Source organism: Mus musculus, chromosome 4 (genome assembly GCF_000001635.26).
Source record: "Mus musculus strain C57BL/6J chromosome 4, GRCm38.p6 C57BL/6J".
Lineage (NCBI taxonomy): Eukaryota > Metazoa > Chordata > Mammalia > Rodentia > Muridae > Mus > Mus musculus.
The window spans coordinates 135,281,823-135,351,457 of record NC_000070.6 but is presented as its reverse complement, the minus strand read 5'-3'; the positions used below and the strand labels follow the sequence as shown (position 1 = coordinate 135,351,457).

At 46.9% G+C, this 69,635-nt stretch overlaps 1 protein-coding gene, 3 long non-coding RNA genes and 1 pseudogene across 39 annotated transcripts in view; 3 read left to right on the top strand and 2 right to left on the bottom strand.

The window, feature by feature from the left end:
* Srrm1 (serine/arginine repetitive matrix 1) overlaps window positions 1–30,974 on the top strand; it is a 32,794-nt gene extending 1,820 nt beyond the window's left edge. For 2 of the 30 annotated variants that reach the window (XR_003954981.1, XM_030253666.1), the window contains exons 2-19: window positions 4,254–4,343; window positions 4,601–4,723; window positions 6,789–6,959; window positions 7,479–7,594; window positions 8,885–9,088; window positions 10,423–10,611; window positions 10,836–10,955; window positions 12,872–12,909; window positions 13,380–13,654; window positions 19,220–19,300; window positions 19,651–19,737; window positions 21,941–22,085; window positions 22,413–22,454; window positions 24,235–24,366; window positions 26,178–26,639; window positions 27,349–27,544; window positions 28,959–29,168; window positions 30,004–30,974. Coding sequence is in view for 28 of the 30 variants with exons in the window: in XM_030253666.1 (XP_030109526.1) it covers window positions 19,671–19,737; window positions 21,941–22,085; window positions 22,413–22,454; window positions 24,235–24,366; window positions 26,178–26,639; window positions 27,349–27,544; window positions 28,959–29,168; window positions 30,004–30,111 (1,362 nt within the window). In the remaining 2 variants the exon portion in view is untranslated. Of the gene's footprint in view, window positions 1–4,253; window positions 4,344–4,600; window positions 4,724–5,012; window positions 6,960–7,478; window positions 7,595–8,884; window positions 9,089–10,420; window positions 10,612–10,835; window positions 10,956–12,871; window positions 12,910–13,379; window positions 13,655–19,219; window positions 19,301–19,650; window positions 19,738–21,940; window positions 22,086–22,412; window positions 22,455–24,234; window positions 24,367–26,177; window positions 26,640–27,348; window positions 27,545–28,958; window positions 29,169–30,003 lie in introns of those variants that run through there. The other 28 variants (XM_030253667.1, XM_030253664.1, XM_006539033.3 and 25 more) reach the window with 28 other exon arrangements.
* A 9,559-nt stretch (window positions 30,975–40,533) lies between these two features.
* Window positions 40,534–45,326, bottom strand: Gm12984. 5 transcript variants are annotated; one of them, XR_003955127.1, is made up of 4 exons: window positions 44,025–45,326; window positions 42,630–42,754; window positions 42,400–42,498; window positions 40,534–42,079 (listed from the first exon to the last, which is right to left on the bottom strand). It is a non-coding gene; the product is annotated as a predicted gene 12984 (long non-coding RNA). The 5 variants fall into 5 exon arrangements; XR_003955129.1 differs by having other exon boundaries at window positions 44,077–45,326; XR_003955126.1 differs by having other exon boundaries at window positions 42,400–42,754.
* Window positions 45,327–53,132: 7,806 nt separating this feature from the next.
* On the top strand, window positions 53,133–54,849 carry Gm30701. 2 transcript variants are annotated; one of them, XR_390829.3, is made up of 4 exons: window positions 53,133–53,292; window positions 53,503–53,620; window positions 53,759–53,902; window positions 54,141–54,849. It is a non-coding gene; the product is annotated as a predicted gene, 30701 (long non-coding RNA). The 2 variants fall into 2 exon arrangements; XR_881495.2 differs by having other exon boundaries at window positions 53,133–53,620.
* Gm12983 (predicted gene 12983) lies at window positions 60,740–61,189 on the top strand (annotated as a pseudogene).
* On the bottom strand, window positions 62,314–68,391 carry Gm30767. 2 transcript variants are annotated; one of them, XR_390830.3, is made up of 3 exons: window positions 67,879–68,391; window positions 66,320–66,445; window positions 62,314–65,214 (listed from the first exon to the last, which is right to left on the bottom strand). It is a non-coding gene; the product is annotated as a predicted gene, 30767 (long non-coding RNA). The 2 variants fall into 2 exon arrangements; XR_881496.3 differs by lacking the exon at window positions 62,314–65,214 and having other exon boundaries at window positions 66,222–66,445; window positions 67,879–68,092; window positions 68,211–68,391.
* Between the last annotated feature and the right edge of the window lie 1,244 nt (window positions 68,392–69,635).

The following is a 69,635-nucleotide window of genomic DNA, read 5'->3' as shown; positions in this document are numbered from 1 at the left end:
CAGGGGCAGTTGAAGTGTTTTGAAACTGGGTTCTCTAACCCAAACTGGCCTTGGACCTAGAGAGTCCTGCCTTGACTTCTCAGTACTAGAATTTCAGACATATGCTACACACTGACAAAGTGGGGGATTTATGTTCTGAGTTAGAAAAACTTACTAGGCAGTGGCGCACACCTTAAATCGCAACACTCTGGGAGGGAGGGGAGGCAGAGGCAGGCAGATCTCTGAGTTTGAGGCCAGCCTGGTCTACAGAGTGAGGCTACATAGAACCCTGTCTCAAAAAAATTTAAAAAGGGGAGAATGGGGGTGGGGAGGTAATTTTAGATCAGTTACCTAGTACAACCTGATTCTGAGTAGAATTCGATTTAAGAATTGGTGATAGTAAGCCGGGCGTGGTGGTGCATGAAAAACCAAAAAAAAAAAAAAAAGAATTGGTGATAGCATTCTCTCTCTCTCTCTCTCTCTCTCTCTCTCTCTCTCTCTCTCTCTCTCTCTCTCTTTCTCTCTCTCTCTTTCTTTCTTTCTTTCTTTCTTTCTTTCTGAAGAGGTGGTTGATAAGATCAAAAGCAGACCAGGACAGCTTTTGAACTTTTTTTTTTAATATTTATTTTATGTATATGAGTACATTGTAGCTGTACAGATGGTTGTGAGCCTTCGTGTGGTTGTTGGGAATTGAATTTTAGGACCTCACTCACTCGGGCCCAAAGATTTATTTATTATTATTAATAAGTACACTGTTGCTGTGTTCAGACACAGCAGAAGAGGGCGTCAGATCTCATTGCGGGTGATTGTGGGCCACCATGTGGTTGCTGGGATTTGAACTCAGGACCTCTTACCAGCCTGGCTTTGAATTTTATTTTATTTTATTTGAAACAGGGTTTCTCTATGTAGCCCTTGGCTGTCTTGGAACTCACTCGGTAGACCAGGCTGGCCTCAAACTCAGAAATTAGCCTGCCTCTGCCTCCCAAGTGCTGGGATTAAAGGCATGCGCCACCACTCCTGGCTGGCTTTGAACTCTTTAGAGATGGCCTATCTCTAAAGGTATATGCCACCACTCTTGGCCCAAAACTTTTTTTCTTTTTCTTTAAAACCTTTTTGGTTTTGCAGTACTAGGGCCCATGCACCATGCACCAGGCTCTGCACTCAGTCACAGCCTTTCTGGATCTCTTTCCGGTGACTAGGTTTGACCTTTCCACTGATATCCAGTGCTTATGCCGTGTAATGATCAGATGACGGTGGTTGGCATACCTTATCACCTCAGACATCCATCTCTATTTTTTGCTTCATTGCCATTAATTTGACGTAAAGAAAACATTCTCAGAGATTAGGTTGTGTGTTCTCAAGAAATATGGTAGCAGAACTGGCACACTTTTACAGGGTTGTTGTTGTTTTGTATTGTTGGTTGTTTTTGTTTTCCTTCTCAAAACTTAGTTTTGAGACAGGGTCTCACTCTGAAGCTCTAGCTGTTGACTGGTCTGGCCTGCAACTCATGGAGACCCTCCTGCCTCTGCCTCCTGAGTGCGGGCATTAGAGGTTTTGGACACCATACCCAACCCAAAACTTTTTGCTGCTGATACAGTCCTGGGGATCTCACCCGTGTGTTGTGCATGTTAGCTGAGTGCTCTTGTCCCTCTGCTATTCTCAGGCCAAACAAATGTTTTCAAGGGAATGGAGCTAGTCCGAAAACTAATCTGTAGATTTCAAGTCAGAGCCAGTTACTTCCAGGTTTAATTGAGCCAGGAGGAAGGATGAAATGAACAAAAACTGTGATGTGGTGCTGTTCTGATGAGTCCTTTGGTGAAGTTTTGTTCTCATTTACTTAAGAACTGTTGTTTGTTCCTCCAGATAGGGTTTTGTTGTAGTCCAGGCTGGCCTAGAATTTGCAAGTTTGTCTTTTTTGTTGTTTTTGTTAAGATTTTTTTTAGTATTATATGTAAGTACACTATAGCTGTCTTCAGACACACCAGAAGAAAGTGTCAGATCTCATTACATATGGTTGAGAGCCACCATGTAGTTGCTGAGATTTGAACTCAGGTCCTTCAGAAGAGCAGTCAGTGCTCTTAACTTCTGAGCCATCTCTCCAGCCCTGCAAGAACCCCTAATTCTTTCTTCTTGTCTTAAATTTTAGAGTTACGAGAGTATACCTTCTCGCCTGGCTTTAAATTCATTAATTCACATTTTCTCTCTTCTTTCTTTCTCTGCTCCTCTCCTCTCCATCTCCCCCTTTCTCTCCACCCCTTCACCCTCCCCCATCCATTTTCCTTTCTGAGACAGAATTAGAGGCCTGAACTCGGTATGTGGTTTAAGATACCTTGTCTTCCTTAAATGCCCATATTATTGGATTATATTTGTGCACCACATTTTTTGGTTCTTGGCATTCACCCCCTCTAACACACTGGGTTTCCCGTGTCTCTCTCAAGCTGTGGAGCCAAAAATGACCTTGAACTTCTAACCTTTCAAATCCCTAGGACTCAGATTACAAGTACCACTATACCTGGCTTATAGGACTCAGATCATAAGTACCGCAATACCTGGTTTATGTAGTACTAGAATTAAACCAAGGGCTTCCTTTTTTTTCCCACCCCACCCCCCTCCAGACAAGGTTTCTCTGTGTAGCCCTGGCTATCCTGGAACTCACTCTGTAGACCAGGCTGGCCTCGAACTCAGAAATCCTCCTGCCTCTGCCTCCCGAGTGCTGGGATTAAAGGCTGCGCCACCACGCCCGGCTAAGCCCAGGGCTTCCTGCATGCTGGGTGAACTCTGCCACTGAGCTGTATCCCTATCCTCCAGCGTCTGTCCTTTGGTAGTGACTGGGACTTGGTGTGTCTGCCAGGCCACACTGGGACTTGCTGCAGTCTTCATGCTTCTGCTCATCGTGTTCTTAAAGTTGTGACCAGCGGAACAGAACAGTCTCACTGTGCTGCATTTAGGAGAGGATGAGAACTTGAAATGTACCCGCTTTCTCATTTAAACACCCGCAAAGAAAGTATATGTCTCAAAGTTAACATTGTGGAGAGGGTATCTTGCTCTGACTATTGTATTTTTTTTTTTAAGATTTGTTTATTTATTTATTAATTATATCTAAGTACACTGTAGCTGTCCTCAGACACTCCAGAAGAGGGAGTCAGATCTCTTTATGGATGGTTGTGAGCCACCATGTGGTTGCTGGGATTTGAACTCCTGACCTTCGGAAGAACAGTCGGGTGCTCTTACCCACTGAGCCATTTCACCAGCCCGACTATTGTATTATATTTGACTTAAGAATGTATGTTTTTTTTTTTTAAGATTTATTTATTTATTATATGTAAGTACACTGTAGTTGTCTTCAGACACTCCAGAAGAGGGCGTCAGATCTTGTTACAGATGGTTGTGAGCCACCATGTGGTTGCTGGGATTTGAACTCCGGACCTTCGGAAGAGCAGTCGGGTGCTCTTACCTACTGAGCCATCTCACCAGCCCCCAGAATGTATGTTTTTTAATATTAAAATATAGACACTGTGTCAACTACATTTAGAAAAGAATGTACATTTTCTATCCGAATATTAGTTACTGTGTTTCTACTCAATTATTTTGACTGTAAAAGTTGTTGCAACCTTTGTTTGCTATTAAAGAATTTTACTTTGGGTTCTGGATTTATGGCTCAGACATAATGTAGGCAAAACATAAACAATTTCAGAAAACTAGAAAGCATTGTCCTGTGGTAAAAGGAGCAAAGAAAGAAGTGGGGACAGAGACACACACCCTAAAGGCGAAGGGATTGGGCTATGTTAGTGGCACAGGCCTGCAATCCCAGCAGTGCCAAGCCAGAGGGTCTGTGAGCTGGGGGCCATCCTGGTCTATTCCAGGTCAGCCAGTGCTGCACAGAGAGGTCACTGTGTGTAAGAGCTGGCAAGGGGGCAAATGTGACTAAAATAAATAAAATGGACAGTTCTTTTAATCAACAGTATGGTGATTTAGGCTGCCACTTGGGAAACTGAGACAGGAAGATTGTTTGAGAGCTAGCCTGGGCTAATGGATGAAACTAAGTTTTTTGTTGTGATTTTATTTTTCTTAGAAAAGGCTGGCAAAATGGCTCAATGGGAAAAGGCACCTGCTGCCAAACCTGATGGGCTGAATCCCATCCCTGGGCCTCACGTGCTGGAAGGAGAGCACTCACTCTCCAGAGTTGTCCTCTGACCCCTTCAGATGTGCATTGGTTTTTAACTGAAGCAGAAGTTTCATCTTGTATTCTTAGGCCATGTGTTTGCTTCCTGCAGGGAACAAGTGCGGAGCAGGATAATCGGTTCAGCAACAAACAGAAGAAACTCCTCAAGCAGCTGAAATTTGCAGAATGCTTAGAAAAAAAGGTATTCTGGGTGGGACTCTTGCAGTTGCTGCATTTTAAGGGTTGAGAGATGAACTGTTACATTTGTGCAGAAAAAAAAAGTTTACAATTTGCCACCCTTTAGCCACCACATATACAGTACAACCAAAGAATGAGCATGTTAGATAAACTTTAGTTAAACTTTTTTAAATGTGCATAAGCTAAAGGAATCATTTAGACAACCTAACTCAAGCTCTTACTGCAGTGAACTTGTACTTACTGGTTTGCATGTTTCACCAGGTGGACATGAGCAAAGTAAATTTGGAGGTTATAAAGCCTTGGATAACCAAAAGAGTAACTGAGATCCTTGGATTCGAAGATGATGTTGTCATTGAGTTTATATTCAACCAGCTGGAAGTGAAGGTATGACATGCAGATGGCTCTTACTTCTGAGTATGTGACATGATTTGTGAATCTGTGGAAACTCAGGTTTTCTGTGGAATACAAATGTAGAAGGGTTACTGTACAATGTTTGTTGTGAGAAGAATTCACTTTGTAAAACAGCTGTTAAGGCTGGAGGTCTAGTGAAGGTGCATAGTTTTGAAAGCTACACAGGTGAAAAAATCAAACTTACTGTTTGTAATTTTGCTGTTACATGTTAAGTTACTTTGACAGCAATTTTCTAATGATAATGTGATTTATGATTTAAAAGGCCTGAACCAAAATGGAAGTTATTCCTTGCGTCTGAAGTATAGCACCATCACCTTATTAGGTCACAGCAGAGTGAGTGTCCCAATGTCGCTCTGACCCAACTCCCTTGATGACGCAGTGTGTGTTTGGAGGTGAGTTGTGTAAAGTGGCCGAACATCAACAACAACAACAACACAAACAAGAGCAATTGGTAAAGCTGTGTACTGCTCTTTAAAGTAGCATTTTGAGGTGGACATTTATTTGAAGCATGAGGGGCGATCTGATTTGACTGGATGTTGCTTTTAAAAGAACTGAAGACTTTAGTTGTAGTTACAAGTCAGTTGCTTACCAGTTAGAATTAAGGCACAGGATTTTATTTACATTGTAGTTAGAAGTTCAGGCAGATGGATTGGCAGTCCTATAAAAGCCAGTTAACATAATTGTTTCTATCTTCCAATATGAAATAATACAAGATGATATAACTGTTTACAATTATTTCTGTTGTAACATAGTTTGCTATTTTGTCATGGTACCCAAAGGACAGTAAAGCCGTACCATAAAACCTTTTGGTAACTGTACTGACGTGAGTTTACTTTTACATTACTCCTGTTCCCAAGAGTTCATGCTTGAATTTTGACAGAACAGTTATCATTCCAAACGATAAGGTATTTCATTTTTAAAACAATGTGGTAATTATTTTGCTTTGAATGTTTTTTAAGACTTAATTTTAAGAAAGGACCTTATGTTTAAGTATATTTATTTATTTCCTTTAGAGACCAGAAACATGGGAGGATGTTTTTTAAATGCTTAATTTACTATTTTATTAGAGAAATGCTTTACTGACTTGAATTTTAGTGAACTTTAAAACCTAAATACCTGGTAGTATTCCCCTGTAGTGAGCATGAGATTAAAGTGTAGAGCTTTTTAAACAATCTTTTCTTTTTTTGTGGTTGTGTACTCATTATTGCTTGTTCGTCTTTTGCAATTTAGATAAATGATATAACATTAAACTCAAGGTGGTTGAGTTGCAGTAGGGAGTCGGAAGCAAGCCAAGGGAACATCTTTCTCTACAGGGGACTTGGCGATTCCAAACCCCCAAGGTTCCAAGAAGACACTGAAGACACCTGGAATCTGTACTTGCTTTGTGCTATTGAGCTGTGCTTGTTATACGGACCTTGTTGCTTGACCAACAGAATCTAGTGTTTAAAAACCCAAATTACTTGTAGAAATCTTGACTCTTAGTTTTGTGGACAGTTGAGCATCTGTGGCATTGTTAGTAACAGGTTGTCATGTGCAGTAGTCAGGCTTTTAGCTTAGTCTTCAGATGTTACAGAGTGCATGCTTAACTCGTTAGTTCTTGTAACTGAGCACTAGATATTAGATAGTTTATAGAAAGTTACCTGTAGTGTAAAGAGAAGTGTTTATGTACGTTTTCAAGTTTTGGTTGGGGCAAGTTTTCCAGCCAAGCAAAAACTGTTAGTAAATGCAAGAATTTATAGATGTTCCATGATTGTTTTTAGAGTTGATAAATGCATAAGCCCACTAACAGCCATACAGTCTAAATACTTAGGAAATCCACAAAGGCTGCTCTAATGCTTTTGGTTCAGTGAGGGAGAATTGGATTATCTAGAAATTACATTACCAAGATGCAACTAGGGAAAACTATTTTTACAGTAGTAGAGCATATATATGTACCTAAGCCCCTTATGGTAGACTTAAATACTAATTTAAATGAATTTCAGATAGGTTGGCTAGTTTCGAAGTAACCTGTTTTTCTTCCTGTCATGTCTTTTTGCAGAACCCAGATTCCAAAATGATGCAAATCAACCTGACTGGGTTTTTGAATGGGAAGAATGCTAGAGAATTCATGGGAGAGCTGTGGCCCCTGCTGTTGAGTGCACAAGAAAATATCGCCGGAATCCCTTCTGCTTTCCTAGAGTTGAAGAAGGAAGAGATAAAGCAGAGACAAGTAATGCTTTTTGTATTGACTTGAGATGTCATACACGGTCGGATGGTTACCCTGAGGGCTTTGTCTCTTTGAGCTACTGTAGCCTCTGATCCGGCTAGGCTAGTTTGCTGGATGTGTCTGCCCACTGAGTTGTGGCTTACCACATTTGAAATTAGAGTGGCGTATTCCCAGAGGCAGTGACAATTGGACAGAGTGCTTTGTTTTTGTTTTTCTCAGTTCTTAAAGTATAAGTGCATTTACCTTAAAAGGGAGTCTAAATAAAGTATCTAAAAAGTGTGTGCAACTTCTCGCACAGGTAGTAATTATAAAGTCCCAAGAGAGTGACTATATAAATGATAAGTGAAATGATATAAATGGTATAAGTTTACATTAATGATAAAGGATAAATGAAAGAGTGTTGTAAGAGTGAACTTGAGAACATGGAACACCTTGCAGCCAGTCACGCCTGTGAAATGGCAGTTGGAGCACCCGTGTCAGTACCTTAATGGATGCTCTTAGTGCTCAACTCTGTGCTTGCAGATTGAACAAGAAAAATTGGCGTCTCTGAAAAAACAAGATGAAGATAAAGATAAGAGGGATAAGGAAGAAAAGGAAAGCAGCAGAGAGAAGAGGGAGCGGTCTCGCAGCCCAAGAAGGTACGGCAGAGCAGCTAGAGATGTGGTGGTGTGTAAGGTGCCTGGGGTCCTTAGGGGTGCTCTGGTCCAAGTTCCCTAGCTAGAAGACCTGGGGAGCACCACTGGAGAGCTGCTGTTTGCTTCTGGGCTAAAGAGAGCTTTTCTGTTGCTAGCCTTTTGGCACGTGTTTTTATATTCAGGAGATTAAGGCAGTGGGGGTGTAGGGGTGGCTTCTTAAGCCTCTGTTCAAAAAAAAAAAAAGACAAAGCCAGATCATTTGACCAAAATGATCACCTCTAATTTAGGTGAGTTACTCATTCTTAAGTAGAAATTTGGATTTCATATTGCTTTGCTTAAGTAAGACATTGGAATTTTTGTTGTTACTGTATTCTGATTATTTCCAGTCCCTTGTATTGCAGAGCTGCTCATTAGCGTTCATGTACTTACCTAATTCCATGTTCTGCTTTTCTTAGATGGTTGTACTGAGCCCAAACTTCAAATCATTTATTTGTTTTCTTCTTTCTTCCAATGAGACTATTGTTAGGTTCACATTTTTAAATCCTCGGTTCAGCTTCTGCTATATTTGTGGTGAAAGGTGAGAATTCCATTAGGCTTTTCATTTTTAGGACTTTAAAAAATAAATCTGTGGGGATTTGTAATGAAAAGAGGAGGTAATATTTTTGTTGTTTGTGCTGAGTTGGAAAACCTAGAGAAGCAGTGCCTCTAAAGGCTGAGTGTGCCCCGCCATGCTGGGCAGCTTTACTACAAGTTTTAAAAAATAATCAATACTTTTGAATTAGGTGCACTTCAGCTTAAAAAGAAAGAGGGGCCCCCACCAATAAAAAATTGGCATTTCTCTTTTCTTGTGAAGAACATACTACTTGCATTGCACTATCTATCCATTTTCTGCATCTTCGGGCTCTGCCTGGTCATCTCTGATACGAGCTACTTGTACTTAGTCCCTGTATATTGGTAGGGTTGATTGACTGTTGAGAAAGTGGTTGCTTTAAGCACTTTGATCTCAGGCCCTGGTCTTTGAATGATCGCCGGGATAGTTGAGAACCATGCCTCCAGCCTAACTCCGTGCCTCCCCTTCTAACTGGTCCTTGAGGCTGTCACCTCTGTTTGCTTGTCCTTCTAGTTCTCTCTGGCCTTTTCCTTCTCAAGTAGATGAAATGGATATCTTGTTTCCATGTGAAACTTCTCAGATACAGATCACAGTGGGTAACTTACAAGATTAATCCTTGATTTTCCCGTTGTCTACTCTAAACCACATTAGTAAAAAATCTGAAAAAATTGCTTTCATCCTAGACGCAAATCCAGATCTCCTTCCCCTAGAAGACGATCTTCCCCTGTCAGGAGAGAGAGAAAGCGCAGTCACTCTCGATCTCCCCGTCACAGAACCAAGAGCCGGAGCCCTTCCCCTGCCCCAGAAAAGAAGGAGAAATCTCCAGAGCTCCCAGAGCCATCCGTGAGGATGAAGGACTCCTCAGTACAGGAGGCCACCTCTACAAGGCACGTTCCTAACTGTCACCTACTCCTTAGGCTGGTCGTACCCACTGCCAGTGTTCATTGCTAACGTCAAAGCAAAGGACATGTTTTCCTTTCAGATAGCTTCTCTTTAAGTTTTTATTATAAAGTTAGTGTTGGAAATGAAGCTGAGATTATGTGTGTGTGTGTGAGAGTGTGTGAGTGTGTGTGAGTGTGTATAAAATAAGGAAAATGCCCCAGAGATGACCACCTGTCTGCCATATCGTTTCAAAACTTTTTATTGATCACAATTATTGATTTTCCTACCTGCTTGCCACAATATATTGTGGATAAATTCCTCTTTTGTTTTTCGTTTTCTTTTTGTAAGAGGGGGATATAGCCCAGAGCTTTGCGCACTCTTTGTCACTGACTTATATCCTATATAACATCTTTACCCCCAAACATAAAGAGATTTATTCACTTCTGTTAACTGGGGTACAAAATAGACCAAATAAAAGCTACTCCCTCCTTTGGGGGAACCCTTTATTTTATTTATTTTTTTAAGATTTATTTATATGAGTCTGCTGTAGCTGTCTTCAGACACACCAGATGAGGGCATTGGATCCCATCACAGATGATTGTGAGCCACCATATGGTTGCTGGGAACTGAACTCAGGACCTCTGGAAGAGCAACCGCTGAGCCATCTCTCCAGCCCCAGGGGAACCTTTTGTGTCCTGTGGACAGGTTCATCTTGAGTGTGATGCATCTGCTACATCTCACGTTTCATAGCTCGCAAGGCCACATAGCATGCAGGCCACAACACTGCAGCCTCTGCAGTTGTGTGCACTACTCACAAATTACCCATTTGTGGTGACTACAAACTGCTGTCCACAGATTGCTCAGCCAGTAGTCAAGCAGGCGCGGAGATCCTATTTCACCTGAACTTTGTGCCTGTGGGCATTTGATCGTGTTCACCTCTTTCCCCTCAGGCACCCGGGGATCAGAGTTTCTGGACTCATGCAGTTGACAGTGACACAGTTCTTGTCCCACACGTGAAAATGAGATGTTAATTCTTAGTTGCTCAGTGAATTCTGATGTGTATCTGTATTTTGAAACCAAGGGGTATTTGCAGGTTTTGAAAACTTTTTTTTTTTAAATATGGTGATCTACATCTGTTATTACTTTGTAATTTGTTAGTAGTGAGGGCCAGGTCACATTGTTAAGAGTATGGCTTTATGAACTCGGCTCTTTTTAAATTTCCAGTGTGGGGTTCGAGCTTGTACCATAAATACTACTACTAAAGACAGCCAATATTGTTGAATTGGCTTAGAATTCTGAGGAGAGTTGGAGGGAAAAAAACAAAATGCTATTTTCACAGTGACATCTTGAAAGCTCCCAAGCCTGAGCCTGTACCAGAGCCCAAAGAACCGTCTCCAGAAAAAAATTCCAAAAAGGAAAAGGAAAAGACTCGACCAAGATCTCGGTCACGATCCAAATCTCGGTCTCGGACCCGATCTCGATCACCTTCTCATACTAGACCAAGACGGAGACATAGATCCCGATCAAGGTGCGTTGTTGCCCTGGGAATAGTGCACATTTGAATCGTATATGCTGATTTTTGAGGTAGCATTGTAAACAGTGTCAAAGTTAGAGAAAACATTAAGAATGAAGTCCACTTTGTGATGTACCATCAAAATCTAAATGAATGGAAGTGGTCATGGTGGTGGAATTAGTGTCAAGAAGTTTTTTGTTTTTAGTTTATTTGGGGCCTAATTCTGTTTCTTACGGCAGATCATACTCTCCTAGAAGGCGGCCAAGCCCAAGACGACGACCATCTCCCCGAAGAAGAACTCCACCAAGACGGATGCCTCCTCCACCAAGGCACCGGAGGAGTAGGTCTCCAGGGAGACGGTGAGGCTCTCTTAGTGTCAGGTGCCTGGAACTTCGGGTAGTCCTTGGTATAATTTCAGGGGGGAAATTTTTTGTCTGTTGGATGACAGAAATTATACTAGGGAATATCTTCGAAGTAGCCTGATCTGATGCATTCCTCACGTCCAATAGTTTAGCTGTGAGAATCATCCAATGTTGAGAAAGAAACAAAGTCACTGGTCTTCTAGATCTTGTATGTTAGCCTTCTAAGATCTCACTCAAATTCTTCTGTGGATAAGAACTAGCAGTGTACCTCAGTTGGTAAGATGCTTGCTGCGAGTGCATAACTCCCTGCCCTGGGTCTTTTTCCCGAACTTACAGACTTTAAGGATGGTGTTTCATACCTGTGATTTCAGCACACTGGAGGTAGAGGGAAAGGCCCTGAAGTTCATCTGCTTCATAGACTCTGTGTTACACACACACACACACACACACACACACACGAAGAAACTGACTACTTTTCAGTGTGTTCAGTGTGTTTTTATGTGTATAAGTGTTTTGTCTGTTTGTGCATCACATGTGTTGAGTGCCCCCAGAAGACAAGAGAGTGTTAGATGCCCAGGAACTGGAGCTAAGAGCTGGTTGTGAGCTGCCATGTGTGTGCTGCACAGGAAGAAGCTCCTCTTACCCCTGAGCCATCCTTCCCCCAGCTGCCTCCCTCCCATCCAGCCTTTAAGTTATACTGCTTTTCAAAGGCAGTGGCTACAGGGTTAATGAGGGTTATTTTACCAGTTTTTTAAAAACTCTATCTCCAGTAGTTCCCAAGTTTTAAGAACTTAGCTTATTTTGCACGTGTATTCACGTGCAAGCACTTGCACTGGCTTGTACACAGTGTCTGTTCTCCTCTTCCTTTGGGTGGCTCTGAGAGATTGAGCTTGAGTTCCAGGCTTGCAGAGCAAGGACCTTTACAGTGTCTTCCTTTTTTCTAAAAAGATGTATTTTGAATTATGTGTAGGTGTGTGTCTGCACGTGGATACTGGCTATGTTCATGTGAGTGCAGGTGCTGTAGAGGACTCCAGATAGATCTCTTGGACCTGGAGTGATGCACACTTGTAAGCCACCTGCTGGTGCTGGGAGCCAGTGTCTTCTAGAGAGCCACTGATGCTCTAACTGCTAAGCTATATCTCTGCCACACTTTGTAATAAAGCTTTTTGTAACAGTTCAAACAGAGGAAACAAAAGGATAAAGTTCCCATAGTTGTATTCCTAGATAAAGCCACTGCTAGTGAGTGGCACAAGAAGATAGACCTTACTTTAGCCGAAGGAGAGGTCTGGTGCATGGGAACAGAGGGTTTTATTGGTATGTTGTCTGGGCTTGCTTCTCAACTCCGCTTTGGACAGAACTTTGATGACTATTTTTCCTTGTTGCTGCTGGCTTAAGCACAAGGCATCACTGGGCCTGAGCGTGTGCAGTGCACTCTTAGCCCTGGGAAAAGCTGTTGAGTTAATGTTCTTTACAGACAACCACACCAACTAGAAAATGGGAAAACATCCAGTAAGCTCCTCGAGTTATATCTTTGCAGGTAGGACTTTTAGACCCGTACTTTAATAACAGCAACAGCAGCAAATACCATTCTTCTTTGGGATTGTTGTCAAGGGATCGATGTTTAAGTGTGTAAAGTTGCTGTTGCAGCTGGTGGACAGGACAGACATCCAGCACTGGTGGAATTCCAGGCATCACACTTTTCAGATTGATCCTTCTGCTTCGGGAAGAAGTGATGCCCGTGCTCCCTTAGGGAGAGAGAGAGAGACCGATTTCTTCTATTGGACTTTGGCAAACAGCATGTCTCAGTAGTACGCACGTAGCAATGTAGCAGGCACGGTATTTTGCAGATTGTGTAAGATTCCCTTTCAGCCAGTTTTTAATCTCACACTTAAGGTAGGGTTTCTTTTTTTCAGGTTCTCAGGAATTCTTCTGCCAAAGGTGAATTCTGCAGGTACACGTAATTGCAACAGAACTTAACCACAGATTTTGCTGCAGAATTCGAGAGGCCCCTACTTCTAAGTTTATGTAGCTAAATGAATTTCAAATCTTGCACATATTTTTTAGTGAAACTTAAAAGCTGCTTGACGTCACTCTAAATGAGCAGTACTCTCTCACCCTCACTGTTGTGCAAACTCCATGACCCCAGTATTACTCTTCAGGAAGAAGATGCTTGGCTACTGGATTATAGCAGTCACAGCGCAAACACAATCAGGAGTTATGTGGATTTACTCTCAGAAATAGCTGTTTCCTGTCCTAGGTTATGGTTTTGTTTCCAATCTTTTTGAAGTAATTTATGTACTTAGCTACATAAACTCAAAAGTTGGACTAAAAGAAATAGCTGTGTTTCTGTGCATATTGTACATACTGTGATGTCACTCTTGAGAGGGATGCGGATGGTGAAGTGAGTGCTTTATTCCACAGAAGGAGGCGTTCTTCCGCATCCCTGTCTGGAAGTAGCTCGTCGTCCTCTTCATCTCGTTCCCGGTCACCACCAAAGAAACCTCCCAAGAGGACATCCAGCCCTCCTCGGAAAACGCGTAGGTTATCACCTTCAGCAAGTCCTCCACGGCGAAGACACCGGCCGTCATCTCCAGCAACTCCGCCACCCAAAACTCGCCATTCCCCAACTCCCCAGCAGTCAAACCGTACAAGAAAAAGTCGTGTTTCTGTGTCTCCAGGAAGAACCTCCGGTAAAGGTACAAACAAAAGGCGCTTTGTTCCCTTTGGCATCTGGGTGAACCCAGTCGTCCCTCCCCTCCTTCAGAAGCAGCTGGGCGGTACTTTCTATATGGCACAGAGTTGGCTTGTCCTGCCTTCTGTTCTCAGGCCTTGCCTGAAATGGGATGATAATGTGGTTTGTTTTCTTGGTGGCACAGATCACTGGCTCGAGGCTGTTTGAGTTGGGGCAGTGACCTGAAGCTTGTGTTCTTGCTGTAAAGGCTCACTGCTTTCCACCCTCCCTCCTCAGACCTCTCCGTAAGGCTTTTTGCTTGATATCTTATTTGCAGACTTTGTCTTCTGTTGTTATTTTTGGTCACAATTATGCTCTCAAGGGAAGGACATGGTGTCCCTTAAAGGTTGATTTGTTTTATTTATTGATTGGTTCATGGATTTAGGTTCTAGGATGATGTCCCTACTCTGTTGAGTAGATTGGTTTCTGAGGAATTGGAGGCCTGTGATTGTGCCAGCAAAGTAGAGTGTTAGCCTGTGAGAAAACGGGTTCACTGGGGTTTGCTTTAGCACTAAGCACACATGAAGAAAAAGGATATGTTCCATTTCTGTGGTGTCTTTGGTAGCAGGGCTGGAGAAAGAGGGGCAGCCTGAAAGGTGAGTGGGGAGGCTGGGGTGCGAGGATTTTAGAGAGTGATGCTCTGAGCCCATTGACTGACCAAGTGCCTGGGTAACAAGGGAGCACCAGGAGGCCTAGCCAAGCTATGTGTTCTAAACCTGTGACACTGAGGGATAGCTGTGGTGGGAACAGAACCTGCCACAAATGGCAAAGTACAAATCATTGGATTTTAACCTCAAGTGCATTCAGTAACCAAATGTGTGAGGTTTAAGACAGCTCGTTTTTAGCCTGCGTTGTATAAACTTTGTATAAAGATGAGCACATTTCAGCCTCTCTGAGTCCCTCACCCTGAGTGAGTGTCTTAATCTAATGCTCACTGTTCCAGCTTACTTGTCTTTCCCTGTGGACTTTACAAGGGTTTAGAGCTAGAAAGCTTTTTGGAGTTCTCACAATTATTTTAGAGAAATACATTTTTCATTTAGATTATATTACCTAGGCAGAAGGAGTTAACTGTTGAATAGGCCACAGTTGGAACTTTTAGTTACCTTTTTATTCATCTGCACAGGTGCCAGGCTCCTGCTCTGACACACACCTTGTACACATGTGTACAAGATAGATAGATAACTGCATTCCAGAGACGGCCGTTGTGGGGAACAGAGACCTGTTGTGTATTCTTGTGCACTTGGGGACCACTGCTTTAGCCAGACAGTTGAACTGTGGGCAGTTTATAGTCTGTTTTATGTCCATTGAAGCTTAAGATTGGTTTGAGCTATGTGGAAATGACCTTAGTGTTGAAATTTGAGAGTTAGAAAAGACCTTACCAGTTGTCAGGTTCTTTGGTTGAGTGACTTAGTCAAGGTTAGTTAGTTAAAGAGTTTAAAGCGTCCCTTCCCAGTTACACAGTGAGACTTGCCAAATTGCTACCTCCGACGACTAGGGAGGAAGGTGAAGGGTGGAATGAAGAAGTTCTTTGGCTTCTCTACTAGGTACTGTGATCAGAAATGCTATGTTGGAGTCTCTGGATACATAGGATTGTGGTACTGCTGTGATGTAATAGAGTTCCTGGTTGTGTTTCCTATATATACCAGTTGTTAATTGGCCATCTTAGGATCTATTGTTGATAATGTGCTAATGATCTAAGAGTAAGGAAAGAAAAGAGGGGGAATTTGGAAGTCAGTCATTGAGTACAGTTTACAGACCCGTCTGAGGGGCCTTGGAGGGACTTGAATTGCTCCTGATCTGGGCGCTGCATGGACTTGTCCTGAGTCGAGTGTCCTGCTACAGCCTGTCCTTTTAAGTCAGCGGGGTTGTGCTCTGTGGGTGCATCATGTATTCTCCTATTTCTGGTTATATAGTAACTTAACTTCACAGGTTATCTTTTGGGCAATCTGAGGTTAATAATTAATAGGACTCTTGAAGTGCTTTAAAGTTCCGGTTTTAGAATTGGTCTCTTGAATTTCCAACGAGGACAATTTGTTCTTTGAATTATTAAAAACGCTATTAACATAACAGTAAGTAAAGGGAAAAAATGTCATTTAGAAAAATAAAGAAACAGATGTTACTTACTATAATGCTTTTTCTTGAGTGGAAGGATAAAGTGTATGCTATAATAGTGTCAAAGACTTAATGAGACACTAAGTCACGGTGACCCTCCCATGTGTTTATTCACTCTGTTTAACAGAATACATAATGTTGGCTCCATGTGATGGCACGCCTCACCCCTAGCCCCTGAACAGTTTCTCTGTAGCCCTGGCTGTGTTGGGACTCTGTTGTGGATTAGGCTGGTTTTAGAGATCCCTCTGCCTCTGCATCCTAAGTCCTGGGATTATAAAGTTGTGCTCCACCACTGCCCAGCTAAGGGTGTAGTTCTTTTTTTTTTTTTTTTTGAGACAGGGTTTCTCTGTGTAGCCCTGGCTGTCCTGGAACTCACTCTGTAGACCAGGCTGGCCTCGAACTCAGAAATCCGCCTGCCTCTGCCTCCCAAGTGCTGGGATTAAAGGCCTGTGCCACCACGCCTGGCAAGGGTGTAGTTCTTAATTCCAGTATTACATAGCCAGTTTGAGGCCAGATCTTCTCTCAAGATAAATAAAAGCGATGTTGTAGTTTAGTTATTTTATTTATTCTGTAGATATACACCAATTATCTTGTAGGGATAACCACTTCATTTTCTTCTTAAAATCAAGCCACTTTGGGCCTCTTAGATTGTGTGTGTGCACGTGAGCCTTTTGTTTGTTTGGTTTTGATTTTAGTTCTATAAAAGTCTTTTTATGTAATCGAGACAGGCAGTCCTGTTTTAGCCTCCTATGTGTTGGGATTTTTTTTTTTGGTTTTTTTTTGGTTTTTCGAGACAGGGTGTCTCTGTGTAGCCCTGGCTGTCCTGGAACTCACTTTGTAGACCAGGCTGGCCTTGAACTCAGAAATCCGCCTACCTCTGCTTCCCCAGTGCTGGGATTAAAGGCGTACGCCACCACGCCCGGCTTTGTGTTGGGATTTTTAAAATGACTTGTGTTCAGTGGTAGGCATATACACGCTGTGCAGGTGTGTATAGGCCAGAAGAGGACTCACCTCGAGCTGAAGTTGCAGGTGGCTCTATGAGCTCCTCAGGCAGGTGCTGCAAACCAAATTAAATCCTCTGTCAGAGCAGCAGTGCTCGTGACCACTGAGTCACTCCAGCCCCTTACTTTATGATCTCTGGGACTTCAGGTGTTAGGCATTCTCTGCCCAGTTCAGTAGTTTGTCCAGGTAACTTCAGCAGATGGAGTCATTAACTGCAAGAATGAGCTCAGGGATGCAGGGCTTGCTGTGAGGTTATGCAGTAGGTTCCTCAGTGCTAGATCCAGTTCTTGGGGATCATCGTGGTAGTCTATGATAGAATTTATAGTATGAAATAATAATAACTGTTTTCTAATCAAATAGTTTATCAAAGTTTACTAGTCATATAAAACAAGAGTCTCAAGGATTGTTTCTTAGATGGGGCCTTTTTTTTTTTTTTTAAGATTTAGTTATCTGTATGCGTACACTATACAAATGGCTGTGAACCTTCATGTGGTTCTTGGGAATTGAATTTTAGGTTGCCTGCTCACTCCCACCCATAGATTTATTGTTATACATAAGTACACTGTAGCTGTCTTCAGACACACTAGAAGAGGGCATCAGATCCCATTACAGATGGTTGTGAGCCACCATGTGGTTGCTGGGATTTGAATTCAGGATCTTTGGAAGAGCAGTCAGTGCTCTTAACTGCTAAGCCATCTCGCAAGCCCTAGATGGGCCTTTTCAAATGTCTTTTGAAGTTGATCCATGTTAAAAGTAATGATTATATTTTTATATACTTGATTTTGATTGTATTCAAAGTTTATTTTATGCTAATGAGGGTTTGTCTGCATCTCTGTGAGAGCACCGAGTGTGTGCCTGATGTCCACAGTTGAGAAGGCCCCAGATCCCCTGGAAGCAGAGTTAAAGGTAATTGTAAGCGGCTGTGTGGGAGCTAGGAACCGAACCCAGGTCCTCTGCAAATGTAGCACATGCTCTCGACCATGACTGAAGCATCTGGACAGCCCCGTGGGTGCTCCTGAGGAGACATAGTTGTGAGATTCTCAGTCTGTTCGGGTGTCTCTGTTTCTCAATGTGCTGATGCAATTTTAGTTTAAGCTTCCAAAGAACACTTGTAAAATGGAGTATAAGAAGACTTGGGCCGGGCGGTGGTGGCACACGCCTTTAATCCTGGCACTTTGGAGGCAGAGGCAGGCAGATTTCTGAGTTCAAGGCCAGCCTGGTCTACAAAGTGAGTTCCAGGACAGCCAGGGCTACACAGAGACACCCTGTCTCGAAGAAAAAAAAAAAAAAAGAAGACAACGCTCGGCCAGGCAGTATGGCGCACGTCTTTAATCCCAGCACTTGGGAGGCAGAGGTGGGCAGATTTCTGAGTTTGAGGACAGCCAGGACTACACAGAAAAACAAAAACAAAACAAAAGAGTGAATAGACTCTTGTTTTAGCAACAGTGTTTAATAGTGTACTCATTTGGGTTTGGTGGTTCATAGTGTAATCCTGTTCTCTGGAGTTTGAGGCAGAAGGATCACTGTGAACTTGAGGTCAGGTGGGATAGGTAGTGAGACCTGACTCAAAACAAAACCCCAAGTATATATGTCACAGGAAGTTTTCAAAAGGCATACTATAATTTTCCAGTTAATATTGGGGTCGTTGGGTGATTGATTCTGGTTTAGATAACGGTTTTCCTTTGCCTCCCATGGGAGCTGAAATCCAGGGTCTGGCTGTCTTCAGCTACCCAGGCACTTGGAGGTGCAGCCGTAGCCACTTTCTCTCAGTCTTTACACTTGTTTAAATCTCCTGGGTATGGCGAAGGAGCCTTTGGCATATTGTTTAAATAGTCAAATATTCTTTTCCAGACCAAGTACCTCCTGTGTGGAATTATTATTATTAGTTTTTTGAGACAGGGTTTCTCTGTATAGCCCTGGCTGTCTTGGAACTCACTCTGTAGACCAGGCTGGCCTTGAACTCAGAAATCCACCTGCCTCTGCCTCTGCTTCTCTGCCTCTCTGCCCCTCTGCCCCTGCGCCCCTGCGCCTCTGGCCTCTGCCTCTAAGAGCTAGGATTAAAGGCGTGTGCCACCACTGCCCAGCTGGTGCAGGGTTCTTGCTAGCCCTGTAGAACTAGTTTTTGAAGCTTTCCATGTTTAAATTTTAGGTTAATTTTTTCATGTGAGGAGTCTAACCCATTCTTGTGCTATTAAAACATTGTTCTGCTGGGCAGTGATGGCGCATGCCTTTAATCCCAGCACTTAGGAGGCAGAGGCAGGCAGATTTCTGAGTTCGAGGCCAGCCTGGTCTACAAAGTGAGTTGCAGGACAGCCAGGGCTATACAGAGAAACCCTGTCTGGAAAACAAAACAAACAAAACAAAACAAAAAAATTGTTCTTTTTATTGTGTGAGGTTTATTTTTCTTCTTTTTTAGTGACAAAACATAAAGGTACTGAGAAAAGAGAGTCACCTTCTCCAGCACCCAAGCCTAGAAAAGTGGAGCTGTCTGAGTCTGGTAAGTTGTAATGATTTTCTAGAGGTTGGTTTTCTGTTTTTCCTTCCGTGTGTGATTATTCCCTGGGGTTGGGGATTGATTGTCCAGGGCACCCAGTAGGGAAGAGCTGAAGGTGACGTCACACAGACTTTCTGCAATTCCCAGCTGTGGCATTTAAGTGTGCGCTGTTTGGTTATTCGTCCAGGACCTCATTCTTTTTCTTCTGTATTTGGACAAAATTTTGGGTTTGGACAGCTGGCTGGGATGTTTATAGCATTCCTATCTTATGGACTGGGCTGATGCCTTGTGTTGTGTGTCACATTACCTGTGTGTAACTAAAGAAACACTGTCTAAATGCACCCATCTTTCAGAAGAAGACAAAGGCAGCAAAATGGCTGCAGCTGATTCTGTGCAGCAGAGAAGACAATACCGACGGCAGAACCAGCAGTCTTCATCTGGTATGGACAACAAGCGAATGAGCGCCTTCCACTCTCACACCTGTGGTAACCCAGCACTGGGAGGCTAAGGCAGGAGAATTCCTGTAGAGTGTGAGGCCAGTAAGGGCTGCATAGTGAGAGTCCCCAGAAGAGCAAAGCGGAAGAAGCCTGAGATCCTGTGGTTCAGAAGGTGGAGGCAGGAGGGGGAAAGCTCTGTTGTTCTTGGCTACATTGTACATTTGAGACCAGCCTGGACTAATGAGACCCTGGGGCTCTCCCCCCACTCCACCCCGCCCCCATTTTGCAATGTTATGCCTGTTTGTATTTCACTTGCATGCATGTCTGCACCATGTTTACATCTGGTCCCCAAGGAGACCAGAAGACAGGGTATCAGATCCAGTGAGAATCTGGAATTAGAGACGTTGTGAGCCATCATGTGGGTGCTGGAAATTGAACCGTTTGCCTTCATGGGTTGTGTTTGGGCCATAGGTCTCAGTTGGGCACTGGGTATTTCTTTCTTGTTTTAAGCCCTTAAATTTTGCTTTTAAATTGCTGTATTGTTAGGAAGGTAATAAATCTGGCTAGGAACATGGCTCTGGTAGAGTACAGCGTACTGCGTGCACAGCTCTGGGCTCTATTCCCAACATTATTAAATATAACATAATTGGACCCAAGCGTTGGTGGTACAAACCTTTGATTCTAACACTTGGGAGACAGAGGCAGGCAGGTCTCTTGAATTTGAGCCCAGCCTGGTCTACAGAGTGAGTTCCATGACAGCCAGGGCTACACAGAGAAACCCTGTCTCAAAAAAAAAACAAACAAAACAAAAGGTAGTTGGCGTAGAGTACAATAGTAAAACAGAAAATGAAATTGGAAAGACTAATTTATTCCCTAATATTTGAGTCTACTCCTAAGCCTTTCTGCAACTTTGTTCTATATAATTAGGAGTCTCTGGTTTAGATGATCATACTAGTTTTTTATGAATCTACTTCATTTATTACTAGTAGCTATTTGGTTGTGTTTTGTTTTTGTTTGGCCTCACTATGTAGTTGGGCTAGCCTGGAACTCACTGTAGTTCTGATTGTTTGATTAAAAAGAAAGAGCACAGAAGCCTAATGTTTAAGCCAGGGGCTCTGTTCTTGTGTTACTTACTTGGGTTTTGTGTGGCTTTAGTTTGGTTTTGGGTTTTAAGAAAATGTCCCATGTAGTCCAGGCTTGCCCTGAACTTGCTTTGTAGCCAAAAATGACCTTATACTTGTAGTCTTTTTGACTCCACCTAAGTGTTGAGAGTTGAGCTTTGCACCACTGGACTCAGTTTATGCAGTACTGGGGTTTGATTCCCAGGGTCTCCCATGTGCTGAGGCAAGCTCTCTACTCACAGCCACACCCTCATCGCTCAGGTTATAGTTGTAATTATTTTCTGGTTCAAGTGGCATATTGATACTTTTTTGTTGCTTTCTTGCTGCTGATGTGCAACACATGCTGGGTTGGGCTTTTCCAGTGAATTTGACCGTCAGCCCTGAGGTTCTTTTGAAGCCTTACCTTATTAATTGGGAAAGAATTCACTAGAGTTTTGTTGCGAGGCTCATGTTGGACTTCATATTCTCCGTCCTTCACCTCCCTGTCATCAGATGTGCACATACACCAATGAGCCTGATTTTACATCCCTGGATTTTTTTCCTAAGAGATCCGTGCAGGCCTTAGTACTTTTGAGATATACTAGTCTTATATTTGCTAGTTTTCTGCTAGGTGTGGACTGTTGACTGTCACTAAAATTGTACTGATTAGATTGTCCTGATGGGGGCTGGAGAGATGGCTCAGAGGTTAAGAGAGAGCACTGACTGTTGCTCTTCTAGAGGTCCTGAGTTCAAATCCCAGCAACCACATGGTGGCTCCGAACCATCTGTACTGGGATCTAATACCCTCTTCTAGTGTGTCTGAGACAGCTACAGTGTACTCATATAAATAATAAATAAAAAGTGTAGGTTGTCCTGATGGTACTGAGAATTGAACCCATGGCTTCATGCCATCCATACTAAGTAAACGTGGAGTCATTGAGTCTTAACCTCTAAGAAACGTTTTTCCCAGTGCTGGGTGTAGAACCCAGGACCTTGAGCATGCAGTGTAAGGGCCCAAGGGGTACTACAGGGGGCAGTGAGTGAGTGTGTGTGTGAGTGTGTGAGTGTGTGATATTTTGTTGTTGTTCTTTGCTCTGTGATTACAGACTCTGGCTCCTCTTCCACCTCAGAAGATGAGCGGCCCAAGAGATCCCATGTAAAGAACGGTGAGGTAGGCAGGCGGCGGAGACATTCCCCTTCTCGGAGTGCCTCTCCATCACCTCGAAAGCGCCAGAAAGAGACTTCCCCTCGGTAACAGCCTTCGTTAATAGTTCTGACTGTCTGTGGTTGGGCTGGAACTGTAGTGTATAGCTTGGCCCTCGAAATTACTTTACAATTGGGCACATTCTTCGTGTCAAAGCTGGTTGGGTTTGGGCTTTTAACCGGTTAGTTTGTTTTTTCTTGCTGTTGATAGTTAACATTAAAACTAGACACGTTTTCAGTGACTGCCTCATTTATGCATGAATAGAGCAGTTAAATAATTCCAGGCATCTTGAGGCTTTAAAAAATGCTTCCGCAAGAAGGATTTAACTTTCATGAGTGGAATTCTTGACATTTGTTTTTCTCCACTGCTCTCAGGATGCAGATGGGAAAGCGATGGCAGTCACCAGTGACTAAAAGGTTGGTTAGATACTGTTTTTGCAAATGAGGGTTACATACCAAGTGTACTTAGTTTTCTGTTAAGGTGACTGTCCCCATTTTACAGACACATGACAGCTGAGAAAGTCTTAAGTTGCTTTGGTGTGTGTTTTTGTTTTTACCATGTCAGATTAATGATACAAAGAGCTGTGTGAGGAGATGACTGTAGAGCCTTTCCTAATCTGATAATTCTAGACTCTGTAGGGAGTGACTTTTTTAAAGTCTTCATTGTATTTTTATTTGTCATGGATATATATGTGTGAATACACACATGCCACAGTCTGTTGGAGGTCAGAGGACACTTGTAGGAACTGGATCCCTGTGTTCAACAAGTGGGTCCTGGGAGTCGAACTCATTCAGTTCTTCAGGCTCGGTGGCAAGGGCCTTTATCTGCTGAGCTCATCTTATTAGCTCTGGCTTTCTCCCTCTACTCCCACTTGTTGAATTTCTTGGTTTTGAGAGAGGGTTTTTGTGGGTAGCCCTGGCTGTCCTAGGAATTGCTGTGTAGATCAGGCTGGTCTCAGACACAGAGATCCACCTACCTCTGACTTGCGGGCTCTGGGCTTAAAGGTGTGTGCCGTGATCACCTGGCTCAGTGTCATATAGTAAGGAGGATAAAATGAAGTATAATTTTGAGTATGTAAAGTGTTACTATGAAGTACTAATCACATATCACCAGCAAACCTAAACCAAATCTGGTTGGAAATTCAATGTGGTAGTGAATTCTGAAGAGTCGAGACCTGATAAACCTTAAAAACTGAGCCAGGTCCACAGTGTCAGCCCTGGCTGGGCCAGGAGCTAAGGATTATTTACACTGACTTCTCTCTCCGTGTGTCAAGGGCTACAGACAGGCTTAACTTGAAGTCTTTTGTAAGGTTGCTTCTAGCTTGTTAATGTATGACGCTTGGTATATGGCTTGTGTTACAGGTTTATTACAGACTCTGAGTTGGGGAGTGTTTGGTTCTTGAATATACTTTTAACCACACTACCCCCAGGGCAGCTCTAGTATTTAAGATAGCTTTGTTGTTTGTCTTTAGGGTATTGGTAGGTAAGACACATGGTCCCTTTTCAGTGGTGGGTATATATTTCTTCTTTTTTTTAAGATTTATTTATTTATTATATGTAAGTACACCGTAGCTGTCTTCAGACACCCCAGAAGAGATTCAGTTATCATTACAGATGGTTGTGAGCCACCATGTGGTTGCTGGGATTTGAACTCAGGGCCTCCGGAAGAGCAGTCGGTGCTCTTAACCACTGAGCCATCTCTTCAGCCCGGGTATATATTTCTTAGATAAGACCGTAAAGGTTGGAGATAGACTCCGAGATAGAGCATTCACTCAGTGTGTGCAGTCCCTCTGTCTGCCCTCTGTCTCTGCTGCGGAGGAGGGGCAGCTCTAAGCCAGGGCTTCCAGATTGGGGCCTTAAGTTATTTGGTGTCTATTAACATTGGCTGTTAGCCCTGACATGGTTCATATAAGCTTCAGATAAGTTTTCCAACTGATTATTATGTGTGTCCCAACTAAAAAATAAGTGTTCTAATGACCGTTTTTGAATTTTTTCTCTTCCTCTGTTGGGTGATTTATGTCAAACAAATGAGTGTTTTTGTCTGAAGCTAATATCACAAAGCTGTCTTTAATTCATACCAAAAGCAAAACATAAACAATGTTTCTGCTCTGGGTTAGTTAACCACTGGAAATATACTTCCTAGGGGGGCTTAGTTATAAATGTCACTGACTGAGGAGAACTCTGCTTTCTTATTTAGTAGTAGAAGGAGGAGAAGTCCCTCTCCCCCTCCTGCCAGAAGGCGAAGGTCTCCTTCTCCAGCCCCTCCGCCGCCACCTCCCCCTCCTCCTCCTCGGCGGCGCAGATCTCCCACCCCACCACCACGACGAAGGTACTGTGTCCAGGTGACTCATGGTAGCTCTGGGTCTTTATCATGGAAGTTGCTTTGTAAGAGGCATCTTAGGTTGTAAAAGGTCACATAAATGTGAGCTCCTTTATGGGACACAGAACTATGTGGAAACAGAACTTAGAACAGGGCACTGGTGATGCTAACTTGTAATCCCAGGACTCAGAAGGCAGAGGCAGTCAGATCTTTGAATTCAGGTCCACCCTGGTCTACAGATGGAGTTCCAGGACAGCCAGGGCTACACAGAGCAACAAAAAAACAAAGACAGAAAAGGAAATAGGAGCCAAGGGTATTCTGCTCAGAATCTATACTCCTGAAAGGCTGGGCCAGGGACATTTTGAGTTGGAGGTCAGCCTGGGTTATAGAGAAACTAAACCCTGCCCAGCAAACAAATGGGAGAAGTAAACAGATGGATATCTAGGGTGCGGGAAGTGAGAACTATCAGTGGCTGCACAGCCACAGGAGTTCTGAAGCTACCATGTTGTGCACGTTAGCTGCTGCACTAACCTGTTGGCATTTTGCGCACTGTGAAAGCTTTGGTGATGCTCCTGCCAATCATGTAGGACCCTAGACTGCAAGTGCTAGCAGTCCCAGTCAAAAGGGGATTCCATGAAGGGAGAGGTTAGAACTCTTCAGAAATGTCAGTCATGGGCTGTGTGTAATCCCAGCTCTTAGGAGGTAGAGGCAGAAGATCAACACTGGTTTGGAACCAGCCTAAATTGTATTAAGTTCCAGGTCAACTGATACACTGGGGGGTGGGGTGGGAGGAGGTGGGGGGATATGAGCCCTCTCTCCAGCTCCTGTCACAGAGAACACAGTAAAGACTGCCTGGCAACAGCTGATGCTCACAGTTGCACAACACATGTGAGGTTCTCTTATGAAACAGTACTTTGTTTTATATAATTATGTAAATTCTCTTGGTTTGATGAATTTAAATTGTTTCTGAGAATTTCAACTTTCTCCATTAAACACAACACAGTATCCTCTTGTCAGTCATGGAGGTATGTGTATTGCTTTGAAATATCTCCTGACAGAGTACTAGCTACAGGATAGTTATGACTAGTTACTTCTTTTTTTTTTTTTTAAAGATTTTTTTTTTTTATATGTAAGTACAGAGTAGCTGTCTTCACACACACTGGAAGAGGGCATCTCATTACAGATGGTTGTGAGCCACCATGTGGTTGCTGGGATTTGAACTCAAGACCTTCAGAAAAGCAGTCAGTGCTCTTAACTGCTGAGCCATCTCTCCAGCCCGACTAGTTACTTCTTTTTATTCAATTAATTTTCTTGATTCTGGATTGGCTAGCAAGATGGCTCAGTGGGTGAAAGTGCTTGCCATAAAACTAAGTGACCAAGGGGCTGGAGAGATGGCTCTGGGTTACCATCTGTAATGAAATCTGATGCCCTCATCTGGTGTGTCTGAAGACAGCTACAGTGTACATATATATATAATAAATTAAGTGACCAAGCAGGGCATGGTGGTGCACACCTTTAATCCCACCACTTGGGAGGCAGAGGCAGGTGGATTTCTGAGTTTGAGGACAGCCAGGGCTACACAGAGAAACCCTGTCTTGAAAAACAAAACAAAACAAAAAAAAACCAAAGTGACCTAAGTTTGATCCCAGAATGTACATAAAGGTGGGTGGAGAGAATTGGTTCCACAAGATGTCTATCCTGAACTTGCATGGTGTATGGACATGCTCAAACAACAATAATAATAAGTGAGCTTGATTTTTTTTTTTTTTTTTTTTTGGATGCTGTCCATTTCATCTTAACGGTGTGTTGTTTTTTTCTAGGACCCCTTCTCCTCCCCCACGCCGCCGCTCACCGTCTCCAAGAAGATACTCTCCTCCCATTCAGAGGAGATACTCTCCTTCCCCCCCTCCAAAGAGGAGAACCGCCTCCCCCCCGCCCCCGCCCAAGCGAAGGGCATCACCATCTCCACCACCAAAGCGCCGGGTCTCCCACTCTCCACCTCCTAAACAAAGAAGCCCCACAGTCACCAAGAGACGCTCGCCCTCCTTATCTTCAAAACATAGGAAAGGGTCTTCCCCAGGCCGATCCACCCGGGAGGCCCGCTCACCACAACCAAACAAACGGCATTCGCCCTCACCACGGCCTCGGGCTCCTCAGACCTCAAGCCCTCCCCCTGTACGAAGAGGAGCTTCAGCGTCACCCCAAGGAAGGCAGTCCCCATCTCCAAGTACTAGGCCTATTAGGAGAGTCTCCAGGACCCCGGAGCCCAAAAAGATAAAAAAGTAAAAATGCCTAATGCTTTTGTTTGTTAGGAATATGTAGTTGTATAACATGTAGAAGAATCCTTTCTCTTACTGAACAGTTACAGAAATAATAAGCAAGCTGGTGGTGGCACACCTTTGATCCTAACACTAAGGAGGCAGAGCAGCAGGTCTCTGAACTCAAGGACAGCCATGGCTACACAGAGAAACCCTGTCTCAAAAGGCCAATAATAGTGATGGTACAAACTTTAGGTAGTGCTCACATCTTTCCCTACTTTGCTCCTTGTAGCATAAATTCCAGAGGGCTTTTCTTGGTTCTTAGCATCAGGAGACTCAGGAACTCCTCTGTATTATTTTATGTAAATGAGTATTTTGCCTGTAAGTGTATCTGTATGCCCACTTCTTGTGGGTGTCAAAGAGCCCAAAAGCAGATGTCAGTTCCCTTGAAACGATAGTTGTGCTTAGCCGTGAGCTGTGTTGGTGCTGGGACATGAACCCCAGTCCAGAGCCATTTCTCCAGCCCCTGACAAGCACATGAGACTGATAACAGAGCTGATACTTTAGGAACGTGAGAGACTGGTGTCACTACTGTGCTACAGGATGACCCGTCAGGAAAGTGGCAGAATTGTAGGGAATGTGTGACCATGGAGAACACTTGGATGACAGAAAGCTTGATGTGTGTGTCGTTGGAGTGTGTTCTCAACTTTGTCTTTTTTTCCTCTCTGTCTAGGGCTGCCTCACCAAGCCCTCAGTCCGTAAGAAGGGTTTCATCTTCCAGATCTGTCTCTGGATCTCCTGAGCCAGCAGCTAAAAAGCCGCCAGCACCTCCCTCTCCTGTGCAGTCTCAGTCACCCTCCACAAACTGGTCACCTGCAGTACCAGCCAAAAAGGCTAAGAGCCCAACACCAAGCCTGTCCCCTGCCCGGGTATGTGCCTACCTGGTTTTGGACATCTTTTATAAATTAGTCGGCTGGGGGTGGGGGACAGTACTTAACAATTCCAGGTCTCGGTGGACAGAAGCAGGGTCAGGAGTTCAAGACGAGCCTCAGCTTTGGCCTTGTGATTATACCTCAAAAAGACCAGTTAGTGGGTGAAATTCTTTAAAAGAATAGAAATTTCAAACCCAGTGTTGTAACATGCTTCTAATCCTAAGCATTCCAGAGGCTACCCTGGGCTACACCGTCTCAAAAAAAATGAAGTTACAAGTTAGATTCAGTTAAAATAATTTATATAAATTTAATGTAAAGACAGTACCTAGAATATGGTGGTTCCGTTAAATCTTTTTTCCACCCCAAGACAGATTTCTCTGTGCAGCCCTGGCTGTCTTGGAACTCTCTATAGATCAGACTGCTACTGCCTCTGCCTCCACGGTGCTGGGATTAAAGGAGTGCACTGCTGCTGCCCTGCCGGCTAAGTAGTCTTTGAATCTTGTAGTATGGAAGTGGTTAATGTGCAATAGAAACTGTACTTTGAATCGGGATTTGATTCTCTTTTCTAGAATTATCTATGTTCTAGAGAATCTCTTTGATTCTCTTTCTAGGCTATTGAAGAGTAAAAACGGCTACGATGCTCAGTGCCTGGCACGAGCTGCTGGCTTTGGGATTAGGTTTCGTTGCCTGGCTGTAGGCCAGCTTGTGTTTGAAGTGCACTGGTGACAGTTTGGGTAGCCCATGGTGTTCGGTAGATGCAAAGATAGGATTGGGGATCTTACTAGATGAGGGCGTAACTTCCAGGGCTTATGGAGACTCTGCCCTGTTGTAATGGGATATCTGAGCTAGAAGACGGCTCAGTCAATTCAGGCACCTGCTTCCAGGCCTGAAAACCTGAGGATGCACATGGTAAATGGGAAGGACTAACTCCTGTAAGAGGGACATCTCTGTAGAGGAGTGAGGCAGACCACTCCCACTCTTAAATGTGTGTGGTTGAGTTTATCCTGGCATTGTATTGGGCTAATGGCACTGCGAATTGGAATCCTGCTGTGGTTAGCTAAGTGTTGTCAGAGGTTTATAATTGCTCTTCATTGAATGCTCATGGTCAGGAGCTGGAAGGCAACTTGTGTTGCTCAGGACCCCAACTCTTGTCACCCACTCACATCCTGAATCTGGGAACTTGGCTTAGAGTTAGTAAGGAAACTGTACTGAGTCGGTCAGCATTGAGACTCTCCAACTGGCTGTGGGTGGACCCTGGCTTTAGTGTGTGTCTCACTTCTCTGAGAGTGCCCTCATTGGTGCCAGTTGTCTTTGCACAACTGTAAAACATCCATTTGTTTGAAATTCCCTCAGAGCCCCCCCCCCCAAAAAAGAAGGATTTTAATCACCTCAATTACTTCACTGTTTCTAGAATTCTGATCAAGAAGGAGGTGGGAAGAAAAAGAAGAAGAAGAAGGACAAGAAACACAAGAAGGATAAGAAACACAAGAAGCACAAAAAACACAAGAAGGAGAAGGCTGTGACCATAGCCACCCCAGCTACTGCAGCCCCTGCAGCTGTTTCTGCTGCCACCACCACATCAGCACAGGAAGAGCCTGCAGCAGCACCAGAGCCCAGGAAGGTATTCACACCGCCTCTGCCTGCTGTCTGAGAAGTGGTTGTGCTTTTTCTCTGTAGTATTTTGATGTTTCTTGGTGACCTGCCAGAATCAAGAGTACAAATGGCTTCAAAAAAAACTTAATGTGTTTCAACTTTTTACAACTACGTTCAAGGGACAGCACAGGGCCTTTTGCTGTATGTAGATTGGGCAATGTATGCTACCACTGAGCCACATCCCTAGATATACACAATAAGTGCAATTTAAAAAAAAAAAAAAAACTTCCCATAAGGGACAAAAGTGGGGGCGTCTCAGAGTAACTGATGACAGTAGGGTCTGTGTGTGCTCACCCATCAGTGTGCATGTAGAGGCCGTTGATGTCTCTCTCTCTTTCTCTCTTATTTTTATTGCACTTTACAAATCCAGGGTCATTTGCAGAGTTAATTCCTTAGGATGGGACACAAGTCATCAGGGCTTGGGGCAGGCTCCCTAAGCTGTCTTGCCTAGAGCTCACTGTCAGCACTGGGGCGCTGCAGGCGTGCTGTCATCTTACAGGGTCCGCGTGCTTGCATAGTAAGCATAGGAACATAGCTCAGTTGGTTGGGGACTTACTTAACTTAATGCTCAAGGACTGGATCTGATTCCCTAGCTCTCGTTGTACTGGGTATGGTGGTAAGCCCAGCTCTTGGGAGGGCTGATCTTGGCACCATAACAAATTCTAAACAAGCCTAGGCTACAAAGCAGCCCTGCCTCGAGAGCTTTGGGTGGCTTTTGTGTGTGCAGAGCTGTGCAGTTGCTGTACTCGGGCCCCACTGTGTCTCAAGACTTAATATGTGCCTGGGTTGGGTTTGTTTTTCAGGAGACTGAGAGTGAAGCTGAAGATGACAACCTTGATGACCTAGAGAGGCACCTGCGGGAGAAGGCCCTGCGGTCCATGCGGAAGGCTCAAGTGTCCCCACAGTCCTAAGCGGACATGTTTGTTATGTTGTAAATTTTATTTGGTTTGTACTCAATTCAATTTCAAAATTGCTAAAATGTGTTTGAGCTTTAGACTATAACATTTGTTGTAATAATTGCTAGGTTGAAGTTCACCATGTTTAAAAAAAATGGGGGGCATGGATTTACATTACAAAGGCGTCCACGGTGTATTAGTGACATTCTTCCATTGACATTTAGAGTGAAATATTTTATGCCAAAAAAAAAATCTCTTTTTTAAAAAAGGGGGTTTGACTATTGTTGGCATTCTTGTGGTTCCTTTAAATGCCCTTACCTCTCCCAAGAGGTTGTTTTGTTTTGTTTTCCTCCCTTTTCTCTTGAATTTTAGCATCCACATAAATTATGCTTCCAACCTTGTATAGGTTTGTAAGCTTGCCCAGAAGTGAGACCACTGTTGAAGTACCACAAAAGTTTGAATGAACGAGTGAGTGTTCACTCTTTTGTCTGTGGAGTCTGCTGTGTGGCAGGATCCCAGCCCTAGAGCTGCAGGGCTGCCCTGTGGGACAGCGCAGCCTAAGCTGATTTGGATCTGGGTTTCTCCTCCAGGTAGGGTTGTTTTGTTTCCTTCGCCCTTTTCTTCTCTGTGTAAAGGCGATTCCCTAGACCCAGGATGGACCCTTCAGTTATAGAAATTTGTTTATGGAACCCGGTGGCTCCCGTCATGTTTCTCCTTACTCATCCAATTGGTACCCACAACTGAAGAGCTCGTGTATTTGGCGGGCTGGAAGGGCCTGGACAGTGTCTTGGTTTCACTGTTTTATTTTATTTTATTTTTTAACTAAAGCTATATAAAGCTTGTGGATTAAACAGAATAAATTTCTAAATTTAAGAACATTGCCACTCACATTTATTCGCCTGCAGGGGAGGACGGAGTTCAGGGAAAATAGAAAGTGATGTCGCAGGCTCTCCCCTTCTTACTGAAATAACTAACTGCAGAGATGTCAGCAAGGGAGAGGGGGGTGTGTTCTTGGAACATGGAAAGCTGGTGAGGAGAGAGGCAGTTTACAGCAGGGCATGGTGTCAGTGTGAAGGACCTCCCAGGTGGCACTTGGACCTGAAGCTTGTGACACCAGAAGTCTGAGCCTAGTCTTTGGAGGCACAGATAAATTTGATTGTGACTTCTAATAGATGAAACTAGAATACAAAATGCCCACATCTGAATTTCAGGAAAGCCTAAGGGTGTTTTGTTTTTTGACTGAGACAGGGTTTCTCTGTATAGCCCTGGCCGTCCTGGAACTCACTCTGTAGACCAGGCTGGCCTCGAACTCAGAAATCCACTTGTCTCTGTCTCCCAAGTGCTGGGATTAAAGGTGTGCGCCACCACTGCCCGGCCCTGTTTATGACTTTTAACCAAAAGACAGACACTTAAGACTTCGGTAGGGCCAGGCTCGAACCTAGAAGGCCCCTTCAGAAAGCCCTGGATTAAGAATCTGGACCCACACCAGCTCAGAAGAGAAGGGAAGGGGAACGGGGAAAGAATTGTGGGGGTGGAGTGACCAGGAGAGGGGCAGTGAAAAAAACCTGGGAAATTTAATGATTCCACATATTTCTTTATAATCCCCAACATTTACCCTAAAGTTACACATATAAAGACAGCTTTCTCGTTAAAAATGAATCTGGAGCTGGACTGGAGAGGTGGGGTGGCTCAGTGGTTGGAAGTATTGCTGCTCTTCCAGAGGACCCGACCGAGTTCAACTCCCGGCACCCATATGGCAACTCTTGATTGTAACTGCAGTTCCAGGGTATCGGACACCCTCACACAGACATAACGTGCAGACAAAACAGCAATGCATGTGAAATTAAAAAAAACAAATCTGGGGCCTTTTGTAGTGGTTTACTCCTTTAATCCCAGCATTCAGGAGGCAGAGGCCGGCAGATTTCTGAGTTTGAGGGCAGCCTGGTCTACAGAATGAGTTCCAGGACAGCCAGGGCTACACAGAGAAACCCTGTCTCAAAAAAAAAAAAACTAAACTAAATCAAAAGACTTAAGCAGTGAGCTGGTTTTACATGGAACCTACAGTGAGTTATAATGAAGAAACAAGGTACTCAGTGAAGACAATCCTAGAGGACTCTAGAGCTGGGAATAGTCTCATGTGCAGAGCTTTCTGTGTTCTTCCATGTGGAAACCAACCCCGTGTGAGACAGGAGAAGCAGTGTTGAGCGACTACAATGCGGACTCCCTGTATAAACAGTCGGAGTATTTGCTTCTGTTTAGCCTGACAGTTGGAACATTTGTGGCTGACCCATGCAACACAGGAGCTTTCATTCTTTCCAACTGAAACCTGACAGCAGTCCTTGCCTATACAGCTAGTTGAAGCTGTTTAGAGGCTAACCCAGTCTCTACTCATTTTTGAGTCCCATCTCAAAAATGGAGCACATGTCTGTAACTTAGGCAACAGCAGAAGGGCCTTCCCCCCTAGTTAGTTGCTTGTGAACTCAACAGAAGCTAGAGTTACTGCACAAGGCCACGCCAGCAAGATCAGTCAGCATCTCAGCCAGCAGCACTAACTGGACTCAAGCACAGGAGGCGGTCAGCTTCCTCGGCACCGTCTTCATCTTGAAGGCTCGGCCATCGTTTCCTGACCCATTTCTGAACATAGAAGTTACTAGAATTTGGACCTCTGTTTAGCATCATTTCTATAGTGTCCTCATAAATTAAATGGTGAATCAGCATAAAACCGTAAGGTGAGACATCACATGTACATCGTAGTCATTCACGGAGCCCACTGGGAGTGGAGGGACAGCCTGATCTACATAGCAATTTCCAGGCAATTTCCAGGCCAATCAGAGCAATATAGTGAGATCCTGCCTTAGGGGAAAAAATATTCCATTATCAAATGGCAAATTTCAACCAAGCAAAACCCAAAATTGGGCTGGAGAGATGGCTCAGCAGTTAAGAGCACTGGCTACCCTTCCGGAGGTCCTGTGTTCAAATCCCAGCAACCACATGGTGGCTCACAACCATCTGTAATGAGATCTGATGCCCTCTTCTAGTGTGTCTGAAGACAGCTACAGTGTACTTACATATAATAAGTCTTAAAAAAACAAACCCCAAATTTCTTTGGCAGTGTCCGGATAGGCACAGAGGCTTTCCATTCTTTCCTGGTCCCAGCTGTCCTCAGATTTGTCCACTAGGTGGCGCCTAGTCCCTGCTTGGCCACAGAGTGAGCTGGCATACTGTGCAGTCCTAAGACTCCTGTGCTTGCTTGGTCATTTTCTTTTTATTGTTATTTTAGGCAGGATCTCATATAACCCAGGCTGACCATGAACTTGCTGCATGGTCAAGGATGACCTTGAACTCAGTTCCTCTGTGTGTGTGTGTGTGTGTGTGTGTGTGTGTGTGTGTGTGTGTGTGTGTGTGTAAGAGAAAGGAAAGAGGTGGATATTTTGCTTGAATGCATATGTCTTTGTTTGTTTGTACCTCCTGTGTGCATGCCCTCAGAGGCCATTGGATTCCCCAGGACAGGAGTTACAGATGGTTGCACAAGGTTGCTGGGGATTAAAACCCAGTCCTCTGGGAAGAGCAGCCATTGCTGTCAACCACTGAGCCATCTATGTAGCTTTGGTTGGCCAGGAACTCAGTATGTGAACCTGGCTGCCTTTCAACTCCGATAGCTTGCATGCCCTGTCTCCAAGAGCTGCGATTAAGCAAAGGCATGTGCCGCCATGCCTAGCAGATGTTATTTATTTTTAATATTGTTGAGTGCATTTCCATCCGTGTATGCTGTATAAATATGCATTTATGTGTGCCCCAGTGCTCATGTGGAAGTCAGAACAATTTCACAAAGCCCATTCTTCCCACTTTATATCAGATCCGGGGTTCAAACTCAAGGGTAAGGTTTGTTCCGCTGCAACTGCTCACTTACCGTCTATCTGTTGGAGTGGTTTTGGTTTATGTTTTGTTTTGTTGAGACAAGGTCTCATTATATAGCCCTGGCTGTCCTGGAACTTGCTGTGTAGACCAGGCTGGCCTCAAACTCAGAAATCAGCCTGCCTCTGCCTCCCAAGTGCTAGGATTAAAGGTGTGAGGGCTTTTCGAGAGGGAACATCCGCCTCAGTGTCCTTCCAGTGGCCTAGCGTACAGGACCTGGAGGGCTTATGAGGGCTTAGATGTTTGATAAGAGCCTTGAAGATGACAGGGCAGGTTCTAGAGCGCGCTGAGAAGGGGCATGGGTCACAGGGTGACTCGGGGAAGCTGAGACATTTTCATTGTATACAGGGTCTCTTATAGTCTCATTTGTGAGATTCCTGGAATACTCCAAGTTTGAATCTAGGAAGGAGCAAAAGGCCATACACGCTCAGGCTTAAGCCGGGCTCCCTGCCGTTCTGATATCTCTTTTCAATGCGTATGAATTTTCCCCTACAGGAATGTCTGCCCACCATGTGCATACTTAGCCTTGGTTCTCTGAAACTAGAATTACAGGCAGTGGACTGGTGAGATGGCTCAGCAGGTAAGAGCGTTGATTGCTCTTATGAAGGTCCTGAGTTCAAATCCTAGCAACCACATGGTAGCTCACAACCATCTTTAATGAGACCTGACACCCTCTACTGGTGCGTCTGAAGTCAGCTACAGTGTACTTACTTAATGTATAATAATAAATCTTTGGGCCGGAGCAAGCAGGGACTGAGCAAGCAGGGCTGACCTGATCGAGTGGGGCTGACCAGAGCAAGCAGAGGTCCTAAAAAAGTTCATTTCCCAACAACCACATGAAGGCTCACAACCATCTGTACAGCTACAGTGTACCCATATATATATAGGCTGTTGTGAGCTGCCCCATAAGTTCTAGTCATTGAATCCAGGTCCTCTGGAAGAGCAGCGAGAGTTCTTCATCCCTGAGCCATCTCTGCAGCCCCATCTTTTCACATTCTAGTTTTAAATATCTACATAAAAGGATTATCGTGGGCCAAATAATGGTGGCACACATCTTTAATCCCAACACTTGGGAGGCAGAGGCAAATGGATCTCTTAGTTCTAAGCCAGCCTGGTCTATGGAGCTGGTTCCAGAACAGCCAGGGCTATGGAGAGAAACCCTGTCTCCAAACAAATGAACAAACAATGGACCATCATGTATATGCAGGCGGCCTTCATAACAAATCATAATTGTTATGGGATCCTTGACGTCAGTGACAGCCTAGAGTGGGAGGTGCCTTTCCTGTGGCCCCTTAATTTTCATTGCATGGCTATCCTGCCTCAAAATGGCACGACCTGACACAATTCAGGAGGTTGGAGATTTGAAGTAATCTAGGTCCGCAGTAGTGGCGTGTGGTTTTTGATGCATCCATCATAAAATGCTGTTACAGTGTTTAGGGTTAGGCAGGAGGCCTGACTGACACTGGGGACCCAGATGGCCCCACTCACGCTGCAGCCGTCAGGACGCCTCAGTTCCTCACCAGCAGGCTCGTATTCCTTGATATCATTTCTTTTTCTTTCTTTTTCTTTTTAAGATTTATTTATTTATTATCTGTAACTACACTGTAGCTGTCTTCAGACACTCCAGAAGAGTGCGTCAGATCTTACTACAAGTGGTTGTGAGTGAGCCACTATGTGGTTGCTGGGATTTGAACTCAGGACCTTCGGAAGAGTAGTCAGTGCTCTTAACCACTGAGCTATCTCTCCAGCCTGATATCATTGAAGAGGGAAGAGTCTTCTTCACTGTGAGCAGACCCTGGGTCCTGCCTGCGGAGAGAGGCAACTGAGCACCAGCGATCCAGCACTAGTTCCCTGCCCTCTGCTCTGGAAGGGATGGGATGTCAGCAGACTCTTCGAGTTCCAGCCCGCCCAGACTTCCCCCATGCTGATGGCTGTAGCTGGAAGTTGCCAGGCCACTCACCCTGTGTCTTGGTTACTTTTCCATTACTGTGATAAAACGTGCATGACCGAGGCAACTTATAAAGGGAAGTGGTTAAATGGGCTTCAGCTTCGGAGGGTTAGAGTCCTCGCTGACAGAGCAAAACAAAAACACAAAACACAAGGGCAGGAACAACTGAGAGCTCACATCGTGGTCCTGCAAAGTATGACACAGAGCAAGATACTGGGAATGGCATGCATCTTTTGAAACCTCCAAGCCCACTCCTGGTGGACACATCCTCTACCAAGGACACACCTCCTAATCCTTCCCAATCAGTTCCACCAGTTAAGCATCAAGAATTCAAACACTGGAGCCTACCTGGGGGTCATTTTCATGCAAACCACTACAACCTGTACCTGTCAAGTGCAATCCTGAGAGCTGAACCCAGGCTCATAAAGACAGACCCTTGGCAAACACTGGTATTTTATCATACAACTAGGCAAAGTCCACTGATCCATGGCCTCTCTGCCTCTGTGAAATTCACAGTTCTGTGGACTGAGGACTCAGAACATTGGGCCTTCCTAGGGGACTGACTGACTCAGGCATGAATCTCCCATCCTGGATGTAGCCTTTAAACATTCACCTGGGCCAGTCTCCTTTCAGGAAGAAGGTGGAGGAGCTATGTGTCCATGTGGGTAGAGCTTGGGACCTGTTCCCGTCAGCCCTTGCTGGTGAGCTTGGGCAAGCCCTTATCTCTCTCTGGGGCTCTGGGTGCCCCTTATGGATGTACAGGCTGAGTTGGTATGTCTGATAATGCTACGGACTCACTTCTGACAAATGATAGGACATTTGAGGAACCACCATCACTGACGCATTCTCCCGGAAGCCAGTGAGGACACAGGGCCAGGTGCTGATGGAAAACGGGGCTATGCAATATCTGGGTGCTACAGGTCACACGAGGGACTCGCTGTCAAGACCTGTGACTGTATCCTTTACTATGACAAAACGGGTGGCAGAACGGACTCAGGGAGAGACATTGACAAGGGCTTATCTGTCACTGTGGTGAAGACGTGGCTGCCACAGTGGCTCAACCAGAGGCGGCAGGAGGTCCCGGTGTAGCCGCTGTGTTGCTTTTCTTAGGACAAGGCAGGCCACTGATGAGGCATTGAAAAAAGAGACGCAGCTAGACAAGGTGGCGCATGCCTTTAATCTCAACACTCAGGAGGCAGAGACAAGTGGATCTCTGAGAGTTTCAAGGCCAACCTAGTCTACAGAGTTCCAAAACAGCCAGGGCTACACAGAGAAACCCTGTCTTGAAAAACAAAAGAAGTATGTGCATGCATTCTTGAGCACACACACACACACCCCAAAATGAAAAAAAGAAAGTCTCACCCAGAGTCCAGCTTGGTTCAGACTTCCTGATGGAAGCATTGTGCAGGGAAACTCACAGGCGTGGGCGACTCAGAAAGCTGTGTCACCCAAAAGTCCCACATCTCTGAGGGATGGCTTCACGAGAATCGCATCATAGAGTTCTGCTTTCAGTTTCCCTTCCTTCTGTGACCTCAAGGGAGGCAGAGGGGAGCGAATGAGTCCTCGTGACCTCTCCACCTCTCTCAGAGTGAAGAGCGGCGGGTCCAGGATCCTTGCCACACACCTGGTTGTCTCTGAGTGTGTCTGCTGATGTCATTGCTATGACTACAGGGATAAGGGGTCAGCTGGTCACCACAGCGACCTTTGCTCCACCACAGAGGAAGGGTTGGACATACCTGGATGAAAAGCTAGGACAGTGGCTTGTTTGTATCTTGGTGGATCGGAAGCACTACCAAACAGTGACCTATGTGTATAATGCCCCGAAGGTTTCCCAACCTCCCACAAGCTGGAGTGTACAATGCATGGGTCTCTGGGTGGGGGTATTGCACATTCGAGTTGTCACCATGACTAAACAGGGCTGTTCATTTTGCTCAGTGTCTTCAGCTTACAGTGCACCGAGCTCGCGACAGATGACCAGCTCTTCTCATTTACACGTCAACCCTGGAGAGCGGTTGCTATAATTATCTGCGTTTACAAGATAAGGCAACTGAAGTCCCGAGGGGAAGGGACAACTCTAGCCAAAGCAAGCAGGAGAGGGGGAGGCAGGCCCAGCTTTAGTGCCTCAAAGCTAGCGTTTCTGTGTTTCTGTTTCCTGTCACCTAACACTCCCTCTTGAGGCATTCTTGGAAGCTGAAGGGTGTGGCAAGGACGGGGAGGCTGAGTTGACCTTCTCCAGGCCTCAGTTTCCTCGTCTGTAGAATGAAGCGATGCTTTGCGTTGAACTGAAAGCTAGAGATGGCTTTTCAGTGGGTCTCGGAGAAGAGTGTGCCTCTGCGAAACCCAAGAAGTGGGCTTCTTAAATAAATGCTGATGCGAGACAGGAAGTGGCCAAGTGTCTCAGAGCCATTGTTCCACCCCAGTGGAGGTGCCAGGATAGTTCAGGCAGGGTAAGAGGACAAAAACAAAACCGGGAGTCTTTATCTAGAACTCTCCTTTCAGAGCCTTCCAGGGAAACAGAAACTTCTGGACTGTCATTGCCGAGTTCCAAACATTTCAGAGGGCTCAGCAGGAAATCTGTCATCATCTGACCCTAGCCTTGGCATCAGCCATACAGAAGGCTGTCTGGGAAAGCCCCTCCCACTGGCAGCCTCTCTGCCATGGTCCTGCCCTGCACTGAATCCACCCTCCCCACAGCTGCAGTGGATCAGATGGCTGCCCAGCTCTCCCGCTGGGGTTGGGAGTCCCTTCTCTGGGCAGCAGCTTCATTCCTGGACTACAGAAAACCGTAGCCCAAGGACTCCGCATACTGTGTTTCTGATGCAGAGCCTCACCACAGGGTCACGAAGCGTCCTGAGTCCTTCTCGGCTGGTGCAGAAGTGTACCCTACACCCCCCCTCTGTTGGTGGATGGCAGGGCTCAGTCCCAGGGGTGTGATACTCTGGGAGTGGCTATGTTTCCCCAGTCTTGACTCTATCACTGTCTGAGAACCCTTTGAGGACTGTGCGGGACAGTGCTCCCCTTGGGTTCCCTCCAGGTTCCACTGAAGGCTTAGCATCGACTACGGTGGGTGTGCTCCTGGGTCATCTCCAGTGCCAGTCACCAAGAGCTCTGATCGCTCATAGCAGGACCCCCACTTCTGCTCCGCTCTGCTCCACTGAGTCCCTAGGTCCCTCTGTCAAAGGCTCCTACGGGATTTCTAAGTCTGTTCACTGGGATCAGGTTCATGGGCTCAGGGAGGAAGCCGAGGGCACAGGTTGCTTGTCCGTCTCATCTCAGCACCTAGGGCTGCTGATCTTCACCTTTCATTTGGGGAATTTACACGAGAGTCTTTTTTTTTTTTTTTTCTCTTGGTTTTGTATTGGGAGGGCTTGAGCCCAGGGTTGAGCATGTGTTTTTAAAAAGCGCCCTACACTTGGGAGCAGAGGCAGGCAGATCTCTGAGTTTGAGGCCAGACTGGTCTACAAAGTGAGCTCCAGGACAGCCAGGGCTACACAGAGAAAGCCTGTCTCGAAAAACAAGCAAACAAACAAAAAAGCGCCCTACAAGCACTCAGGAGGCAGAGGCAAGCGGATTTCTGAGTTCGAGGCCAGCCTGGTCTACAAAGTGAGCTCCAGGACAGCCAGGGCTATTCAGAGAAACCCTGTCTCGAAAAAACCAAAAAAAAAAAAAAAAAAAAAAAAAGCGCCCTACAAATGAGCCACAGTTTTCACAAGATTTTTTTGTCTTGTTGCATTTCTATTGCAATAAAATTGACATAAATCGCCGGGCGTGGTGGCACACACCTTTAATCCCAGCACTTGGGAGGCAGAGGCAGGTGGATCTCTGAGTTTGAGGCCAGCCTGGTCTACAGAGTGAGTTCCAGGACAGCCAAGGCTATACAGAGAAACTCTGTCTCAAAAAAAAAAAAATTGACATAAGTCGCCATGTAGTTCACATGTGCAGGTTAAGGTGGTATTTATTATTATGGGTGTTTTGCCTGTATGTCTATATGTGCATCCTGAGCACACAGTGCCCTCAAAGTTCAGAAGACAGTATTAGACCCCCTGGAACTGGAGTTACACACAGTCGTGAGATGCCACATTGGTGCTGAGAATCCATCCCAGGTCCTCTGCAAGAGCAGCCAGTGCGCCCACTTCCAGGCCCTGGCATTTCCCCACACTGGGAAATAGAGCCTTCATAGGACAAAGGGCCTCTCCTCCCATTCATTGATGTCTGTCTGACTTGACCTTGAACTCTTGATCCTGGTGCCTCCAGCTTCCAAGTATGAAATTATACTCAACTCTTTGTTTTAAACCTGTGACAGGATTTGAACCCAGAACCTTGTGCATGCTAGGCAAACATTCTACCACTTGGCTACACTCCCAACCCAAGGGCTTTTTTTTTTTTTTTAAATATGAGTACATTGTAGCTATCTTCAGACACACCAGAAGAGGGAATGGGATTCCATTATAGATGGTTGTGAGCCACCATGTGGTTGCTGGGATTTTAACTCAGGACCTCTGGAAGGGCAGTCAGTGCTCTTAACCGCTGAGCCATCTCTCCAGACCCCCAACCCAAGGTCTTGATGTTCAGGCTCTGAGCGGTTCTCTTCCTGCCTTGGCCTCCCTGGTGCTGGGTTTATGCACACATCGGTGTCCGGGTGTCACAGCCTTTCTTCTGAGTGCTGGCAACTGCAGGCTTTTAAAGGTCTCGAGGTGGGTGGGAGGTGACCGAGGAACTAAAGACACCTCTGTCTCCAGGCACCTGAGCACCTACTCGTTCCTCACAGTCCCACTGTTTGCAACGTGTGGACGCAAGGCCTGGGGAAGTGAGCAAAGCTGTCTGATGACAGAGCTGACCACCAGCCTGTCTACACTGGTTTGTCTACTTGGCTTGGCTTCCCACGGGCTGAGACTCTGGGGTTGCATACCTTGGAACTCCATAGATGCACTCCATGGCTTCGGGTTAATGTTTTCTCTGGATTCTCCTTGGGGACAGCAGTCAAGCTGGGCAGGCGCCACAGTGTGAAGGAGGTAGGGCGAAGGGGAGTGAGTCAGACACACACTGGACAACTGACTGAGAAGAAGGCAGTGGGTGGGAGGCCAGCATCCTGTCTTCATCTTTATTTACTTATTCTCCTTCGTTATTTGTTTGTTTGGGGGAGGGTGTTTGTTTTTGTTTTAAACATGGTCTCTCTGCATAGCTCTGGCTGTCCTGGAACTCACTCTGTAGACCAGGCTGGCCTTGAACTCACAGAGATCTGCCTGCCTCTGCTTCCAGAGTGCTGTGTGTGTGCCACCACACACCCAGTGGGGCCCCAGATTCTTAATCCAGGCCTGCCAGACTCAAGATGGCTCGCTCCCCATGAGTTCCACTCGTGCTTTCTTCCTTTCACCCCCATGAGGGCTGCAATGGTTTTAGGGGGCCAGGGACCAACAAAGGCCCCACCCCACTCCACTCAGAGGCAAACAGGATCCCTTCTCATCCTTCGTATCATCCCCATCACTTGAGGGAGGGGGTGCTTCTGGAAGGAGGGAAAGAGAGATGTGAGCCCCGCCCAGAAGCTCTTCAGGTTTTCCCTTACTGTCTGGAATTTCCAGAACTAACCAGAATTGCTTAAATCAGTCTTGGTCAGGAAATGCTTTAATGGAACAGGTCATTCAGGCAATACCTCCTGAGGCAAAATGCTCAGAGGCCCGGGAGACAGAAGGCAAAAGGCCCCCAGCCTCTGCTTCTGCGAGGAAGAGGAGGTCCGCAAAGGAAGGGATTTGCTTGAAGTCTTCCATCCAGAGAGAGGCGGAGCTGAGCAGGCTCCAAGGTTTGCTGGGTCTGTTGCCTTTATCACCCACCCCCAAAGGTGGGACAGAGACTCATCAGGGGTCTGTAATAACAGCTTTGCTCATTTCGAAGCAGAATGCTTAACGTACAAGCCATTTCTCATCCCGTTAGCTGGAGGGGTGGGTATCTCTCCCTCGTTTCACAGGGGAGAGTAAAAAGCTTGCCTGAGATAAGACAGATGGAAAATGCTGGTATCTGAACTTCGCTTGGTATTCCAGGATCCCAGCATGCCTAGGGGTCAAGCTGGAGGTTCACACGGTGAGTCCAAGGTCAGATGAGACTGCTCTGAGCCAAGTAGGGACCCTGAGCAATGACCAGGGAAGGACAAAGGCACACTGAGGGGCTGAGGACAAGCCAGCTGGCAGGCCAGGCCAGCTTGCAACCCGAGCCCATTGCCACCCAACCACCCAGGCTCTCCGGTTCCCGGTCTCCTTCCCAGCCCCTGTCCAGGAGTCTGAGGTAGAGATGCAGGCTTGACAGACAAGGAGTGCTCACAGCCTAATACACCACAGACACTTCTACTCAGAGGCACCTCCAGAAGTTTGAGACAAAGTGTCTTGTTTTGGAGACAGGGAAACTGAGGCCGGTTGTGCACTTTCTGCTGCGCTTTCTGTTCTCCTGACCTCAGTCCATGGCCCAGGACAAGGCTTAGCGCCCGCCGGCTCTCAACGCACACCGCCAGACTGGCTGAGTGAATGACTGGGAGGCATGTTTCTGAGTACCTAACACACAGGAAAAGCAGGCTCAGGTGACAGCCGACTGTCGGAACCCAGCTCATTCCCAGCCCCCATGGCCATCGGGAAGCCAGGTACCAGGGACAATGGCTATGCTCTCACAAGGCTAAGGCACTCACAGGCACACAAACAGGAATCCATCTCAACACCTACACATGAATGCACTTGCCAGGAACAAACCGACTGGGCCAGCTCAGACACGGGATGTGATCCTGATGTGACCCATCAGGGTCCTTGTGCAACCCTAAGGGAACCCAGAAAACCAGACAGAATACCCATTGCGCTGCCAACCCTTGAGAGGTGGAGACAGGAGAATCAGTTCAGCTACATAGTGATTAGAAGTTTGCCTGGGATACGTGAATACAAGAGATCATATCTCAAAAGAGAGAGAGGGGAGAAGGGAGAGAGAGAGAGAGAGAATAAGGAAAGAAAGGGAGGGAGAGAAATTAGAATATAGGGTAGGAGAGAGTAGTCCAGTGGGTAGTGCGTCTAATGCATGAAACCCTGGGCTCCCTCTTAGCACTACCCAAATACACAAAACTGGGCATGGTGGCTCACTGTACAACCCCTGTATGGGGTCAGGAGGAGGGTCCTCTCTCATGACATAGCAAGTTCAAATCCAGCTTAGGCTACATGAGACTGAGTCTTACTCGAATAGCAAGGAAAAACAAACAAACTAGACTATTTAAAAAAAAAAGAAATGAACACTGGAATGCCAGCCATTGTGGCACATAGTTTTGATTATAGCTCTTGGGGGACAGAGTCAGGTGGATGTCTGTGAGTTCCAGGACAGCCTGGTCTCTACAGTGAGTTCCGGGACAGCCTGGTCTCCTCACTCCTATGAGTTCCAGGATCATGAGCTACATAGAGAAAGCCTGTCTGAAACAAACTCTCGCTGGACCCCCAGAAGGAGCAGGCCACGCCTGGATGTGAAGAACGACCAGAGCGAGTCTGTGTTCTTGTAGAGGTACGTGAGGCTGTATGTGCCCGGGAAGTGCCAACAACCGCGAGTCCATCCAGAGGAATGTGGCCGAGGCTTAGGCGGCCACAGACAGGTTTAATGGACTATTTTAAACTTATGCTATCTGTGGGGCCACTCTGTCAGGCAAGTCTGATGATTCTGTTCTCAGATTGACTAAAGCCAACGACGTCGTCTCAAAGAGCTTCTGGACAGAGGAAACTGGGTAAAATTTGACATAAATAACGAGAAGGAGAAACATTCCCAGGTCTCTCTGGGCTGGAAAGTCCACGTCTGTTTTCCTTCCTCCCTGCTGAGTGGTAACTGAGTTCCTGGTTACCTCAGCCCAGCTTTCTGGGCTCTCCACATCACAGCAGTGAATGCCATGACCTAGCTGGCGCAGGGAAATACCAAGGTCAAGGGCCACTGCTTGCCCACAAGGGCTGTGTGAACTGAGAGAGGTATGGGGCGTGGAGGGTGGGGAGCCGGAACTAGGCACTCCCCATCCTTTTCCAACCCCCCTCTGCAACGCCGAGAAGTCTTTGCACCCACGCACACGCACAACACCATCCTTTGTCCCTGGCTTCCCATTGTTCCAGGACCCTTACGTCATCCTTTCTCCAGAACTAGCTCACGTCTGTGGCTGAGGCCGTTATGCAAAGTTTTAACTGACAGAACCCAACGGATCCCTGGCTCCTTCCTGGTGATCCTTGGGCTGCTACAGTCCACCTTACAAGGTGTAAATGCCAGCTCCAGTCCCTATTGGCCAGAGCACTCACACCAGGGATCCAATTGGTTGATAGCCAACCTATAGGATCGCCCTATAGGACCTCCTGCCCTACCCCTAAGCAGAATTGGGGGAACCACAGTTGGCTTTGGGTTTTGCAAAGGATTTGTTTGCTTCCTCTGACTTTTCTCTGGCATGGGGCCAGTTCCGGGTGCTCTTGAACACACCCGAAAACATTGTTCATTGTTTACGGCGATGTAATTCTCCTTCCTCCCTGTGGCCCCGCTTTCTTCCTCCCGATGGCTCATTTTGGACATTCTGCTCATTCTAAGGCGACCCCTTATCTCGTTAGGCAAAGTTCTTGCCCTCTTTGAACTTCAGTTTCCCCATGTATATATTTGGGCTGCTAAAAGCCACCCAACCAGGTTAAGAAAGAAGTGTGCTAAATGTGTTGGCTTCTGCCTGGGAGCCCGCACTAAGATGGCTGTGTGTCCTGCTTGGCCTTAGTGCTTGTGGCTGGCAAGAAGCCCAGAGGCAGAGGTCAGCCAGGAGAGGGAGGAGTCTAGAATCCGGGCCTCAGCTGGGGCATCAGGCTTGCTGAGTGACCTGGAATAAGTCTCCACCCCTTCCCAAGACTCAGTGCCTCCATTTGCCAACTGAGGAGCACTTCCCAAGCTGAGAGGCCTGGGAGGAGACACTACCATAAGTGGGACATTTTTATCAAAAGTCCACACCTAATGAACGCTAAGAATTCTGAGTCAGGATTAAAGGCACGAACCTTTAATCCCGTTCTCAGGAGGCAGAGGCAGGAGGGTCTTGACTTTAGTCAGTCGGTATGATTTAAAGCCCTAGACAGGGAGGATGTAGTTACTCAGCTGGTGGAGTGGTTGCCTGGCATGCTCATGCTCGCAGCCGTGGGTTCAGTCTTTAGCATGGCATAAAACTGGGTACAACGGTACATGCTGTAATCCCAGGATTCAAGAAGAGGGGACAGTGTAGCCTCCCCCAGCCTGAAGAGGGCTGGTACAAACCTTGTGGCCACTGAGGTGGGGCCAGCTGTGGTGCAGCTTTCCGACTTGGCTGGCTCCTTTTTGAAGTGACAACTGCCCTGAGATTCTGCTACCTGCTGAGAGAGGCTGAACCTGTCTTCCTGAGACATTCCTGAATAAGCAACCAGCCTGGCGACCAAGTGCTGACAGAATGGCTCCAGGCACCAAGAGTGGACTGGCAGGGGGATGGGCCTTCCCCTTATAAGCACAGTCTCTTAGTAAGCTTGCGGGCCTTGAACAGGAACGTTGTCTTGGTCTCCATTCATTTCTCTTGCAGTCTAAGTTTCTTTCAGCCCCAGCCTGCCTCCCAGGTGTACCCGGTTCATGTAGGCCTCGGGCCGGCCATACAACAGGACAGGAGCATGAGGCCCTACATGCCACAAGCCCTATGTCCTGGGAAGGCCTACCGGTGGCCCTCGTTGCACACATGGATTAAAGCAACTCTTTCCTCATGGAAAATACTGTTTGGCAAGGCTGTCAGTGAGGCTGTGTGACCCAGCATTTTCCTAACACAAGCAGCCACAGGGTGCTATCTGTATGGAACCTCTGTGGCTAGCTCAAGAAATGACACCCCCTCCCAGGAACAAGGATTGCAGAGTGCTGTGCTGGGGGGTGGGGTTGGGGGACATCCACAAGGGCTCCTCCAATCCTGTACTGGCTAGTTTTGTGTCAACTTGACACAGCTGGAGTTATCACAGAGAAAGGATCCAGTTGAGGAGATGCCTCCATGAGATCCAACTGTAAGGCATTTTCTCAATTAGTGATCAAGGGGGAAAGGCCCCTTGTGGGTGGGACCATCTCTGGGCTGGTAGTCTTGGTTCTATAAGAGAGCAACCTGAGCAAGCCAAAGGAAGCAAGCCAGTAAAGAATATCCCTCCATGGCCTCTGCATCAGCTCCTGCTTCCTGACCTGCTTGAGTTCCAGTCCTGACTTCCTTTAGTGATGAACAGCAATGTGGAAGTGTAAGCTGAATAAACCCTTTCCTCCCCAACTTGCTTCTTGGTCATGATGTTTGTGCAGGAATAGAAAGCCTGACTAAGACAAATTCTGAGCTTGGAAACATCCCATCAGTCGATTGGGTTCCTCCTGGGGAAGAAACTGCATGTGTTCCGCTGAATAGTTCTGGCTTGAAGACTGTTACCACTGTAGGAAGAGATCCACCCCACCCTCCTATTGCTGTCTTGCACTGGAACGAAAAGGCAGAGGACGTCACTGTTCAGGGAAGTAAGGTAATGGTGGAGGCAGGAGGTAACACTGGAGCAGGAAGGGGGAGTGGGGATCTGACTGTCCTGGCAAAGATGAGGATGGTCTGAAGAGCGACTTCTATCCCATTGGCTACCAGACTGTTGAATCAGGGAGTCTCCTGAGGCATTTCATGATGGAAGAAAAAAAAAAAAAAAAAAGCAGGCGGGCTGTGGTGGTGCTCGCCTTGAATCCTAATGGAGACAGAGGCAGGTGGATCTCTGAATTCGAGGCCAACTTAGTCTACAAATTGAGTTCCAGGACAGCCAAAACTATGCAGAGAAACCCTGTCTCAAATAATAAGAATAAGAAGAATAAATAAGAAAAAGCTGAAGCCCAGCTGGGCAGTGGTGGCACACACACACATACACACACACGCACACCACTTTAATCTCAGAACTTGGGAGGCAGTGGCAAGTGGATCTCTATGAGTTGAAGGTCAGCCTGGTCTACAGAGTAAGTTCCAGGACAGCCAGGGCTACACAGAAAAACTCTGTCTCAAAAAAGGAAAGAAAAAAAAATTCAAAAAGGAAAAGGCCAAGCTTAGTGTGGTGACATAACACCATTCAAGAGGCAGAGGCAAGCTTAGTTTATGTGGCCATTTCCAGGCCAGCCAGGGCTGCATAATGAGACCCAGTCTGAAACAAAACAAAAAGCTAAAGTGGGCCAATGAGAGGGCTCAGAAGGTAAAGGCGCTTGTTGCACAAACCTGGCAACCTGAGTTCGATCCCTGGAGCCCATTTAAAAGTGGTAGGAGAGGGGTTGGAGAGGTGGCTCAGTGGGTAAGAGCACTGACTGTTCTTCCGCAGGTCCTGAGTTCAAATCCCAGCAACCACATGGTGGCTCACACCCATCTGTAATGAGACCTGATGCCCTCTTCTGGAGTGTCTGAAGACAGCTACAGTGTACTTACCTGTAATAAATGAATACGTCTTTAAAAAAAAAGTGGTAGGAGAGACCCAATTCTCCAAAGTTTGTTTGACCTTCACCTCCATGCATAAGCTGTGGCAGAGGAACACATAATTAGGTTGGGGTTTTTTTGTTTGTTTGTTTTTGTTTTTGTTTTTGAGACAGGGTTTCTCTGTGTAGCCCTGGCTGTCCTGGAACTCACTTTGTAGACCAGGCTGGTCTCGAACTTAGAAATTCGCCTGCCTCTGCCTCCCAAGTGCTGGGATTAAAGGCGTGCGCCACCACACTTAGCATGGGTTTTTTTTTTTTTTAAGATTTATTTATTATTATACATAAGTACACTGTAACTGTCTTCAGACACACCAGAAGAGGGTGTCAGATCTCATTCCAGGTGGTTGTGAGCCACCATGTGCTTGCTGGGATCTGAACTCTGGACCTCTGGAAGAGCAGTCAGTGCTCCTAACCTCTGAGCCACCTCTCCAAGCCTCCACATAATTAGTTTTAAAGTGGAATCTGAATATACAGAAGGAGGAAGAAGTTGCCTAGGAAAAGGGGGCCCCTCCTAAAAGGACTTGGAGAAAACGAAGACAGCGACGGTTCCAAGACAAACGCCTCATCTTCCTTGGATTTGCTAGACGGAGGGTTGTGTATGCCCTCCCCTTGAACACGGGGTCACTGACTATTTGACCAACAGAGTATGAACAAAATGACTTCAATCTTGGGACATTACAGGGACTATTTCCCATTTCCTGGGAAGTTGGTTCTTGGAAGGCAGCCACCATGTTTTGCCCGGGGCACTGAAAAGACCCTGTTTGGTATTTAGGCTAATTTTCCCACCTGAGTTCCAAGTTGACAACCAGCAGTAGCTTTCAGAGATGTGAGAGAGGAAACCTTGGCTCACACTGGGTCTGGTCATGGTTTGAGAGCAACCGCCAAGTACCCCAGCATCTCCACCAGAGGATGCCAGCCCGGCTCAGCCAGCCTGCAGAATCCCCGGAACCAATGAGAGGAGCTGAGCTAGCCATGGAAGGCAAACATCTATAATCCCAGCACTTGGGAGGCTGAGGCAGGAGGAGTCACAGAAGTATAAGGCCAGCCTGAACTACATAGTGAAACGGCCCCTCAATCTGGGGGAAACAACAACAACAACAACAACAACAACAACAACAAGCCAGGTTGCCTAAATTTGAGGTCTAGTCTCTCCTTTCTAGGAACTTCAGTCTCTTTATCTCTAAAATGAGGGAGGTAACATCAGAGTCTACTATAGTGTTAACTGAAGGAAAGGATCGTAAGTTAGCAGGATCTGGGGCACACACCTAAAGTTCAGAGCTCAGGAGAGGGACACTGGAAGACTAGAAGTTCAAGGTCATTCTCAGCTATGCAGTGAGTTCAGGGTCAGCCTGGGACAAGTCAATGCAGGGTTCCCGAGATGGCTCAGCAGGTGAGGACGCTTGCCACCAAGCCTAAAGCCTGTGTTCTATCTGTGGGATCCACACGGTGAACGGGGAGAGCCCACTCCTGAGCGCTGTCCTAAAAACTCCACGTGTGTGCCTGTGTACATAGACCTATGTGCGCATGTGTGCACACACACAGACATGGTCACACACAGCTGAGTAAATAAATGTTTAAAAACCTTGCCAGGGGGCTGGAGAGATGACTCAGCCATTAAAGGCTAGGCTCACAACCAAAAATATAAGCGTTCAGTTCCCAGCACCCACGGCCATCTGGCTGGGCAGTGGTGCCGCACACCTTTAATCCCAGCACTTGGGAGGCAGAGGGAGGCAGATTTCTGAGTTTGAGGCCATCCTGGTCTACAGAGTGAGTTCCAGGACAGCCAGGGCTATACAGAGAAACCCTGTCTCGAACACCCCCCCCCCAAAAAAAAAAACCTTGACAGAGTTGGAGAGATGAAGTAGCAGTTAAGGGAAACAACTGCTCTGTTTGGTTTGGCTCCCAGTGCCCAAGTCAGGAGGCTCACAACTGTCTGTAACTACAGTTCCTATGCCCCTTGGCATCCACAGGCAACTACAGACACATGGAAGCCACCATGCCGGGCTTTCTTCTGTGTGTTCCTAAGATGGAACCGAGACCCTTGGGCTTGGGTAGCACTTTACCAACTGGACCATCTCCCCAGACATTTTGAATTTTGCATTATTTTTGAGACAGGGTCTCATTGTGGAGCCCTAAGTGGCCTGGAAGGTCTGTGATTCACCTGCCTCTGCCTCTGCCTCCATCTCTGTCTCCACCTCTGCCTTCTGCCTCTGCCTCCCAAGCGCTGGGTTCACAGGCAAAGCACCACCGTGCCTACCCTCGAGCTTTCTTTCTCTGCCTTGGCCTCAGAAAGACCCCGTAAGGCTGGCTTGTGGCAGTGAATTGGTTCCTATTTGACAGAGGTAGAAACTGAGGTCCAAGGATAATATTAGTTTATCCTCTGTTCAAGGTCTCAGTGCCTGCCACAAGTCTAGTTGTGCCTTCATCAAAGGCACCAGGATCTAGCGACCGGTAGCCCACTCTCTGTGTGGGTTCTAGAAGCACCGTGTGAGGGCCCTGGCCTGTGCTGCCTTTTGCCCTACGGGGCCTTCTGGAAGAAGGGGTGTTTTTCTACTTGGTGACAGACAGCATCCAGTGTAAGTCATCTTCAGGAATGCCTGACATTCTTTCATCAGTGATTCATCCTTTCTGTTGAGCAAGTGCTCTGGGAGCACTCTTTCTTTTCCTCTGGGAACTTTACTAAGGACTTTGAAAACTAAGGGAGGTCTGAGCTTGGTGACTACACTTGTAATTCCAGCATTCCAGAGGCTGAACTGGATCACAAGTTCAAGGCCAGCCTGGGACACATCAGGGATACACCTGGGACACATGAGACCTTGTCTTGAAAGGAAATAAACCTTGAGACCTGTGATTCATGTAATTTATGTCAAATAGCCCAAAGAGTTGTTTGTGAGCTTTAAAACCTGGGGCTGAGAAAATAGCAGAACAGGCCAGGACATGCCCGGGCAGGCCCATCGTCACATGTCCTGACTGGCCTAGTACCTCCCTATCTCCCGCCCTTCTGACAGTCTGCTGATGTTTAAATGAACCAATCATGTGAAACCGCGCCAATTCCTCCCTGCTGATGTTTAAATGAACCAATCATATGAAACCGCGCCAATTCTTCCCCCAGCCCCACCCCTTTTCTATAAAAGTCCCTAGCTTCCAAGCCTCGGGTCGAAACCACTGTCTCCTGCGTGAGGATACGCTTCGACCCGGAGCTCCGCCATTAAACTAGCTCGTGTTCTTACATCAAGTTGGTCGTCTGTTCATGATTCTTGGGTGCGCGCCGAACAGAAATTGAGTGGGAGTTTCCCCACTAGGTTCTTTCAGTCTCACGAATAATCAAAAGAATATGGCCAGCCACTGAGATGGCTCGCTGTGTAATGCTGGGCAAAGAGGTATGCTGACCTAGGCTCCAAGAATAGACCCTAGGGTGGAAAAAGAACTGACTCCTGAATTCATGTGTGCACTTGAATGCGTGCACGAGCCTGAGAGCTTGTGTGTGGGCGGATGGGTGGGAGGAGCTAATTTACTTCCTTTCTCAGATGGAGGAACTCCAGGAGAGATGTGACAGTGCCCAGGGACACACAGTCATCCCGAACCTGGGATGATGAGAGAGCATGGTATCAGGTCGGATTCCTGTGAGTTTCACAGCCACAAGGAACCTCCCTCTGCTCCCTTCATTCTGCACCTGATGAGGAGGTAGGGCTGTTTGGGCTGCCCCTCCCAGTGCCCCACCCACCACCACGCCCACTTCTTCCTTTGCTCATTTATTCCTTGCGGGACTGAGTTTGAAACACAGGAATGAAAGCACTCCACCACCGAACAACCCAGCCTTACCACTTCCTTTTCTTCAGGTTTGAGGACCTGGTCTATCATTAAGGGAACCAGGTGGCCTTCACTCTGCCCACTGTCAGGTTCCTGAAGCATTGTTTATAGGTGGTCCAAGGCCTAGCTCAGCTGCTCTCTAGTCCGTGGGCCGTCCTGAATCCTTCCCGTCTATTCCTTCCTTTTCTTAGTAAGCCAAAATAGGCCTTCCCTGTTTGCATTAAAGGACTCTAAAGTAGGGTGCGGTGACATTTATCTGTAATCTCAGCCCTCAGGGGTTGGAGGTGGGAGGATCTGGAGTTCAAGGCCAATTTGAACTACATAGTAAGTTCGAGGTCAGCCTAGCTTTACCTGAAGACTTTGCCTCAACAAACAAAACTTAAGGCCACAATGTACATCTTTAATCTCAGCACTCAAGAGGTATAGATCAGCAGAGGCCAGCCTGCACTACATAGTGTGACCCTGTCTCCAACAAAATAGAACAGGAATCCTAGATGAAATAAAGTAGTGTATTGGCACACACCTCTAGTCCCAGCACTCAGGAGGCAGAGGCAGGCAGATCTACAAGTTCGAGCTAGCCTGGGCTACAGAGTGAGTTCCAGGACAGCCAGGGATACACAGATAAATCCTGTCTTAAAACACCACAAGCCTGGCAATGGTGACGCATGCCTTTAATCCCAGCACTTGGGAGGCAGAGGCAGGTGGATTTCTGAGTTTGAGGCCAGCCTGGGCTCCAGAGTGAGTTCCAGGACAGCCAGGGCTATACAGAGAAACCCTGTCGGGGGGGCGGGGGGGGAAAGAGGCACAAAAAGAAATACCCACTTTCCCATAGACCGTGAAGACTGAAGTAGATGGAAAGGGCGGGGCAGAGCTTGTACCTTGTACCTTTGCAGCTCTCAATTCCTGCCTCCCCTGCCAGCCTGCTGCCCCCCAGGACAGTGGCAACTAGTGCACACAGGTAGGTTCTGAGGCAGAAAAGAATGTGGTGTGGGAACTGATAGGACCTAGAATCAGATCCAAGTTTGAACCCCTAATCTATCAACTTCATTGTGAGCATCTAGCTCTCCTCAACTACAATGTGAGGAAAATAAGCCAGGCTCCAGGGAGACTGTTGAGTAAGCCCACTGAGTGGATTTTCGAACTAAGGGCCCCACCCTGACTCAGATCCTTTGTGCAATGAACTACCTGGGCCGCCGCTGCCCCAGGGATAAGGATAACACTTGCCTTCTATGGATGTTTTGAGGGTCAAATGAGATATGAAAGTTCTTGGCGCGGTACCCAGACGTTTAGTAACTCTTCAGTAAACAGTACCTAGGGTGTTATGACGCCATCATGGCAGGCTCGGTCTGGAAGACCCTGGCAGTCTATCAGGAAACAACAAATCCTTGGCTTCTCTACTCACCGCCCACCTCTGGACCTCAGAAACCTGCCTGGGATGCCCCCAGGGCTCTGTCACTCCGATTAGGCCTCTTACACTAAGCTGTGCAGGGGAGGAACATGGTTCTGGCTGGTTCTGGCTTCTTCTCTCCAATCACGACATTCAGTTTGGTGAGAGCCTGAGATATCCCAGAGCCCACCCAGCTTCAGGTCTTCTCCAGATCTCCAAAGGTTCCAGGGATGAGTCTAGCCCCTCCCTCCACTCTTTCAGACTAGAGACAAGTAGAGCCAGGAAGTAGCCTATCTAGGAGTGCAGTCTCTGCAGGCTGGCTGGAGCCTTGTACAGCAGCTCAAGGCCCTCCAGCTTCCTCTCAGGCAAGCCTGGCTCTCCTGGCCTAAAGGACGCTGTGGGCATCTGTGAGGGAGCCACGTGTGCTGGCCTGGAGCCACTGCAGCTCTTGGGCGACTCTCACAATGGCCCCATTCAGACTGGAGCCAGCTCATGGATGGGGCAGGGATTGGGCTTCAGACACTGCGGAAGGGGCTGGCAGGGGTGGGGGAAGTAGTGGTGGCAGCCCTCAGCACAGCACAGCCTGATGTGGGGGTGGCCACCCCACAGCTGGGGCCACGGAGCTTGGGCTCCCTGGCGCCCAGCAAGGGTAAGTGTGGGAGCAGACAGAGGGAAGGATTACTCATGGGTCTTCGCCCATGCTCGCGCTGGCATCTGTAGGCCCCTCGCCAGGAATGACGTGGGCTTGGTTCTCAAGCAATCCGGCTGTAACAGCTGGAGCCTCTGCTCCTCTTCTCCTGGGGTCCTGGGCAGGAACTTGCGCTCCCTGCAACCGTCTCTGTCCCCTCATTCCCTCAAGCTGCTCCGTATTAGATGAAAGCCCTCACTGGCCTTCCACTGACTTCACCTCAGGGTCCAGACTGCTTCCTTCTCCTGTCAGCTTTCTCGCCTGAGCTTCAAACTCTACCGTTGGACAGGTGAGAAGAAAAGCGGCCTGATAGTAGAGACATACACTGTCCGGACACACACACACACACACTGACACACAGCTTGGGCATAAAACTCTGGAAAGGGTTGGAGGAGGTGGTCCCATTGGTAAAATGGTTTCCTTCCAGTCCCAGAACCACTTGCGGAAGCACACATTTGTGACTCGAGGGCTGGGAGAGGTGGACACTGGAGGATTTTCGGTGTGCCGGCCAGCAGATCCAGCCCATTATGGTTGGCTCCAGACCAATCAGGAACCTTACTTCAGAAGACAAGTCAGCCTTGTTGGGGATGGGACGGGGTGGGGTGGGGATGGGGATAGAGATGGGAATGGGATAGGGGTCCAGGCTTTTAAACCCAGCACTCCAGTCCCTGGCAGTGAGCTTGCTGTCATCACCAATGGGTTGGAAAATGACTACACTGGATTGCCAGAGAGAATGGGAGGAGTCAGGCTGGTGGGAGGGGCCCAGAGTAGTCCAGGACTATCTATGTGGTTCTGGTTGTTTGGCGCAGGGACCCTGCTCAGAATGTACAGTGTGCCAGGCTGCGCTTCAGACTTACACAATCTCTTCCCGGAGCCTCTCACATCTGGAGTCCAGGCACGCGTCATCCAGTGTCTCCTGGGCAGTCTGGGGAGCAACTGACTCTGCTTTCTTCATAAATGAGGCGTTTGAGGTAGAAAGCTAAAGAAAAAAAAAATTCTTGCCTGTTTGCCGGGCAAGGTGTTAAACTCTTGTAATCTCAGGCTTGAGATACTGAGACAGGAGGATTGAGAGTTTGTGGCCAGCCTGGTCTACATAGCAAGTTCCATGCCAGCCAGGGCCATGCATCTGAGAAACAGAAGAGGGAGGAATGTGCCTAGGAACTTTTCCCACCCAGGTTATCCATTCCCAATGATCACCCTTTGATTCCCTATAATTCTGTCCCCTCTTTAGGAGTTGGGGTGCACTGTGTACCCAGACACCATCTGGTACTCATTGCATATCCTCTGAAACAAATTCCCTATCCCTAGGTGAAAACTGGGGGCTAGTTGTAGGATTCAGGGAACTGAGCCATGAGTCCACCCACTATTAGGAGGTGTGGCCTTGTTGGAGTGGGTGTGGCCTATTGGAAGAAGCTTGTGGGCTTTGAGACCCTGGCTGGAAGACAGTAGTCTTCTCCTGACTAGCTTCAGATCAAGATGCAGAACTCTCAGCTCCTCCAGCACCATGTCTGCCTGCACACTGCCATGCTTTCTGCCATGATGATAATGGGCTGAACCTCTGAACCTGTAAGCCAGCCCCAATTAAATGTCCTTTATAAGAGTCACGGTGTCTCTTCACAGCAATGAAACCTCAACTAAGACAGCCTACTAACACTTGTGTCTGTAGCAGGTCTGGTGATCATCATAGTCTAACAGAAAGGAGGCAGGAGCAGACGTTGGTCCATCAGGGTTTGGGGTGGCCCACAGGAAGGGTAAGGGTAACTGGATATTTTTTTTAAAGATTTACTTATTTATTACATGTAACTACAATGTAGCTGTCTTCAGACACACCAGAAGAGGGTATCAGATTTGTTACAGATGGTTGTGAGCCACCATGTGGTTGCTGGGATTTGAACTCTGGACCTTTGGAAGAGCAGTCAGGTGCTCTTACCCACTGAGCCATCTCACCAGCCCGTGACTGGATATTCTTAAGAGTCTGTCTGAGCCCCCAAGTCACAGGCCTAGACAGACATTTCCAGTTAGAAGCCCAGGGTGCTCGACTATCAGCAAAAGCACTACATTTGAGTCACAACATGCCTCCAAGAAGGACAGGATCTCTGTGAGGCCAAACACTTCAGTTGCCAGCCATCTTGCCTGAGAAGATACCTGGAAGGAAGCCCCTGCTAGGAATTGAACTTGGGTCCTCTGGAAGAGCAGCCAGTACTGTTTTTTTTTTTGTTTGTTTTTTTGTTTTTTGTTTGTTTGTTTGTTTGTTTTCGAGACAGGGTTTCTCTGTATAGCCCTGGCTGCCCTGGAACTCACTTTGTAGACCAGGCTGGCCTCGAACTCAGAAATCCACCTGCCTCTGCCTCCCGAGTGCTAGGATTAAAGGCGTGCGCCACTACGCCCGGCCAGTACTGTTTTTTAAAAAAGATTTATTTATTATATATGAGTACACTGTTGCTGTCTTGAGACACACAAGAAGAGGACATCAGATCTCTTTACAGATGGTTCTGAGCCACCATGTGGTTGCTGGGAATTGAACTCAGGATCTCTGGAAGAGCAGTCAGTGCTCTTAACTGCTGGGCTATCTCTCCAGCCCGCAGCCAGTATTCTTAACCTCTGAGCTGTCTCATATTCTGTTTTAATCTTTACAAGGGCCAGAGAACTAGGTGCAGTTTTCAGATTTGAAAAGCGTAGAGGGAGGCTTAACACACAGTTAATTCAAATCCACACACTGAGTAGCTGAGATGGGAAAATGCAAGTCTCTCCCAAGAATGCCACAGAAAGGCTGTCACAGGTCACATCTCTCAAAGCAGGCAGGCGTGGGAAATGTGTGCCCATGCAGCCTCAGGACAGGCTCTGGCGTGCAGCAAGTACTTCACAGATTCAGGGTGAAGACCTGGAGAGATGGCCCAGCAGTTGAACACTTGCTGGTTTTTCCAGAGCACCCAGACTCAATTCCCAGAACCATCTGAGGACCATGGAATCCATAAGCCCACCTAGTGGCCAGGTCCTACCCCCCTGGGGCTAGAATGGCTGGTCCCAGCTCCCCAACCCCACCCCCGCTGCTCTAAAGGGCCATAATGGCCATTTCTAGTCCCTCAAGATGCAGGCAGCCAAGCTTCACCCTACAGAGATAAATAGATAAGTAAATAAATTAGGTCACAGAATCCCACCAATCCCGGGCCACCCTGGAACCCCTCCCCCCAAAATTCTATCTTACATAAAGCCTGCCTCTTGCTTAGTTGTTTGTTGCTTCTCTCAGAGCCGCGGTGGGCACCCTCAGGTGTCTTTCCCCATAAACCTCTTGTGTGAGGTTTGTTGTGTGGTGTGACTTGGTAGTATTTCTTGGCTCCCGACTGCCAGGATACCTTTTCTCTCAGAGCTGCTACGTCGAGAACGGCCTTGTGATGAGTGTGGTGCTGGAGTTTTCAAGGGTAGCCACTTTGACAGGCATTAAGTCAGGCAAGGGTTGTCTGACTTAACTGCTTCAACAAACCAGAAGATTAAGTAGTTATATAAGAGGTAATAAAAAAGAAGGACCTGGGCTTGGAGAGCCGGCTCAGTAGTTAAGAGCACCAACTGCTCTTCCAGAGGTCCTGAGCTCAAATCCCAGCAACCACATGGTGGTTCACAGCCATCTGTAATGAGATCTGACACCTCCTTCTGGTGTGTCTGAAGACAGCTACAGTGTACTCACATATGACAATAAATAAATCTTAAAAAAAAAGGAGGAAGGAAGGAAGAAAGAAAGAAAGAAAGAGAGAAAGAAAGAAAGGAAGGAAGAGAGGCTAGAGAGATGGCTCAGTGGCTAAGAGTGTTTACTGCTCTCAAAGAGGACCTGAATTTGGTTCCTAGCACTCACTTCAGAGAGCCTACAACTGCCTCTAACTCTGGCTCTGGAGGTTCTGATACAGTTAACACATCCTGCAAATGTAAAAATAGTCCTTTATGTGCCAATAATAATGACTCAGGTTTAAAGTTTGAACCCATATGACCTTGGGTGGGCATCTTTCCTTCCCGTAGATATTTCCTGAAACTCTCCAAACAGAACTTGAAGCTGTTTACAGTTAAAGATAGCCTACCTTCCTGTATCCCTATGGGTTGGTTTCTACCTCATCAATCTTAATCCTGTCAGATGCTGCCTTGGGAACCACCCAGTGACCTCACCTAGGTTTCTTAGCAACCAAAACCCTACAACATCCTACACATGACCATTGAAAAACACCAGGGGCTGGGATACCCCCCCCATGAGGTGCCTGGGCCCTCGCTTGCTCTGTCTTATTCTTCCTTGAAAGTCCCAGACTCTTGGTCTCCGGTGTGTCTCCCATCCTCTGAGTGTCTCTCTTTCTCCCAACCCTCAGGCTTCAAATATCTCATTAAAATCTCTTTGCTTCATATTAGCTAGTCCTGAGATTCCTTTTAGCACCAGAGCCGTCCATTCCGGTTTCCTTGAGTCAAGGTGCCTAGAAAACTACTCTGACTGCTGCGGGTGACAGTGGAGAGCAGGGAACAGTCTCAAGGAGATGCCGCGTGTGGGGATTGATGGACACAGTGTCTCAATCGAAGCCCGAGGAACCTTATGTCTCCTGCTCTGAGCTTTGATCCAAGAGTAGTGGATATTGGTGGCTGCCATCAACATCTTGGAGACAAAGTGTCCTGGAGCTTGCAAAAGAGAGAGAGAGAGAGAGAGAGAGAGAGAGAGAGAGAGAGAGAGAGAGAGAGAGAGACTAAGCAGGGTTTGTTAGCTCAAACCTGCAATCTCTGCATTTGGGAAGGCTGTGAGACAGGAGGATGTTTGAGAGTCTGCGGCCATTAGAGCAAACTTCAGGACGGCCTGTAGTACAGAGTGAGAGTCTGCATCAATACCAAACCAAACCAAAAAGTAACAGATTGGCCATGTGGGCAGAGGCAGGAGGATCTCTGAGTTTCAGAGTCAATTCCAGGACAGCCATGGCTACGCAGAGAAACTCTGTCTTGAAAAAAAAAAGTAAAGAACAAAAACCTAAAATACAAAAAAGAAGAAGAAGAAAAAGGAGGGGAGGGGAGGGGAGGAGAAAAATCAGTCTCTACACCAGCCGCTTATGATTGGGTGAGCTCAGTCATGTGGTCTACCCTGGACCAATGACAGTGCCTGAAACCTCTGGAGCCCAAAGATGGGTAGGAGTGAGCCCACCCCACTTCCCCATAGAGGGCTGGAGGGAGGGGGAGTTTGTTGGGAAGCCCCAAGGGGCCTGTGGATGGAGCTTTGAGAGCTAGTGACCCTTGTGGGCTGGAGCTAGGGTGGGAAGAACCTCGAGTTACACAAACAACTTAAGCGGCAAGGAGCTGCCCTGCACTCTGTGCTGTGGATCCCCGGAGGAAGTGGTTTATTTGGACTGAGGGTGGAGGTGTGTTTGCCAGAGATCCCTGGAGGCCTGAAACCTGAAACCTGAGAAAGACACGGAGCGTGGAGCGGCAGGGGGAGTATGGGAACAGGGTCAGAGGGGACAGCATGAGCAAAGGTCTATGGGCTTCAAACGCCAAGGCAGCGGGGAGTCTAGAAGTTGACGCCAGCCTCAGAGCCAGAATTGAAGCTGGGGCGTGGCTCAGCTAGAAGCGTGCTTGCCTAGAAGCCCTGGGTTCAATCTCTAGCACCTCATATGACAGGGGTGTGTACAGGAGGATCAGAAATTCAATGACGTCTTCATTTTCAGGTGAATTTAAAGCTAGCCTGAGATATCCCCGTGAGCTGTCTTAAAACAAGACTCGAGAGAACTTCAGTTTATATGCTAAGGGGTGTAGCCCAAAGATAGAGTACCTGTACTGCTACGCAAAAATTCCTGAGTTCTATCATCCTTGCTGTCACCTCCATGTGAGAGGGGAGAGGGTAACAACAGGGAACATGGCTGAATAAGTCCTGTGACAGCTTTATCTACTTGGGAAAACTGTTATTCCCCATAGAGACAGGAAGGTTAGGTGATTTTTCTCAGCTACACATTGGGTGGAGCTGAGCTTCAAATCCGGGTGGCTCCAGGGGGACTCAGGTCCCCACCTTGGCAGTAGGAAGGAGAGAGTACTTAGTTGCTCACACCAGGCGGGGACACATCCGGTACACAAGGAAAGAACGCCCCAGTTTGTCTCTGAGAGCTGAGAAGAAGTAAGAGAGATGTGTAGGCAAATCTAAGACGCTGGAGATAGTGGCTCAGAATCGCTCATTGTTTCAGATACCAGGCCAGCAGGAGGGGGCTGTAGAGGCTCAGCTCAAGAATGTCAGCTGTGACTGGTGTGGCAGCTTGGCCTCAAGAACAGATTTTACTTTCCCATGAACTTGTCCTCAAGAAAAAAACAAGAAAATTCATTGTTGATAGCCCTCTGGGGGCTGGGGAGGTGGCTCAGTGGGCAAGCACTAGGACCTGAGTTCGAATCCCCAGCGCACACATAAAAAGTCAGCCTGATGGTGGGCACAGCACGGACAGGTGAGTCCCTGGAGCTCATTGGCTGGCCAGCTTAGCCAATCTGTGAGCTCTAGGTGCAGGGAGAGCTTTTCTCTCAGAAAATAAGATGGAAAGCTGGCAAGATGGCTTAGCAGGTAAAGACACTTGCTGCCAACCTGTATGACCTGGGTTCCACCCCCCAAAACTCACATGGTGGAAGGAAGAACAGGCTCCTTTTGGCCTCCTCAGGGGTACCATGTCAGGTATGTGTGCAGACACTCAAGTGGAAACTTAAGGGTTCTTTGGAAAGTCGATTGGATGGTGGTTTGCTGGGGCAAACACGTGAAGGAACATTTCGTTAAAGTGGACACAGGTGTGAAAGGCTAAGGCAGACTCGGGGAGGAACGTTTCGCTGAAGCAGACACAGGAGACAGGATGTTCAGCTAAGGCAAGCACATGAAAGGACACGTGATGAAGGACTCTTTGCTGACAACATGAACTTATTGGTCCGCCTTACATTGCATAGTTGAGCTGCATTTGTCAGGACACCATAGAGAAAAACACACCCAAAAACTTATGGTGTGTGCTGCAGTTTCTTGCCTCCGCTTCCATACACTTGGGCTGACTGGCAGAGTGATGTCAGCTGAGGCAAGGCCTGTGCTGAGTCAAGGGAGGTGTAGGAGAACTTCTGGTGTCCTTCCAGGTCCCCCCTGCTGACTTGAGCGGAGGCTGAGGCCTGGCTGTCTCTGCTAGGTCATGCCGCTGCTATTGCTAACCTGATTCTACTGAGCTGGACTGCTGGTGTATCTGTGAGGTGTGTGTGAGTGGGTTGAGCTGTTGCTGCCTGCTAACCTATGAACTGAACTGCCGATTTCCAGACCACACAGAAGGGATTTGCTCCAAAGAACCTTTCTAAACAGGCCCACTTCCCCCATATCCTTTCTTTCCCACTACCTCTGGTGGGTGGTGGGCTAAAAGGGAAGTTAAAGCATTTAAGAACCATCATTAAGATTCAGCCGGTGGTCCGGGGAGACATACCTTCCACCTTAGACCATGGCCAAATTCATCTGCCACTTTGAGGAGAAGGCACCGTTGATGGTGGCCTTTGCCATGACTTACCTCGATTGGTCACATTTTGGCACTACGCCAAGGTTGCGATGGTTCCCCCCAACCCCTGGTGAAATCCCTATAGCTATTCAGAGTGTGAAAAAAATCATTCAAAGTGCTAAAACTGGTAGCTTCAAACACCTTACAGTGAAGGAAGCTGTGCTGAACGGTTTGGTGGCCACTAAGGTGTGGATGTGGTTTTATATCAGAGAGTTCATAGGCAAACGTGGCATTCATTGTTCGCTATGATGTCTGAAAACCAACCTTTAACTTCCGATTTGAGTTCTTATTTGAATGTTCTTGGACCATGTGTAACGGAACTGCTATCTGAATAAAATACTAGTTGTTGAAAAACAAACACACAAAAAAGAACCATCATTAAAAATAGGATTTGAGGGCTGGTGAGATGGCTCAGTGGGTAAGAGTACCTGACTGCTCTTCCAAAGGTCCAGTGTTCAAGTCCCAGCAACCACATGGTGGCTCACAACCATCCGTAACAAGATCTGAGGCTCTCTTCTGGTGTGTCTGAAGATAGCTACAGTGTACTTACATATAATAAATAAATAAATAAATCTTTAAAAAAAAATAGGATTTGAGCCAGGCAGTGTTGGCACATGCCTTTAATCCCAGCACTTGGGAGGCAGAGGCAGGTGGATTTCTGAGTTCGAGGCCAGCCTAGTCTACAGAGTGAGTTCAGGACAGCCAGGGCAACACAGAGAAACCCTGTCTCGAAAAAAAAAAATGAATTTGAAAAAAGTTAAAATTACACACAAACGCAAGTTAATAGATGTAATAATAATTAATATTAACATCAATATTAATATTTTATGTGTTATTATATATTATGTACAATTGATAATATAATTACTACTACTATTAATAGACATCTCAAAAAACAAGAAACTAAATAAATAAAAAATATGGATATTGAGTAGACACCTGATGTTGACCTCTGACCTCCCCACCTAGGTACACACAAATGCACCTCACACATACATTCCCAGCGCACAAACACACATGCAAGCAAGCAGATCCTCTGTGACTATATGTACACTAACCTAAGCATGTATGCATAGAATGTCTTTGTTTTGTTTTGTTTTTGAGACAGAATCTCACATTGTGGGATCCAGCTGCCTCTGCCTCCTAAGGACTGGGACTAAAGATGTGCACCAGCATGTCTTGCCAAGACTGTTTTGTTTTTAGTTTTTTTTAATTAATTAATTTTATGTATATGAGCACACTATCACTGTCTTCAGACACACCAGAAGATCCCATTACAGATGGTTGTGAGCCACCATGTGTTTGCTGGGAGTTGAACTCAGGACCTCTGGAAGAGCAGTCAGTGCTCTTAACCTCTGAGCCATCTCTCTAGCCCTCTTTCTTTTTTGAGGCAGGGTTTCTCTGTGTAGCCCTGGCTGTCCTGGAATTCTGTCTATAGACCAGGCTAACCTCAAACTCAGAGATCTGCCAGCCTCTGCCTCCTGAGGGCTGGGATTGAAGGTGTGAGCCACCACTGCCCTGCTTGTTCTCTTTCTTTCTCAGTGGACTTCATCAATGGTGTGTACAGGTGCATGGGGAAGAGGTCGTTTATAGGAGCAAGGCGGCCTTAACCTCGGCTGCACCGCTGAAGAAAATGTCTCCCTCCCCCAGCAACCATGAACTGTTTAGAGATCCCCGGGGAGGGGAGGGACTTCTGTTTCTCCTCCATGATGCTCCCAGTATGGCATAGGTAATCAGCTGCTTGCGAGATGGAGAGTACAGCAGCTGTGGCCAGAGACAGTGTTCCACCACACTGCCCTTCCTCTCTCCCCTCTCCCGTGATCTTCCCCAGCCTTGCTTTTTGTTTGTTTTGAGGCGAATGTCATATGTCCCAGGCCAAGCATGTCCCAGACCTTGAATCTCCTGGCCCTCCTTGCTCCACCTTCAGGTCTTGAACTTGCCTCTGCGCACCCGAATTGGTGAGAGTGTAATTGCGCCGCCACACCTGGTTTATGTGGTACTGGGGGATGGAACCAAGACTTTATGTGTGCTAGGCAAGCACTCTACCAACTCAGCTACATCCCCAGAAGGTAATTTCAATGTCTCTCTGTGTGTGTGTGTGTGTGTGTGTGTAAGTGTGTGTAAGTGTGTGTGTGTGTTTGTCAGAGGGCCTTTTGGGACTCAGATATTAGAATTGGGAAACTTACCAATCAGTACTAGTATTTTTAGAGTTAGGGTTATAGAGACAAAAAGTTCAGAAGTCAAATAAGACAGAAATCCCCACATTTTAACAGTCAGAGCCTGACCCTGACTTGGAACAGCTTATATAAACATTCAGAGCCCAACTCCCTGTTACCCACAGTGCCTGGCCCTAAATGGCCCAGAAATGGCCAATTCAAAGTCCTTTACATTTTACTGCATAACAACACCGCCAGCCTGTCCCCACAGATAGGGGCCTAGACAAATGGCTTGTGAGATAAGACCACACGACCAACACCCCACTGCTGAAAGACTTCCACCCCTCAGCCTGAAGATGGGAACTGGTCCCAGGGAGCTGAGCTGTAGTCACTCACTACGTAGTACAAGGCAGCTTCAAGAACATGGCAATCCTCCTGCTTCAGCCTCCCAAGTGCCAGGATCACAGGTGTGAGCCACCACACCTGGCTCTTTACTGTGATTTAGCCCCCGCCTCCCCCCAACTTCTCTTGTTGGTTGGGGTTGTTTCTTTGTTGGTTTGTGTTTGAGACAGACTGGCCATGTATCCCAGGCTGGCCTTGAACTCATGGCCTTTTTGCCTTGGCTTTCTGAGTGCTGGGATCCTGGATGAACACCACCATGCCCTGCAACTCTCTTTTAGTTTACGTCAGTCACTCTGGTTGTTTAGAAGAAAACAAACCAGTTATTTTACAGACCATTCCTTCAGTGGGGTGTGTCTCATTCTCCTCTGGGTCACACTGGGATCTGACCTCCCTCTAGGCTAGATTGTTATAAAAGTGACACCATGTGACTCAGTCATTTCCAGAAGTGCCAGGTGTTTGTGTGCCTGATGTTAGGGTTTGTCACCTGCTATGGCTCTGGCAGGTTTTCCCATTCCATAAAGTTTTCCCCCTTTCCAAGTAGAGAAGGGACAGTCTGCTGGGATACTTCCAGGTCACAAATATCCCCTTATATATGCTGGTTCCTACAGGGTCACGTCTCATCAGCAAGTTCCTATCCCCTTTGACTTTGTAGTCCTCACCCCCTACTTCCTGAGATGGCTTCTCTCAGCCTTGTCTTTTAAGTCTCCTGCTGTAGGAAGCCATCGCTGTTAGCAGCATACAGGGCTCTGTGCTGGACACCCTTTTCTCGGTTGCAGGGGTGGACCCTGCCGCCAGACTGGCATGCGCTGGCTCATCCGAAGAAAGGAATCCTTCCAGAACCACACCCCCCAAACCGAGAGGCCAGAAGCAGATGGGAACAACAGATAAGCCCGGGGGCTCACTCATCAGGACCCTGAGGGTGTCGTCTGGGAGGGATCAGCTGAGACAAGGGGCTTGTCCTTCTGCCACAGGCTGTTCCCGGTGGTGCGTTGTGGACCTGGGTAGGGCAGAGGCAGCGGTACAGGGCGTTCTGCGGGAAGAAGGGCTGCAGGCAGGCCCCAAATAAGGACATACAAGAGGAAGCTTGGCTCCAGGAGCTTAGACGCCTCGACTTCGCAGGAAGCAAACCAACCAGCCCAGCCCAACTCCCAAATGTCACACAAGCTGCCAGCAAGGGAGGGAGCCTGGGGCTATCAAGGGACTAGGATGCAGCTGGGAAGACATGGGGTGCCTGGGTGCTTCTGGTTCCCCCATTGCTGGGGCTTTGCAGGCCTCTGGGCTCCCAGCGCACCTCAGAACTGGAGAGCGCCTTCATTCGTTGGGAGGTGAAGGGCTCTCTAGTCATATGGGAAAGGACACATTTGCCGTAGAATTACAAGTGGTTTCATGCCTCCCTCTGCTTGCAAGCTGAGATGTGAGGAACTGGCTGTTTAGGCTTCAGAAAGACCAAATAAATAAGCCGATAAATGAACCGTGAATCGCCAAAGATCCCTGAGCCACCAAAGAACGGAAGAAAGGTCCTCAGACAAACCAAACTTTCTAAGGAGGAAGGGCTGGCCTGCTAGGCTCTGGTGTTGCTTAGGAGCAACTGGGGAGTTGATTGCCCCTATGGTTCTCTCAGGGCAACGCTGGCTGTCCGTGAACCTTTCAGAATGGCAAACGGTCACTTCATTTGAGCCAGGGCCACCAGCTTTGCCAGGTCTGTATTCTGAGCTGAAAGGACTTCTAGAAAAGGCAGGCATCTGGGAGAGAGTCTTTCCTGGCTCACCCTGTGGCTGCCAGCATGAGAGTTGATGGTGATTGTGGGTGGATGGGCGGGGCTGTGGAAAAAAAAAAAACGAGTCATCTGAAGTCAGAGTGGACTTGAGTTCGAATCCCACCCTCTCCACTTCCTAGCTCTTTTACTCTGCTAAGTGATAGGTTCCCACTGAGCCTCCACTTCCCCCCGTAAGGGGGGGGGGGCACTGTGACATTTAACCTGGCTGGAGAAACGGACCCAGACAGTCTTGCATGATTTTTTTTTTTCCCTAGACAGATGAACACATGTCTACTTACCAACCGCAGACCAAAGAAACAATTCACACCCAAGCCTGGCTTGGTTTACCAACAGATTCAATTAGGGTTACTTACGGGGGTGTGGCAGCTTGTGAGCTCTGCTCACAGAAGGCAAGGTTTCTTACTCTCCCCAGTTAGCTGTCTGTCCACACATCCTCCCGGGCTGGGGGTGGGGGCAGGGGCTTGTGAGCTTCGTGCCTCAGCAACCTTTAGGCTCCCAGGGATGGGCGGCTCTTCTCTCAGTCAGTGGGCTGCCTGTAAATCCTGGGGTCTGGGCTTCAAGAGCGTCTCCCCTAGCAAGCCCTGCCCCCACCCCTCTGTGTTGCAAGTGTGTCCCGGGTAGCACCCCTAGCAACAGCTAACTTTCTATATATCTTTAGGGAGGGGCAGAACTTCTTCAAGACACTCCCACTCTGGAAGTTTAACTGGCTCAGCCTTTACAAGCTAGCTTCCTGTGAGTAAGTCCCAGCTGCTGGGATTTCAAGACCCTCAAGGGCCTCTTCAGGCCTCCAGGACAGTGTTTCACAGCCGATAGCACATGAGTGCGCGAAAAGGCACATATTGGGGCCGGTGAGATGGCTCAGCGGGTAAGAGCACCCGACTGCTCTTCCGAAGGTCCTGAGTTCAAATCCCAGCAACCACATGGTGGCTCACAACCATCTGTAAGGAGATCTGACTCCCTCTTCTGGAGTGTCTGAAGACAGCTACAGTGCACTTACATATAATAAATAAATTAATAAATAAATAAATTAATTAATTAAAAAAAAAAAGAAAAGGCACTTATTAAGTGCTCCGTAATCCTCTAGTAACAGTACGGGGTCTGATGATGGTGATGATGGTGGTGGTGATGGTGATGCTGATGATATGAACCTTGAGTGGGAAGTTGCAGCCGGTATAAGCTTGAGGTAGAGATAGGGACCAACCAGTCATCAGTAGGTGGCACAGGATGCTATCATCCAGACTCAATCCTGTCACCATCTCTCCATTTTCAGCAACCTTCAATAGAATTTAAGAGACTTTTATTACATACAGTGTGTGTGTGTTGTGCATGCTTAGACCACAGCACACACATGTATGAATATCAAAAAGTCAACTTTTGTTTTCAGACAGACTCTCCCCAAATAGCCCAAGCTAGCCTTGAACACCTTACAATTGTGAGTCTCCAGAGCTTTTTTTCTTTTTTTTAATATTTCTATAAATTTTTAAGGATTTCATACAATTTGGGTTCTTCCCATTTTTAAAACAACCTCTTATGCGCCTTGGTATCTTGCATGCATATATGTCTATGTGAAGATGTCAGATCCCCTGGAACTGGAGCACAGACACTTGTGAGGTCCACATGTACAGAGACTTAAACCCAGGACCTCTGGAAAAGCACCCAGTGCTCCTCTTAACCTCTCTAGCTTGGACTTTCCAGCTTCTTAAGTTGTAAGATTACAGGCTTACTGGCCGTGTATGGTGGTACACAGCTTTAATCTCAAAGCTGGGAAGGCAGAGGCAGATGGAACTCTGTAAATTCGAGGCCAACCTGGGCTACAAAGTGAGTTCAGGACAGCCAGGACTACACAGAGAAACCCTCTCTCAAAACAGAAACAAAATGATTATAGGCTTACACCCTCACACCCAGTTCAAACTTTTACAGCATACTTACCACCCAGATGATTTATTCATCTATTAATCCTAGATGGATTTGTCTGTTCCTCTGGCTGAGTCTTCTGGACTAATCATTTCTCTAGCCAGGGTGATGGCTCAGGTAGAGAGCCTGGAACCTATGTGGCAGGACAGCACTGATTTTCCAAAGTAGCTTTCGGGGGGTTGAAGAGACAACTCAGTGGCTAAGATCACTGGCTGCTCTTCCAGAGCAACAGGGTTCAATTCCCAGCACCCACACAGAGGTTCACAACCATCTGTAACTGCAGTCCCAGTGGGTCTGACGCCCTCTTCTGGCCTCTGAGGGTACTGCTTACACGCGGTGCTCAGACATGATCACAGGCAATAAATACATCCATACACATACTTTTTTTTTTTTTTCCGAGACAGGGTTTCTCTGTATAGCCCTGGCTGTCCTGGAACTCACTCGGTAGACCAGGCTGGCCTCGAACTCAGAAATCCATCTGCCTCTGCCTCCCAAGTGCTGGGATTAAAGGCGTGCGCCACCACCACCCGGCACATTTTTTTTTTTTTTTTTAAATAAAAGATTTCTTTTGAGGCAGAGGCACCCTGTGTAGATCAGGCTGGCCTCAACTCACAGAGATCCACCTGCCTCTGCTTCTTCAATGCTGGGCTTAAATGTATGTGCTATTTCCTCCAGCTAAACGAGTGGTTCTAAGCCCCTCCCCTTTACTCTAAGCCCCTCCCCTTTACTCTTCATAACCCACTCATTTAGCGAGTGTCTCACACAGGGAGGCCATGATACCTGTGTCTCTCACCTTCCACCATGTGGATTCAGGTCGTCCAGAGCTCAGGTCATCCAAAGCACCTTTGCTGGCTGAGCCACTTGGCTGGGGCTCTCAGTCACTGCTCTTATTGCTGCCTCCCGGCTTGGACCTTTTAATTTGGGTATTTGTCTGTTGAAGTCTTTTCAAGAGCCAAGATGCTGTCTGGGGTTTGGCACATAGTAGACTCTCAATAAAAATCGGTGGCCTGAGTGAATAGAGAGATCCAGTTAGACTACACAGGACTCGCTGCGTTTGCTGGTGTGTCAGCAGAAGGCCTTCCTGAGGTCTGAGAGAACCGTGATCACTGGACAGGATACACCGACCTTATTGGGTGGTAGCCATCTGGGATTCGGCTGCGATGTGGAGGAGGGTTAAGGGAAGCTCTTCCTTTCTCCAGAGCTGCAGAGCCGGCTAGTGGCCTCCCTAGGAACCCAATCCAATTAAGGGCCTGGCTTCAAGTCAACTTGGGTTCCCTTCCTGGCTGGAACAGCTTCCAAGTGACAAAAAAAAAAAGAAAAAAAAAAAGAAAAGAAACCTGTAACTTCCCCAAGACAAGCCAGCGTCCTGGCTGGCAGAGCTAGAGGGGCGGGTGGGGAGTAGGGTTTCTCTTCCCAGGGGAACCACAGGATTTGGGTAAAGTTGGGGGGAAGGGAGAACGGAGCAGGGTGGCTACAAGCCACAAGAGAGAAAGAGCCAAAAGCAGGCCAGGGGTCAGGGTTCTGGGCTTTCTCTGCTCCCTTCTACCCGGTGACAGGGAAGGGAACTAAATGAGGTGAGGAGGAAGATCCTGCCTTAGGCCACACAGCGCTCACTGCAGAACAGGGAAGACAAGCAGCGGGCCAGGTCAGACGAGTGCAATCGAAGTTGGGTGTTTGTTTTGTTTGTTTGTTTTTTGATGTTGCTTTGTCTTGCTTTTCTTTAAAGATTTATTTTCTTTTAAGCTGGGCATGGTGATGCATGCCTTTAATCTCAGTGTTCATGAGGCAGAGCGCTGGGGAGGCCGAGCCAGCACCATGTCTACAGCCAGAGCTACACAAAGACACCCTGTATCCAAACAACAAACAAACAAACAAAACAAACAAAAACCAAATCAAATTTACTTTAAATCATGTGTTTATGTGTGTCTTTGTGTCTCTGTGAGTATATGAGAATCAAGCTTGGGACCCCTGGAAGAGTGATACATGTTCTTAAATATGGAACCCCAGTCCTCCTCAACTCGTGTGTGTGTGTGTGTGTGTGTGTGTGTGTGTGTGTGTGTGTGTGTTTAATTTGGTTGTTGTTTGTTTTGTTTTGGGCCAAGGTGGGTATGGTACCTAGCTCATGGCAATCAAATGGAAATCCCTTCCTGTTTGTTTGTTTCTGAGTCTGTGTAGACCAGATTGGTCTGATCTTAGATTTCTTTTTTTTTTTAAAGATTATTTTATTTGTATGGGTACACTGTAGCTGCCTTCAGAAACTAGAAGAGGGCATTGGATCCCATTACAGATGGTTGTAAGCCACCAAGTGGTTGCTGGGAATTGAACTCAAGACCTCTTGAAGAACAGTCAGTGTTTTTTTTTTTTTTTTTTTAGACTTATTTATTATTATATCTAAGGACACGGTAGCTGGCTTCAGACGCACTAGAAGAGGGCCTCAGATCTCATTACAGATGGTTAAGAGACATCCATGTGGTTTCTGGGATTTGAACTCAGGACCTTCGGAATAGTATAGCCCTGGCTGTCCTGGAACTCACTCTGTAGACCAGGCTG